Genomic DNA, 60,573 nt, shown 5'->3' with positions numbered 1-60,573 from the left:
AAACCTGCAGTGATCCCGTACGTGTCAGGAGTATCGGAGCAGTTGAGACACATTTTTTCTAAACACCGGGTCTCTGTGGCTTTTAAACCCCAAAACACGCTGCGCCAAAAACTGGTCCACCCCAAGGATCGGGTCCCCCGACACAAACAGAGTAACATAGTGTACGCTGTTAAGTGCCAGGCGGATTGCCAGGATTTATACATCGGGGAAACCAAACAACCTCTGGCGAAGCGAATAGCACAACACAGAAGAGCTACCTCGTCAGGCCAGGACTCTGCAGTCTATTTACACCTACAGGCCAGTGGACACTCTTTCAATGATGAGGATGTACACATCCTGGACAGGGAAAGGGAAAGACCATCTCTGAATCGAGGAGGGGGCCTAAGGGTACATCTTTCACCATCTTACAATGCTGTGATTGCAGCCATTCCCCAACTCTCTGTGTGTTAGAGATCAGTGGGTTTTGGTCAGTGGTTGTTGATCAGTGGTCATGAGAATTTGCATAATTATGATTAAGGAACTGACATTGTGCAAATGTACTGTTTATAAGACTGGGGAAACCTGCAGTCAGCTAAGACTGAAGAAGTCACTTGGATGAGTGACGAAACGTTTCTCCCACAAAACGCTACGTCCAGATGAACAGAATCAGCTTTTTGGCCATTTTAAATGAATTCTACCAATTTTGCTATGAAGAGTGATCAGATATCCAGCCAAAATAAGGCTAGTTCATGGCTACCAAAAGCATCTGGTCAAGGTGCAACTTGCTAAGGGACATTGAACCAAATATTAATTGGGGTGTATGTATATATTTGAACTGGTATACATTAAAGAAACTAGTTTCATACATACATGCGTTATTATTGCTTATGAAAATGGAAAATTACAAATATGCTACTCAAGTTTCCATCTCAGTGCACCTTCTCATGCTTAATATCAAAAGGTTAATAGACAATATGTAAATGACTCCAGAAGAAAAGGGGAACCCCTCATTTATATTCTTCAAAGTTCTCAGTGAAACTGAAATCCATATGTGGGTGATGGGTGTATTCATCACGGTGTTGGAGAATATGTGACTTGTGTAGCCAAACAAGTATAAGACAAAAACTCACTTCCGTTGTTAATAGTCTTATACAAGCCTCTCCTTGCAAACGAATGCAAATAAAATGGGGATTTTGCACTATGTGATAAAAGAGAGATAAAAAATGACCTTTTTAAGTTGAACTGCCATCTTTGTTGTTGTGGCAGTCTCTGCTCTCTGCCTCTTAACGAGGACTGAATAGAGTGTGGTGAGCTTGACCTCTGAGCAGGGCCATTTCAAGTTCAGCACAAATATCAGCTGAGAACAAGACATCTAACTCCCGCTAGTTCTTTAGGTCTTACACGACAGTTTACTTTCCCCTCTTACTTTTAACTTTGTGTGCCCTGAAAGCCTCGGTAAACAAAGAACACAGTCTGGAGTAATGTCAGTGAACCAAGCCCATCCTGAAAGGAAAATATTCAGATTTACAAATCAAAACTAAGAATGATCAAAAGGCACTTAATACGTAAAGTTAAACTCCTTATAGCATCATAAATAGAACGTCAACAATTCAAGCAGTTGAGATCTACATCTGTGAATGAATAGAATTCATCATTACCCCCACCACAGCCACAAGAGATGCTGGGTGTAGCTACTTGCTACCTAAATTCCTGTCTTTTGTGCCTTATATACACTATATGGACAAAGGTATTGGGCCACACCTCTTAATCTTTGAATCGAGGTGTTTGCAGTCCTATTGCACCGGTGTACAGAACCAAGCACCCAGACATCCAGTCTGCCTTTACAAACATTAGTGAAAGAATGGGTCATTCTGCAGAGACACTGTTGCCACAGCTCTGTTTGTGAAATTTCTTCCCTCCTAGATATCAGCTGTATGGTGGTATTATTACCACAGCCAAAGAGGTTATGTTCTTGGTAGTGCTTGCGTGCTTACATATGTGTCCTTCTGTCTGTAAGCACGACAGTTCAGAACAGAAATTCTGATAAATCTTTTTAGGGATGTAGACTTGACGTCCACTGACGTCGCCAACGTCAACTTAATTATTTATTGGTGAAAAAACTGTGATTTTTACAAGTGTGATGTGTATTACCAACATATAGAACGTACCATATAAATATTTTAAAGTATTATGTCACATTTGACCTCTCCTTTAAAGTCAATACTTTGCTATAAAGGTAAAAGTGATAATAATAAAGAGCTGTTTAAAACTATGTTGTTTTTTTGTTTTTGCTATTGTTTGGGCTGAGAATACAGGCATATAGGGAATGGTATATGAGGTTTCTAAATATCACATTACTTTTGACCTCTGATTTATTCTTCAAGGTCAGATAAGTTTTAAATTTTTTAATCTTTAAAATGTCTCTAAATTCTACTGCCTTTGTCTGCATAAGCAAAATTTGGGAAACGACACTGTGGGTTCTAAATATCAAGTAATAGTTTGCATCCAAATGTGTCACATTTTACCTCTGATCTCACTTTTATATTTCACATCTGTGTTTCTTTCAAAGTGAGCTCAAAATGCTGTATTGCCTTAAAGAATTAGAAAGAGAAAGATGAGCTGCCTTAGTGGAAATTTGTGTTCTCGATTCATGTTGTTCAAGTGGAAGTGTTTAGGAAAACCCAGTATTACGCAAAATGTTTAATACGCACACCGGTCCACTGTGTCCATTTCACGCTTTGCCGCTCCAAAACATGAAATGGGCATGCATGCAGAAGCTGCATTACCAGCAGGGGGAGATAATTTATATAAAGCCAAGAAGTTGGTAGTGAGCAAAAAACATACAAAGTGCATTCCAGGGTCCTTAATTGTCTAAATAATTAAGCGAGGTGGCTAACACGAGTTAATGATGTCTGTTTAAACGCTTTCCAATGATTGTTTTCATGTTGGCTTCAAATAAAATATCTCCCTCTGCTGTTACTGCAGCGTACTGCACCTTTTCCATCCTCTTTTCACACTTGGGAGAGGCAAAGAGTACAATGGACACTGTGGACCGTAATGTCTATTACACAGTATCGGGTTTTTAAAGAACCATACCAAGTTGCATACTGCATAAAAGTCTGACTCAGTAATTGCAGAGCACAAAACTTCCTCTGCCGTTAACATCAGTACAGAAACTGTGACCCAGGAGCTTCATGGTATGGGTTTCCATGGCCAAGCATCTCCTGTAGCTCTAATGTGTAGGTGGCCCAGTGCTTTTGTCCACTGGGCCACCAATACATTACAGAAAATACAAAGGGTGTCAGCTCACCTGTTATCTTTACAGCTTCTCCCTGTTTTCCTCCAACAGAAGCAATGGTGGGTCATCAGAGACGTGCCTGAACCTGAGAGGTGGAAGGTATAAAGCCTGGTTCTTCAATTCCTTCTCTCTGGGATGCTTTGTCATGCTGCTTTGTTAGGTTATTTTGTCTCTTGTACCCTTGTTCAGCATCATCCATTCACAGCATATACCGCTGACACCCAACACTGTCATGTGAAACTACATGTTTAGTTATATAAACTGGTTGGCAAATTGGACTGTGCGGATTTGTTATTTGCCAGCCTGAGCCAAGCTGGTAACAATAAACAGAATATTTTCCACTGCAGAAAAATATGTTAATGCTGAAAATTTATACAGCTGATTTGTGTTTGAACATTTACGATGCTGCATGATACAAATAACCAAGAATCATCTCTGCAGAGTCAGAGCTCTGTAGCTTTTTTTATCAGCTTTTTTAGGAAATTGTAAAAGTTTAGAAGAGTTTAATGAAGTTTAAATTGTGCAGAAAGTTACCAGAACTTCTTTATTAAGGATTTAAACACACCCAATATTTTGAATTATGAGATTTTTCAAATGAGAATGAGAAAGTAAATATAGATCACGCTGTTACTAGGTGATAACGGAGCAGCCATTACCAGTGATGCACACACAGTGTAGATGGATGGTTCATAAAGCAACCAATCTTCAGCAGTATGTGAACTTGTTATGTCACTATCTGGCTAATTTGATGATGTATTGCTTGTCAGGTAAAAGCTTATATTAAGTGTGACAGATATGCTAAGCTCTGATAGTAGTCCTACAAGTGTAAACACAGTCACACCACCAGAATGATGACATTATTACAAATACACTACGCCCCAATCTCCTTAATGCAAAATACTGCAGGACCTTTAAATTAAGCCACTATGCTGTAACACAGGTAAACTGCTTGTAGCCACAGATATGCTACGAAGCACGGAGCAAACATGCATCAATGAAGACTGTGATTTGACACACACGTGATAACCATAGGCAATAACATGGGGTGCATCAGCGACACCTTTATGCACGCATGAACTGAGATCTGTTTAATGTTTGTGGGCATTTAACTCGATATTTCGCTGTTATCTCCAGAAACTGATGTTGGAGTGCAGATTTATGGCCCTGTCAGGTGGTTTCATTCACAACTAATCTGACATGATGGATTTTAAACTACTGTGGCTGTGAAATTAGCATGAGTACAGCAGGTTAACCATACATGAATATTCCAGAAAGCATAAAACCAGAAAACATAATATGCAAAATGGCAGTGGACACGTTTCAAAAAGTACACATTCACAGGTAAACCACACTGATTTCCTGCAAACCTTTACGAGTACATGTTAACGACAAAGTGTCACATTTGTAACATCTCTGAGTGATTCAGAATCAGGATTGCTAAACATTAATATAAGAGCCCACGTCTAATTGTTATTCACCATCAATCTCCTTTCTTTTTCATGTCACCGCATAGATGGCTTGCACAGGTGACTTGTTTTCCTTCCTGCCAAGGTCAATCATTACCACCTTGGAGAGATAATTTATTAATAGCAGATTGCCCTTTGTGCCTCCATTTTTTCAGGTGATGAATGCTTCAAACCTCGTTCAACCTTTGTCAGAAAGAGTGAAACGATAAAGCTGCTAACCAAAACTAGATTCAGTCGAGGAATATTTTACAGGTTCATCATCCATGTGTTCGGCCTCACTAGCTGTTACATCACCGGTGTCCTTCTCTCTACAGGCATATATGTGGCAGATTAGTAATGGAAATAGAAAAAAAGGGTGTGTGTAATTAATGTATTTGCTTCCACAATGCAGTCGTAGCATGTTAATCACAGATGCGTGCTGCTCTGCAACTGGTTTAGCAACTGTACCTACGGTACATGTATCATGCAAAAAAGCTTTTTAAACATCAACAACCAATTGCAAGATAGATTTATGCGATGCATTATGAATCCACTCTACTCTGCATCATTCTGTCCCTCCATTCAGCACTACAGTATGTGGCTTTGTGCTACACTGCACAATGACACAGCAAAAATGTTTAAGGTAATGTGTATGTGAAAAATGCTGCAGGAATCCTGACTTTAGGGGGGAACCACTCATACACGCACATACATGATGGCATTGTAGGTACCAGACTTCTGTAACCTGCTGTTTATCTCTACTTGAGGCTAGCTGCATGGCAGTACATTTGAGCGTCCAATCTGCACTCAGAGGGCACCCAGAGGGCTTTGGGTTGTCAGTTCATCAGGTACATGAGGGCTTCTCACAAACATTATGAGCCCCTTATTCACATACACACACACAGATCAACTTTGTCTGAGGGAAACAGCCACAGGTCACAAAGTTATGGAGTCAAATACAGAGTTAGCAGAGCAAAGCAAAAATCATAAAAAATGGTAATTAAATAAGAATTAAATAGAATTAATTACCATAGTCTAATAGAGTTTAAATAGAAAAAGTAAACCAACTCCAACATTAGCCCATTACTGTATGTCTTCTCCATTCTGAATGGCAGGTGGTCATTAAGTTCCTTGGCCAGTAAGAAAGTGTAAAAGTCTCAAACCTAAAACAGAACGAAAATGTTTTGGAATTGTCCTTTTGAAGTTACGCGACACGTCCCACAGCGCTGTGCCATTCCCACGAATCGCATTTTGAGCCTTTGCAGTCTCTTGCACTCAGCCGCTTTTCAGGTGAAGTCAGTTAAGTCTTTGGGGGTTTAGAGCTTAGGCCTTTGGAGACTGGAATTGGGCCTAGTATAACACACTGAAATCTCCAACTTATCTGTCTGCTGTCAGTTCTCATTACGCTCGGTGCCAGTGCCAAGTTTTTGAAATCTTTGCTAGATATTTCTGGCTCCGCTGCATCAATTTTTATACTTTGCATGTATGCTTTGTTAAATTTTTTCACTGGTCTGACAATTGGAAGAATTGTTTCATGCAGATAAGAAAACCAAAAGCTCAACTTGTACTTTGTACTTGATTGCATAACCCCCATTGTGTGCAATTAAATTCCTCTGCACAGTACAAATATACTGTATGCCACAAAGAAAAGCTCATATATGATATATAGCATGCATAGTCGAGCATATCTTACCTTTTCTGCAAAGATCTTTTTCATTAAATGCAGATTGTCTATAATATAATACCTGTGTAAGGCATATATTTGTGTTTTGTCATGCATAATATCCACACTGCACTCAGTTTTGTTTAGAATGTTGCATAATTTGTGTTCAGATGGATGTTTGTCTGATGAAGATCTTGTAGGTTGAAACATTAAAAAACTCCCTTTGGGGACAACATTTTCCTCTGTCCTGCACCCGAACAAGCACGGAAATGTTTCTTATTTTTGTGGCAAAGCTCAACCCAAAGCTCAGCCCTGGTAAAGAGTGTTTGTCAGTTCATTTTATTCAATTTGTTCGTCGTCTTATCCTTAGCTGACCAAAATTTTGAGACTTTTTGTATTTATTATGTGTTTTATAGTCAAATAGTTTCAATAAAAGCATTTATTGTAGAACTGAATAAAGAATATTTATTATTACAACATTAGTTCGTGTTGCTGAAATCTCTGCATGGAGTTAAGACCTCTGATTCCCTTTAGGAAACATAAATAATGTGAAAGTCACAACCACAAGCAAAGTCTTTAAATATATAGATTACAGATATTACATTGTGTCAGTCTTGAACGCACCTGCGTCTGCCTTAGAAAATTGTATAAAATTCTCTGAATGACTTCCTGTTCAAGTGCAATCCTCTGTCAAGTGTTATGGGTCATGTTAAAATTCATATATGGAAAGCCAAAAGATGTCAGCGCGTGTGCTTCCATATGTCCTGACAACATGAGTGCCCCTTTCTGCATACGTGAAGTACACTAGAATAGCATCACTTGCGCTCGCTGTCATGACTTATTGAACTATGAAAGCAAAGACTTGTTCTCCTGCAGGAAGGCGGCAGAGGAAGGGCAGGGAGATGGTGAGGAGATCAAACAGCAGCGAGCTGCAGCGCAACCTTAAAACATGAGGAGGAAGTGATGCGAAACGACACCCTCTTGTCCACATTGATCCGCGCTGTTTAATGCTTTCCCACATCTCCGAGTGCCTCGAGAGGTTGTTGGATTTCAATTTTGATGTCATCATAATGTTTTCTGGCCGTGACTCTAATCTCTCATTAGATTTCAAGGTAACACCTCACAACAGGGAGAAAACTGCAAGTCATCTGCCACAATATAAACATGGCAAAACACAAATGAAAGGACCAGCATGGCTCATCTTTACTAAGAACTGCATTAAAGCTCTTACTCAAAGACAAATATTTGAAAGCCTTTATTACACAGCGCCTCTGAATGAGAACAAATACTAGAGCAACAAACTTTGTTTTCATTTTATGCTGGCAGATCTTCAGCATTTTTTATGTAGCTCTGCAAGCCAGATTCTACAATTCAGATCACTCTATGCGGCCATAAGATGGGGAAACCATGTGACACACGAACAGGACATACTGAAGAAACAGACTGAATGTGGCAGAAAACAGGCCCACCCATGCACAGTTAAACAAGATTAAGTTTGTTCAGCAGAATTGAATTTATTATGAGTGATCATCAGCTTTGCTGCATTAATATCAGCTGCAGATGAAGCTTTTCTTAAAGCCCCAGAAGGAAAGCAGACTTCTCACTCTTCCTTTCAACTGCATGGGTGTGCCTTTCTAAACAAAGATAACCACAGCATCGAGCGGCCCAAGACTATGATCAAAATATAAACCTATGGTTATTTTCAGCATACATAGACATATAACTGAACCGGCAACCTTGCTTTCAGGTATTCACATAATCCCAAAAAAAATTATCCAGGGTCATTTATCCAAAAGGTATTTATGAATTCAAAATCATGTCTGTTGCTCCTGATTTCTGCTGCTTATTCACATTAATGGGTCAGGCATCATGGGAGTAAGTGCTATGCACTGCATTAACATACTTTACCAGCCAAATAGGAATCCACACAGAATAATCCATCACTTAACTGATATGTGAAAGGTTAAAGTGAAGCAGTGTCAAAAAAATTAGAAGTTTCCCACCACCACCCTCAATGTGCAAAATGCCTATCTTCACAAATGATTTCTCTTTGTATTAAATACTAAATCAGGTCTTTTGTAAATAAAAACAAGCTTCTTTTTTTTTATTTTACTTTTTTCTAAATTGGCATTTCTCCTCATCATGGCTTCATTGAATTAGAATTTTTTTTAATGTATTTAGATAATGGAAATATTTTTTACAACTATGCCTTTTATGTAGAACAATTTCTCACCACTTTTTCTTTTTTTGTTCAATAAAACTGGCATTTTTTTTCATCTCCATCCCGATTCAAATGAAAAAAGTCCCATTTTCACATCCTCATAATGCCTGTGAGTCACAGAGAGCTTATTATTTGAAGGATTCTTGTTTCAGAAGTTCATATAAGAAAATAGACACATAAACAAAAGTTGTCAGTAACCGGAGGTGCTGCAGCTCACAGCCTGCAACATCTGAAGCGCGTGAGTTTGTGAAAAGCTTTTTTGAAGTCCTCGTTTGACATGGTGTATATGATCGGGTTGATGAGGGAATTGAGATATCCCAGCCAGGTGAAAAAGTCAAATAACTCGGGGTTAAAACATGTGTCACATGTTGCCACCAGCAACGTGTAGATGAAAAACGGAAGCCAGCAAATAATATAAGCGCCGAGGATTATCCCCAGAGTCTTCGTCGCTTTTCGTTCTCTTGCTGCTGAAATTCTCTTTTTCTCCAAAACCGCATCGGACAACGTCACTTTCACCTGGTTCTCGCTCGTTGAAGACCCGGTGTCGCTGGACGGAGCGTCGTGTCTCCCGCACTGCAGAGAGCTAGTGGACGCCGCGGACCCAGGGGAGTTGGAGACCAGGTGAGCCGATGTTAGTCTCTTCCCAACCTTCTTCGGGGACTGCTTCAGGATCCTTTTCCGAGCCTCCACGTATATCCGTCCGTAGAGGACAATGAGGAGCAAGGTTGGGATGTAGAAAGCCCCAAAAGTGGAGTAAATGGTGTAGAAAATGTGATCTGTGTTGACGCTACAGCTTGTTAATTCATCCGCTTTCACCTGTCTCCAGAAGAGAGGCGGGAGGGAGATGGAGATGGCGATGACCCAGGCTGTGGCCACCATCCCTGCCGCTCTTCCCGTTGTGCGCTTTTTAGAGTACTCCACTGCGTCAGTGATGGCCCAGTACCTATCCAAAGCGATTACGCACAGATGGAGGATGGACGCAGTGCAACACGTTATGTCCGAGGAGAGCCAGATGTCGCAAACTATTTGTCCGAGCGTCCAAGTGTGGATCACGGTGTACAGGACGCAGATGGGCATCACTAGGATAGACACCAGCAGGTCAGTGACGGCCAGAGAGGCGATCAGAAAGTTTGCGGGAGTTTGCAGCTTCTTCGACTGGGAAATCGTTGCGATGACAAAGGCATTGGATAAAGTGGTGGCGAGTGTGATAATCGAGAGAATCACAGCCAAGCTGATCTGATAGGCGAGACTCTCTGCGCTCTCATCCACAATGGATGAATTTGTAGTAAAACTGTCGTTTGTGGTGTTGACCGGCTGAGTTGGCTCGACTTGACCCGAGAGCTCCATAACTTTTAGTCACTTTTATCATATTTTATTTGCACCCTCTGATGTCTGGCATTGAATGAGCTTTCTCTCGTCGTTAGCGTTGCCTCATCCGTGCCATGCGTTCAGAGTAGTGGCACAGTGGAAACAGAAAAACTCACTCTTTTCTTCTTCATTTTTTCATCTTACATCAGATTTTAATGCGCAGATGTCGAAATATGGAGGCAAGTATCCATTCATCGCAGAAATGAAAACTTCTCCGGGTTTTAGCCATGAAAAGAAAACTTCCTAACTGTGGAAGCACGCAACAAATAAAAAGTATTGTGCATAAATGTTGAGCAGTGCGCCCTGATAACCCAACATCTGGGAGGATGTCACAAATAATCCACATGTAGGGCAGAGGTTCTCGAGAGCTATGCCTTTGCAGGCCCCTTGTGGTTGAATGCTGAGCCAACCCCGAGTCTCGATTTTATACAGACTCTGACATCAAACAAGCGCCACCGACCACAGCTCTCTCTCTCTCTCTCTCTGAAGAGTAGACTGCCTTCCGGGTCATAGTGCCCAGTGTTTCCCATTTGCCACATACCCTTCCAGATATATATATATATAGATATATATATATATATATATATATATATATATATATAAAGAAACATCTTGGATTACAAAAGACAAAATGTGCTGTTGTCACCACACCAACTTTTAACATCCAACTTTGTAAAGCATACAACTATAGGTAATTAATGAACCATTAGAAGTATGAATAAATCTTAAGTCATTAGTATTGAATGTTAATAATTCAATGCGCCAAGTCAGTTAGTGTGCAAAATGCTCTCATTTAACCAACCATATTGGAGTTTTATGCACTGGTTACATTTGAAGTTGTCCATCTTTGTTTAGGGACACAACTTCTAAAACAACTTTGATCAAACATGATATTGATGTAGATGATCCAAAATCCAATTCAACAAAGATTTAAAGTAAGTCCGATTCTTACCCATGGCCTCGCCTTGGAGACCATATTGACCAAGCTGGTGCACCGCAGTTGTAAGAGCCAAAGTCAATGTTTATGTTTTTCCTTTTTGTTTTGGTGGCACAGGTGTATAGCTTTACCTGCGTCTCAGGTGATGGTATGTGGGTGTGGTCACAGTCTATTTACCTGATGTCGGTGTTCGCAGCAGGTGTGTTGGGTGAGTGGTTTGTGGGCAAACTTTTCTGTTGACCGTCATTTTTTGGCACACCAGTTAATCCATGCGCTAGTTGGAAATTGATTGAAAGCGCAAATGTTTGTTCTTGTTTTGTTCTTAAAATAAATGCGCAAAGTACAAGTTCGACTCATTATGGATTATTGGAGGCGCGTCACAGGGACACAACCAACTCAGCCGGCCGCGGCTTTATTTACGGATGAAAGTCGCAACATTTAGTCAACAGAAAACCTTGTCTTTTATTGCACGCAATCAAAACAATGAAGAGGATTTTTGGATATACGTTTTGGAGTCACGGAGCTGTCAGATGAGTGGACGCAGTTCTCAAATGAGTAATTGGAAACGGCACCGTCACACTGGCATGGTGGAACGCAGCGCAACAGACACTTCAGAAGCGGTAGGACACGCGGATTCACTCTGTGTATTATTGGATGTTTTGAACACAGTTTGTAAGTGTCATCGCTTGTCCATTGGGGACATTGGTTTGATCTGCGTTGTGTGCGTGCGTGTGCTTGATTTGGCAAGCTGGAGGACTCTGCTCTGGTTTTGACAGCCTGTGACGCTGCTGCGCAATGGTTTACACGGAAGAAAAGTATTGGCTGTGGTCTATCTTTGAAGCTGTGGAATATAATGTTGTTTTGATGCATGTGAAAAAGTGACGATGAGTGAAATAAAAGAAGCCGAACATGAACTGGAAGAAAAAAGATCTGCAAAACTGACGGCTAAAGCGCTTGCTTTTAAAATGGAAACTTTGCAGAAAGAGCGAAAAGCTCATGTTAACAAGATTAAAGGGTTAACTCGTGATATTAAAGAATTGATGAACAAGGATGACAATGCAAAAGCTGTGCTGCTTAACTTGGAAAAACTGAATGATTTGTATAAAAATGCCAAAACTGTTCATGATGCATTCATTTTATTGATTCCTAAAGATGAACAAGATGCTCATATTGACTGGTTTGGACGCATTTTTGATGGAGATCCACTTCAGTACCAGACTTTTATTAAATCGTTTGAACACAACATTGAAAGCAGAAATAAAAACCCTGGAGATTGTGTGTTGTTCCAAATAATAAAGACAAAGGGTCAACCAAGAGAACTTGTAAGAAGTTGCCTACACATGACTTCAGAAGCAGGATTCAGAAAGGCGAAGTGTTTATTACGGCAGCATTTTGGGAATGAACATAAACTTGCCACGGCTTACATGAGCAAAGCACTTGCTTGGTCTTCAATAAAAGCAGAGGACACGAAAGCTCTTCAAGCTTACACAATATTCCTAAGAGGCTGTTGCAATGCTATGGAAGATCTCAGTTATATGCAGGAGCTTGACATGCCTGCCAACATGTTAGCTATAACAAAGAAACTTCCCTACAGGCAGAGAGATAAGTGGAGAACTGCAGTCTGTGATTTCCATGAGAAGTGTAATCGACAAGCTACATTTAAGGATCTTGTGGAGTTTTTAGAAAAACAAGTGAAGATCGCATCTGACCCAGTGTTTGGGGACATCAAGGATATCTGCACGACAAACAGAGACACAAGAAAACTTAAGTCTCAAACTCACACAAGATTCAAAGAAAGTTCTTTTGCTACCTCTGTGATGGCATCTGAAAAAGAAAATAACAAAGTTAAGGAAAAGGAAAGAACAACACAAATGAGGAGTTGCTTGTTTTGCAAAGGTGAACATACCTTAGAAAATTGTCAAGAGCTGGAAAGAAAAACGCAAAAAGACAAAATCACTTTTCTAAAAGAGAATGGAGTCTGTTTCGGATGTCTTTCTAAAGGTCACATTAGTAGAGACTGCAAAAAGCGCCTCAGGTGCAAGACGTGTGGTTTAAAGCATCCTCAAATGTTACACATCTATCAAAAGACAATGAGTAAAGAACAAGAATCAAAGGAACAAACTCAAAATCGTGCCATAGTCTCTATTCAGACCAGTGCTCTTACTGGGGCCGGTAAAGATGAATTCAAACTTTCAATCGTGCCTGTGAAAGTTAAGGCCAAGAAAGGAAATGTAACATTGTACACCTATGCATTTCTTGACCCAGGCAGCACTGCATCATTTTGTACAGTAAAGCTGATGAATAAGCTGAAAATTCATGGAAGAAGATCCAACATTCTGTTGAGAACTATGGGACAAAATAAAGTTGTTGAAACGGATATTATTGCAGATTTAGAAGTTGCTGGACTAGACGGAAATGAGTTTTGTGATCTTCCCATTCTTTATACTCAGTTCATTATGCCTGTCCATAAAGGAAACATTCCTCACCAGAACGATATACTCCGGTGGCCATATTTGAAGTCTGTACATCTGCCAGAAATTGACTCTGAAATTGATTTGCTAATTGGCTCGAATGTGCCAAAGGCTCTGGAACCACTGGATGTCATTAGAAGTGTTGGAGATGGACCGTATGCTGTTAAAACTGTCCTTGGCTGGACAGTGAACGGACCTTTGGGTGAGACTCAAACTGAAGTTCACAATCAGCCACTTAAACTGCATGTGGATGAGGCACTCATCCAAGCTGACAAACAAGACCTTGAATGTCCGGTTACAGCTTTCCCCCCCAAGAAGTTCCATTTTTACCAGCTGAATTATTCAACCACAGAACATTTTTTTAATTATTATTTTATTCAGCCTCTGAGCATCCTGATTTTGCTTCTCAATCAAATAGCTTCAAAAACCATGTTTTTAAAGTGCTGTATAAATAAAGGTATCTGCACACTGTTTTCTAGTATTTACGAGGACTTGTGACATCAAGTATTTACGCTGATTTTTCACATTGTGGCGATGCTAATTTTCAATTCATGGATGCAAGATGAAGGGTGAAGAGTTCACACACATTAAGCACTTCCTCTTTTGACACTTCTGATGTGTGAAAGTAGCTGTCATTGATATTGGCACAGAGTCACTGCTGCATGTGAGGCTGTGAACTTCATGCTCTCATTTAGAGCATCATATCAGAGCTTTTCAGTCAGGTCTGGAAATACATAAACTGTACTTTAACACACACACACACACACACACACACACAAGAGCACTGTTAAGTTTCCAAACTGAGAAACTACAATAACTCAAAGCAATGACTCTGCTGTTATATATTCCTTTCTCATCTCAAACTGATGTCACATTCACCCTTCTACACTATTATACATTTTCCTCATCAGAAACTTTTAATTGAAATTGACTTAAGTTCTGCTGGCTGGGTTTCCGATTCACATTAGACCACCTTCGTCTGCAGTTCTCAGGTGGTTTTGTTAGGAGAAGTTCTGGGCCAATATTGTAGTGCAAATAAAGCTTGTGGCATTTTCTTTTTACTACTTTTCCCTAAAACTCATAGACGACGTAACACAACTGATCATGTCTCAGATATTAAAGTGGCATTTTTATGTGAATTAAGTTTAGCAATTAAACCTCTAAACAATATTTAAGTACTTATTTATTTAATATAATAAGGAGGTATTTCATGTGCTAAAATTTCCATTTCTGCTTACTAAGGTTGTATGATTGCCTAGAAAGTGACTCATCAGTCACTTTATAAAATAAAAAGTTCAGCTGCAAGATAACACAAATATCTAACCAATCACGTGGCAGCATCTCAGTGCATTTAGGCATGGAGAAATGAGACGACCTGCTGAAGTTCAAGCTGAGCAATAGAATAGGAAAGGGCAGTGAGTTAACTGATTAAGCGACTAAATGATTAGGTGCGGCATGATTATTTGTGCCAGTCTAGCTGATCTACTGGGATTTTCCCACACAGTCTGCCCTAAGGTTTACAGAGAATGGTCCAAAAAAGAAAAAATGTCTAGTGGGCAGCAGTTCTCTGGAGGAAATGGTTTGTTAATGCCTGAGGTCAGAGGAGACTGGTCAGACTGCTTCAAGCTGATAGGAAGTTAACAGTGACTTAAATACCCACTCCATACAATAAGGTATGCTTAATGGCATCTCTGAACACTCGTCATGTCAGTCTCTGAAGTGGGTGGATTACAACAGCAGAAAACCAAAAGAGCAAAATCTCTTAGGAATGTTTCCAACACCTTGAAGAATGTATCTGATGAAGAATTAAAGCAGTTAGGAAGGAAAGAGCTGACCGTTTAAGACATGAGCAAAAACAAGTCTAAAGTCTTTGGCCAACGTCATAACATGCATGTAGTGCAAGCCTGGCTCTGCCTGGGGCTTGAATCAAAGATGTTCTTGCTGAGACACAACAGATCATGTATATGAGATGACTGTATAACATTCTAGTTTTGCCGTTGTGTGTGTATTTAAACTCACAAAATGTATTTTTGCACCAGCGCTCATAGGTCAGTAGGTTGTTCCACTGCACCACACGTGTAGCAAGCTGAGAGAACAAAACAAAAAGCATCTCCACTTAGTGGCTGCGTTACCTAGTTACAGCATTAAGCAGTAAATGCAAATGCTAATGCGGCGCAAGCAATAAATCACTAGCCATTAACCTTGTTAAATATGCAGATTTACCTCCCATCAGAATAAACTATTTCTACAGGGGTAAACACAAATTTTTTTAAGCTTGAGTAATCAATGCAAATACATCGAGTGTCCTGAAAAATACCAAAACAAGAAGTTTTCCACCATCCTTGAAGGTGTGCAAAAATGTAAATAAAAAATAATCTTTTCAATGTCATAAAAAAGGGTCAAGAACGAGCAAAAGCATTTGTGTCAGACACCTGAGCTACATTTAGAGTTTCATATACCGTGACGGTGTCATGAGGTGGAGATAAAGTGTGTATTTGTCTGAATTTACAGGAATTTTAACAACTGATGTATGTAATAATTATTTATTTTTTGTTGTTGTAATAAAATCTTAATGAGCTTGTAGCAATGTGAGTTTAGTTCTGGGGAGACTGAACATTACCTATCGCTGTTTTGTTTTTTTTTTTTGACTCCTAAGGCATGCAAACACACCTCTGACACCTTTTCAAACCAAATTCGCAATTTGCATTATTGTGATCCTGATAATTGCTTTTAGTGTTCATTTTTTTTTTTTATTCAGGGAGAGCTGACTGCATCTGTTAGAGAAAGCCTTTATTTAATTTGCAACAGCGTTGTGATTTCTGGTGTCTAACACTTGAATTCCCCTACAGTACAAGCACTGACAAGCAGCAGGCATTCCTCTGTGTTTGAGCTCTGTAAAGAGTAATCTCAGGCAGCACTCAGTCCAAAACAGACCCTCCTGTGAGTTCATGATTGTACCCCTTCACTGACCATGACTGACTGGCACTGCTAATGCACAGGAACTGGACACAACCCAGCCAGTGTTGTCACTGTTTACACAAAACATGCAGTCTCGTTTTTGCTTTTTTGTGTTTTTCACATACTCACTTTTACCCAAAAATGTGGAGAACTATGTTACCACCAGCTGAGGTGAGGTTGGATCAACCCTCTGGTGAGACTGCAAGCTCTGACTGTGAGATTTATGTAAGGACACTTGGAAATGCTCTATTAAATAAGCAGAAAACACACAGGTGCACTCAAACCTTGTATTTGAACAATGTTACCAGAATCATAAAGCGGTGTATTGTTTGTTTCCTGGTTGATTTTTCTGTGTTAAAAGCCTCCCTGTGGCCCACTTTGACTGCAGCAGCAGTAGCAGCATGGGGGGATTTCTATGACTCTGTTTGTGTTATCTCCTCTCATCTCTAAACGCATGGTAGCACAGCACATCAGAAAGCCACCTATAAGCTCACAATGGAACTGAAAGTCCTATTTTTAGTCAGTTGATAAAGTATCCACTGTGCGTTAAAGCTGATCATTATAGAACATGCATGTGGTATACTGTAAGTTCTACTTTTCTTAAATATATATATAGACAGAGATACTGAGAGGAGTGAGAGTTCAAAAAGGTAGAGTTTTCTGGGCAGGAAATCAATCAAAGCAGGGAAACAAACCTGATGGAATGAGCAGGAACCAGGAGAAATGGGCAGAATCAAAAATCATTAGGAGGCTTAGAGGTATAACCAAACCAGGGTGCACACTGTGCCATTGTAGGTTGGTCCAGACCAGTGTGGAGAACAAACACATCAAAGAACCAAGCCAATATCTTTGGTAATGGCTCCAAAATTGTGGATAGGCTTAAAGTTACCCAGTTTAACCTGGAACAAACTTCCAACTTTTTCAGAAATTCAGGAAATAACTGCTGCTGTGTCACACAGTGTGTCCCACAGCCAACAATAACAGGAATATAGCTTGAAATGTTGCCAGTTTGTAATCATTGCTATCCATCTGATGGCCTTTAGATAGAATGCGGGTTCAGGGCTCCTCTTATCCAAAATGAATGAATGAATGAATGAATGCTTTATTGGCCATATGCAGGTTGCCCCACAGAGGAATAGGACCCCCCCCGACTTACACACACAACAACAAGACAACACAAGGGAATACAGTCGGAGATCGGCAGCGTTGGGAGAATAACACTGAAAAAATTACACAACATTGGGAAAAGTACAAGAGGAAAAAAAAGAGACCTCTTCACACGCTGGGCAACCTATGGGAGGACAGCATGAGAACAGGAAACAAAAAAAACTCCTCTGCACAGAGAGCACATTAATGTCCACATCACAACATCAGAGCACATGACAAGCCACAGGGGATGGATAGGGGGGTGGGGGGTGATTCGAAGGAACACAGCAGTCGTCCTGCACCATGCTACCATTTCAGCGCGGCACGCAGACCCGCTGCCTTCCCCCGCAGGAACAAGCATCGAAGGCGTTTGGAAGGGAGGGGGATGAGTGCGTGCTTATCAGTGTAAATGTATGTGTGTGCGTGTCCATAGTTCAGCTGAGACAGTGTCCTTCGCTGTATCAGGCTAAGTAAACAGTCCTCCAGCCGATCCAGGTGTCCTTCATGGGATGGCAAGAATAGTCATCACACAGTCGTTATCAGGGAGTTGTTTTGGTGGGCTCCAGCCTTGGGCCTGAGCAGCTGGCGCCGTGGTGTCCAAATGTAGAATATTGTTGATTTCTCCTTTATGCGAGCAGCGAATTTAGCACTCTGACACTGGGGCCTCGATTTCCCGTTGGAGCTCTGCGAGCCTCCCCATGATGGTATCAAGCTTCTGTTCCGTGGTGTTGTCATTCTTTTGGTTCTGAGACCCCACAGCTGCAGTGAGCCGTTCTGCGATGTTATCCAACTTTCGCTCAAGGGTGTTATTGTGAGCAGGCCCCTCTCTGATGTATCCCATCATACGCTCAATGGTGTTAGTTTGAGTCTTCACGGCAGCTGTAAGCGTCTCCAAGGTGTTAACCATGCTGCGTTCGGTGTGGGAGGCCGCGCCTCGTCCCATCGCTTCAATTCCAGCGGTCAGCTTAGGGGGGGTTTGAACAGCCGGTTCCGCTCTCTTATTTCTCCGATAAGTCAGGGCCAAGCTCTGTTTCTGTTATATTGACTGACGTGCCTATTGTGGTATGAAGGAGGGGGAGTTTTATCAGATTTTTCAAGGATGTGTTGATTTTAAGCAGTTAGAGTGGGTACATTCTCTTAATATACCAACATTTGTTTCCCCACTGTTAACCTATTGCAATTTAATTCAATTTCACTTCAGTTTTATCTATATAGTGACAGATCCCATCATAGATCGTAGTTGCCTTAAGGTGTGTTATATTGTGAGGTAAACATCATACAATAATGCAGAAAAACCCTAACAATCAAATTATCACCTAAAAGTAGGCACTTGGCAAGAGCAGGAAGGAAAAACTCCCTTTTAACAGGAAGAAACCTCCAGCAGAACCAGACTCAGGAAGGGGCGGGGCCATCTGCCACAACCAATTGCAGGTGAGGGGAGGGAGACACAACAAAAGACTGAAATTGTCTTTTAAATGAGAAACATTTTCTTCCACTTATCCAATCCAGAGGGCTAGAGCTTATCCCAGCTGTTGTTGGGCAAAAGGTGAAGTACTCCCTGGACAGATAGCCAAATATTTACTTAATTGTTATTTCCTGGAGTGGGCCAGGATACTGACTACATCCTTTAGGTCATGGTGGTGAAGCCCACTGAGGCTGTGATGCCAGGAGCCCTGCTGGAGCGGGGCTGCAGAATTGTTTCCATGGCTGTTTATCTTTAAGATGGAGAAACCTAGTTATTTATTTAGTTATTTTTCTCCAGTTTAACTCTTTACCTTAGCTTGAGTTTGCCTTTAGTTTGACCAACTAATATTCACTGTAACTATGCTGAACAAAACTCCAGCTGTTAAGAAAAAGGGGAATAAAAGAGAGTTTGACTGTTGAACTGTTTAAAAGCTTTTTATTCCTCAGCCATCCTTAACAGACAAAAACCCAAATGAAATTAGCTGGTGGTTAAATGTGTGACACAAAATGTCTATACCAACAGAGATTTAAAAGAAAATCTAGTTGAGTTATTGCAGCAGGAGTGTAGTCTGTGTGATGTCCTTCATGACTGTGTCAAGGAGATGCAACATGGATACAAATAATGAAAGAATTAAAGCTGTGCAGGGACTCGGTAGATTGTATCATCGTCTACATTCATCAAACCTGGTGTCATACCCAAGTTTATTATGTTCATTCAGTAAAGTGCTGCTTGCAATGAACTTGCAGTCACACAAACACCTTTACAGCTGAATGTTTCTCTTAGAAAGATGACCTTGCACAGAGAGAGACAGAGAAAGCCAGCAACACAGTTTTTGACTTTCGGCTGGTGACTGTGGCTCCATCCACACATACATGGGTATTTTTTTAAGCCAGATTTTCTGCTTTAGCATTGCGTAAGTATTCTAAAGGCCTCACATAATAAATTGTTTGAAACAATATATGAGAGAAGTTTTTTTTTTCATGGGTTTACCTCAGTTTAACTGATTGAACGGTGATACATCCTGACTAGCCAGTTTAAAAATCAACCTCCTGCTGACTACATTTAAGAGAGAATAGCCTTTTTATTGTCATTGTACATGTACAATGAAATTATGGGAGTATGGAATCAGCTATTTTAAAAAAAAAAGTCATCTCAAGTCACCAACTTTATCAAACTAACATTTTCTAGTTGGTAGGTACTTTTTGGGTTTGTTTTGTTCTCACTGAAAACAGCTTCCTTCCTCATTTCCTTTCAGAAATGAGTGATCCAACACATACACCCAGAAATGCAAAACAATGGTGTGAAAGACTAAACTGCTCTGAATGGTTGGGGAGGAAAACACAGATTAGTGCAGATTACAGATTAGGAAAACACAGATTAGTGCTTTAATTGAAATGCTGCAAAAGTAATTGAGAGCAGGCTGTTCTGTCGACCTGCTAAAGACACTTAATTTCACTCTTACATAGTTGCACTTTCTCCATCAAGTCCATCAAGAGCACTTTTTGAGGCAACCGTTTAGTTATTGTGGTCAATTCTTTTTATTCGTGATTAATGACAGCTGTAGCAGCCGAGGCCAAATGGGGCAAACCCGAACCAGGGCAGATCCCTTGTTGTCGTGAGTGTCAACCCTCCCTCTCCACCTACCCAAAATTACTGCTGCGGGGAACTGCTCCTTCTTATCCAAGTGTTTATGACATGAGACACAAGAGAAGTGACCAAGCTGAGCAGCTAGGTCAGCCACGTTTGGAAACTGGAGCCTTAAATAATCCCCAACTGCTGAAGTAAATATACATAGCTCATACAAAGAAGAGCTATTGTATTAAGACCTGATATGCACCGAAGTGCTACATGAATAATACTGAAGTAACCTGAAATCTATTTCCATAAGATAGTTCATCATAAAATGCATATTTTTATACATTTGTACAAACAAAAAATACTTTTCTTATTCTTAGAGATTATGTAACAGATTTATTTGTTATATTGGAATCACATTAGAGTTTCTACTACTCCAAAGAGCATGGCAAAGGAAAAAGAAAGCATCTATATATACAGCACAATATGATCTTATGGATTGAGTCTGCATCATAAATTAGAGAAAAAACAATTAAATATTGCAGAAATAATAATATAATAAAATGATGTGTGCAAGAGTGAAATCTGATGACTTCTTTCACTGCTTTGTATGATCTGAAGGCTGGACTGGAGTACAATGAGAAACTCAAATATAGGACACATGTTGAGCGGCAGAGTGCGTCCCACTGCAGCGTGCTCCAGTCGGGTCTGATGGGATATGGTGCCTTCTGCTCTGCCAATCGGCTCTCGAAGGTCTCCATCTAAAAATGTATTGGGAGAGGTACTATTTACAACTGGAGGTTCGCTAAGCTCAAACTTTCCAAATCCGATGATCATATGAAGGCGTGATCGCCACCATGTAGGGGATTGTGCCACTTTTTAGAGGGATGTGTCCCATTTTTTTAGGAGACCCTCGCTGTGCAGATTCTGTAGGTCGCTGAAGTGAAGCATTTCAGCATGCGACTGAGGCAAAAGAGGAAAGAACGTCAGCTCTAAATACACTGTGTAAATCACTTTTTTTTTATTCCCTTGGAGGAAAATATGACAGGAAAAGAGCTAAGTGGTGATGATAACTGTTGACTGCTAAGGCTGGTGTTACTGTGGTCAGACTCATTTTAGCTGAAGTGGAAGCAGACAAATCCATTTAAAAACTGAATGTCTAGATAGGGAATTCACTTTGACCAGTAACTGGTTTTATCAGCCCTTTTAAAAGCTGGAACCAGTCCATACTTTTAGCAGGAAAGGTAAGATGCATTTAGAAGTGGTAAAGATTCTGCAGTAAGATGCAGAATAGTATGCACAATGCACATCGTTCTCTTTCATGCCACTACAGTGTCACAGATGGCCTCATTTTAAAATGAAAGGAGGGCTAGCTTGGGAGACAGACTGCAAACATTTTTAAGGGCATGCCGCTCAGAGATATGTGGAGAAGAATAAGACCTTATAATGTAAGTATGTGAGGTGAGATTTACTGGATTTACTGCCTCCTGGAGGTATAGGCTGTCTGATTTTGAGTGTGTATGTTTGCTTACACGCTCTGTGTGAGGCTTGTGTGGTGAAAGAGATGTGGGGTGACAGCATGAAGAGGCGAGCAGCCTAATCCTCTGTGGGCAGACAAGTGCTAATAGCACACATCAGTGCTGGTGCGGGTGAAGCCTCGGGGAGTGTTAAAACGAGAGGTTATTGAGCAGGACAGACACAGGGTTCATGTTTGGAACAAGCATGGCTAAAATTGCATCAGTTTATCAGCAGTATCTAAAAATCAAGGCTTGGAGAAACGTGCTAGAAATGCAGGATATGTGAACTGGAGCTACACATTTCAGGAACAATGTGCATGAGACTGCATGAACAAAACACTTCTCTGCTCATTTCCAGTGAAGACTCACTTTCATCAAAGAGTATTTGCCCACTCTGAGCTCCAGATCCTGAAAGTTTGCTCGTCATTAAAAAATAAATGATAATTACAAAAAAAATGTTATCAGTGATAGATAGATAGAGAGTCACGGTGCTCGTTCGTTCTAACTCATCACTTTTAAATGTTTTTGTCCTTATTTGTCCACTAAGGGGAGCTGGTGGGTGAAGGGCATGTAAGAAATCTGATTTCTTTCACTGCTTTGTATGATCTGAAGGCTGGACTGGAGTACAATGAGAAACTTAAATATAGGACACATGTTGAGCGACATTCAATGGTCAGAATATACAGTTTGCAGTTTGCATAATGTAAGAAGTCATTCACTGCTGGAAAACACTTTAAACAATAGAGTGTGGTTAGTTATGTCATGTTGTGTTATGTGATGTACAAAAGTACAGGATAAAAAACATACTGAAGTCAGTACTACAGAACACAAGAGTAATGTTGTACATGTACAACATTACTCTTGTGTGTACTGGAATGACAGCATGCAGCTTGTGTCTTTGCATAGATGCTGTATGTGACAGCCTGACCCAGTCAAGGATAATGTTAAAAAAACAAGATAATATAGATTTAAAAGTTGATAACTTGACATTGTTTCACCTGGACAGACACACACACACTGCAAACTTTCTAAGCTGTTGTGTTCTGCTAATCAGTACTCAAGTCTAATAAAACGACAAAAGACAAAACGACAGTTTATAAAACTTACAGAACGCTTTCTCTCACTAATTTTCTATGTCGGAATTTCCTGGACTTTTTCCTCCCTCTGTACTAAGCCGACGCCTCCTTCAATGTGCTATACATTCTTGGTCACAAATGCGGTTTTTACGCACGGAGACATCATGGGTTTGCGCGCTCTCTTGACCTCGCTCTGCCTCGTTTTAAACTGCTGGAGCGGAGCGTCGACCTTCGAGCTGACAATACTCCACACCAATGACAACCATGCACGAATCGAGGAGACCGGCAAGGACTCGGGAAAGTGTCGAGCAGAGCGTCCCTGCTTCGCTGGTGTGGCCAGGAGGTTCACGAAAGTGACCGAGATCAGAAAAAAAGAGACGAACGTGGTGTTTCTGGATGCTGGAGACCAATTCCAAGGGACTGTCTGGTTCAACTACTATAATGGCGCTGAAGCCGCACACTTTATGAACAAACTTGGTTATGATGTTATGGCAAGTATTCTTTTAATTTCTATGTTGTTTGGAAACTTTTTGTGTGTTAAAGTGGTTCAAGTTTGTATTTTTCGAAGATAAGTTTCTTTAAAAAGTCAATTATGTGTTCATTTTTAAATTTTAGTAAATCATTATATTTAATGAGTTAATAAAGTAGTTGAAGTTCTTTTTTTTTTTTTTTTTGTCACATAGGCTTTTGGAAATCACGAGTTTGACAATGGAGTGGAGGGTCTCATTCAACCCTTTCTCCAGAATATAAATTTCTCTGTGGTCAGTGCAAATATTAAACCCGACCAAACCCTGGCAGAGCTTCATAAATACTACAGTCCCTACAAAGTTATCAGTGTGGGCTCAGAGAAAGTAGCTGTGGTTGGCTATACCTCAGCAGAGACGCCATTCTTATCCAGGCCAGGTAAATCTGTTCCAATGATGTCCCGCCCAATGCCCATGCTTTGTTTTTCCAGTTCGTGGATGAAGCTGGATCACAATCAGGATAATATCACTCAAATAAAACTCTCTTTCTTTATAAAGCGTCGCTGATTGTTGGTGTTTTCAGCTACATTACCAGATGTCTTGCCTTGTAATAACAACTTTCAAATTGTTATCCAGTATTTAGACGTTTTATTCACCAGTGTTTTGAAATGTGCACTGCTTGCTTGCACCCATCCGTCCCCTATTTCTTGTGCGTGTTAGGCAAACATCTCAAGTTCAAAGATGAGGTGGAGTCACTTCAAGCTCAAGTAAATAAGCTGGAAAGTCTGGGCTATAATAAAATCATTGCCCTGGGACACTCTGGTTTTGTTGTGGATCAAGACATAGCGAGACGCGTGAGAGGGGTGGATGTTGTTGTTGGAGGGCATACCAACACGTTCCTCTACACAGGTATCTCTATCCTGTTCTATTGTTATTTATTATAGTGTTTATCCAGCTGTCTCCAGACACACAAACTGCATTTCACACATGCAACAAACCAATTTAAAGGAATGGCATGCTTCTAACCTCACTATAACAGAAAGAAAGAACCACTTAGGCTACAAACCACAACATTTTCTTTCTCTGCAGGAACGCCCCCATCTTCCGAAGTGCCAGCTGGCCCATATCCTTTTATAGTAAAATCCAACCATGGAAGAGACGTGCCAGTGGTCCAGGCTTACGCCTTTGGGAAATATCTTGGACACTTAAAAGTGACTTTTGATGATGCTGGCAATGTCATCAAAGCCGTTGGAAATCCCATCCTAATGGACAGCAGCATACCTCAAGGTAGACTAAAATATCAGATTACACTGTACACATGTTACTGTTTGAAAAGTAGAAACCATTCACTGAACCAAATAAGATTTTATCATGTTAAAATTTCTCAGTGTTCCTGGAAGTGTATTAAGGATTTGGGAAATGAGGCAAAAGTTTTATCTCTGTGAACACAAAAGAAATTGGATATAATCAGAAGCGGCAATGAGACTAAATTACTCTGAAAGAGAGAGAAAACTTTTTTAAAAGCTGGGTAAGCTCTTTAGTAAGCATTCCTGCTCCTGACGCAGAACATGAACCTTAGTGATCATTTCTTATCTCATATTTGTTTACATTACCAGGTAACTTGTTATTACTGGATTTTGATGCACACACCCATCCTTGAGTGGTAGAAAATGTTTGCACATACTTACAGCAAAGTGGGGCAAAATTGCATTGTCCAAGACTCATCACAATATCAACAAATCTTCAGTGTTAAATTCCTTTGCTGACAGTTGAACATCCAGTGGTACATAGAGGTAAAAACTGCTTTAGCTCATTTGTCTCAGTATGAAAAGAATAACAAAAACACAACACAGGACTCAGGCTCTCCCATCACATCCATTTTCTAGTAAAAGTTTACATGTGCTCACACAAATAAGAACTTTAACATTACTTACCTTTTTGAAAGATACTTCTTGTTGTTTAATGAAGTGTATTATACTCATTAAATTAAACTAGTTAGCACCTTATATCTTATATAATCTATGAATATATGTTGCAGCCACTTTCTTGGGTACAACTGCTCACTAACACAAATATCTAATCATCCAATGACTTGTTTTGCTTTTGTTTTGTTTTTTTGTCTGTCCTGTTTGGTTCTTCAGCCGTCAGAATTGATGTCTGAAGGCCAACAAAGATACCCAATGGATTTACTTTACCAAGTGGATCATGACTTGCCGTATTGGTCCATTTGATCGACTTTTGTTGTTATTATTTATTTTATTTTATTTTCAGCTGTTACAAACAGGACAGACATACCTAGGGGATAGGAAAGGGAGAAAGAAAGATGAAGGAGAAGAAAAACAGGGGAAGAGAGACAGTGAGAAAGGTCACTTAAAAAGAAATGCAAATCTGTGCATTTTGACATGTAGACATGGTTAAGATGACCTGCTGAAGTTCTAAGTGAGCACCAGAGTGAAAAAGAAATGTGATTTAAGTGACGTTGAATGTGGGTTGGTTGGCACATGGACTCGGCTGACTATTATAGAAAATGCTGATGTATTGGGATTTTCCCACCTAAGCTTCCTTTCCCGTACAGCCAGGCTTACAGAGACAGAAACAGTAACAATCACCACTTGTTACAACCAAGATCTGCAGGACATGTTGAACCTTGAAGCAGATGGCTACAGCAGCAATATGTCATTCAATATGACATTGTAACTATGATTTGCAATCTCATATTGAAAAAGTGGAGTTGTTCCTTGCTTTACAAATGCAATGTTACCATATTTGTGTAAATTCTTCATTAGAGCTCCAGGATTATCTATTTGCTCTCAGGGATTTACTCAAAATCCAATAATCTAGATTTTTTTTTCTCCAACAGTCACGATCTGTTTTTTTTCTTCTTCTTTGTTTTGTTTTGTTTCAGATGCGGAGATCCTTGCTGATGTTAATAAGTGGAAAACAGACTTGGCTCAATACTCGACTAAGTATGTGGGCCAAACCTTAGTCTACCTCAACGGGTCATTTGAAGAATGCCGATTTCGGGAGTGTAACCTGGGAAACCTAATCTGTGATGCCATGGTAAAAGTTACAGGCATTTTTCACTTAGTTAACATGAGTTAAGTGTGAATTAGTGGTTATAAAAGGACTGCGTGATTTTTAAGGAAGGTGATTGATCATAACAGATATTTATGATGATAAAAGGTGACGACAAACAGCCAGAAGCAAAGAGAATTTCTCTGTCATATAATACGTCTCTTTTGCATTTACAGGTGTATCACAATATGAGGCATTCAACTGGGGAGCAGTGGAATCATGTAAGCTTGTGTATGCTGAATAGTGGGGGCATACGGACAGCGATAGACGAACGCTACAGAAATGGTAATTTTTTTTTTCCTTTGTGCAGAATTGCAGAGTTCTTAATTCACCTTGAAGTGTTTTGTAATCTGCTGTTATTTACCTTTATATGTTGTCCTTTTAGGCTCCATAACAATGGAGGAGATCCTCACCGTGTTACCATTTGGAGGAACCTGTGACTTGGTCCAAATAAAAGGCTCAACAATAAAAAAGGCATTTGAACACTCTGTTCACAGATATGGAAGAAAGACTGGAGAATTTCTTCAGGTCTCAGGTCTGTGCTCCTCTGCTAACACAGAATAGTTTAATAATCTTTTATAACAAAGGGTTAGAAATACATATCTAACATGTGCTTACAAAAGTTGCACTGAAAGCATTGCTCAGCTGCAGGTGTGCCTAGTTTTGTAACAGGACATTAAATAGCATGTTATATGAATCAGTTCCTAAAGTAACCGTAATGCACATGTGTATTTAGTGCAGTGTGAAAACAATAATCAGTGGCTTTATGAGGTAGTTGAGGTAGTGTTTGTTGTCTCATCTTAGTAGACAACCCACTGTCTCCAGCCTTACACTAAACATAAAATGCTGTTGATGTTCTCCCAAAAGTATTTTAATTTGTGTTTTACTAATTCTAAGTAAACAGGACTGTGGTGGGGCGTGGTTCGTGGTGCGGCTGCGGGGTGAGGCTGAGCTCAGTCAGCTCATCACGCCTCCCCTGCATGAAAGAAGAATGAACTGGGTCCTGACGTTGTTGTTGTTGTTGTTTTGTACGTGTGGCTGGAAAGCTGCAGCCGAGAGTTGTAGAGAACAACAAGTGGTAAAAAAGAGAGTGAAACGTGTGAAGAATGTGGTCGAGTTTGTCATTGCATCGCATGCCACAAGGACACACTAGTCTCTTTATATAAATGTAAACACTATGCCATTTTTCCCTTAAATTTCCAGGCATTCATGTGAAGTACGACCTCTCCAAGCCAGTGAACCAGCGTGTAGCATCGCTGTCATTGCTCTGCACAGAGTGCCGCGTGCCCAAGTATGAACCATTAGACCCACAGAAGACATACACCGTGGTCATGCCTTCATACATGGTGGGTGGAGGCGATAACTTTACAATGATTAAGAGGGAGTTACTGAAACATAATTCAGGTGGGTGGCAGACTCTTGTTCTAAATTTATAAGCAGTTTACCTCAGGCACTTAAAAGGACCTTTACTGCATCCAGCACCAGCATCCTCTTAGTCAAAAATCACACTGACCTCATTAAAAAATGACATTTTCAATTCAAAAGGTCAAAGGTCAACCTCACACTAACATCCCTAACATCATAATCAACTCGTAGCAAAGTACCTGGCAGCTGTGAGATCCCTCTACAGTTCCCCTTTCCTTGTTTTGCATAAAGCACAAGTTTTTCTATTTTGGAAAATGAATTACATCTTTTTGTCACGAAACCTTCGTTACTCATCTTGGTTACCGGATACACGTCTTTGGCAAATCGAATGCAAACGTGTTAAGTTTCAGTGCACCTTTGTGAGCTGGATGGATACGCTTACACGCCCTATGGGCTCGCTTTAATGTTCGATGTTGGAAAAGTCACGTTAGCAACTGTTCTGTTGTTTTTCCCTCGCCTTTGTGCATCCATCAAACTGCAGATAATGGTATTTCCACGCAACTGACATAACCGCACTCTTTGCATACATTTTGTTCTTATCGTGAAGCCAAAGTATTTTGGAAAAAAAACACAATCAAAGGATATCTGCATATCTTTATTTTAACATAGTTGTTGTTTCTTTGCATTGCATTGGAGGAGCGTGCATTTTAAATATCACTTTTGTGTAACTGTGGGAAGCAAAGATTGCAATTGAGTTTAAAACTGATGCACGAATAATGATTATTTGTGCATCACATTTGTTTTGAGACTATCACTTGTGATACTAAATTTGGGTACTGATTTTTTATATCCTCTTCGCTGCCAGACTGAATACTTGTGTGTTTGAAGCATCCAAGTTTAGACTTCTTCTTTGAAGGTGTTTCTGCTGCTGTGGTCCACTCCATACTCACACTCCCTTTAGAAATACATATAATCTAAATATATAAATAGAACAAAAGAGCTCATTTAGCAATCACTCCAAGACTTGGCAGACTGTTATAAAGGTTTGCAAACTTTAATGTTTCATAGTCATTTGTCCCTTGCTTTTTTTCTCCCTGGTGGAATGCAACCTGAGTCATGACCATTAATGTTTTTTTTAAATAAAACATCACAGGAAGGAGCTAGACAGTGCTTTTCATGAATTAACTGGATTGTCTAAAGTGAAATTCTAACATCCTGTCCATGTTAAAATGGATGAATTCATCTGATAATGCCTAAAGTGAGAAACATTTTACGAGCGGACACTGAGAATTAACTGTGGCGCACTTGTCTGTGAAACGCATGGAAATGGGGAAAAACAACATATGGACCACACATGGAAACGCAGCCATATAACATCTGCTCTCAAGAGTTTATTCTGTGACTCAAAGTCCTGCAGTTGTTTTTAAACTTGACAACACACGTTGCAGTAAAATATCTCTGTAGTGGTATAGTGGAAAAGTTTTTGTTATCCTCAAGGCCGCACTAAAGAAGAAAAGAATAGCAGGATGTGGCTTGTGACGTTTTCATTTCCAGCATTGCTTTAAGGGTTTTTGGCACTCTGGCACAGTTTATCGAAATGCTGAAACAACCATTGGACAGTTTTGCCGTAGCGCTTTGTATGAACACTTATGATTCTAAGCCTGAAAAGCTGATGATCTGCTGAGGGACATAGAAATCCATTGTTTTTGAGGATGGTTGAAGAACTCATATTAACTGTGGCAAACTTTCACACAGAGGTTGGATTTTTTTTGTTTTGTTTTTTAACTTTTTTTCCCACCCATTATTCAGAGACAGAAATGAACAACAAATCAAAGCCTGCTGTACCTGTAAACTCTTTAGTTCTCGATCTTTACTCTTGGGATTCTCTCCAGCAGGGATGTTTAAATCGTTTAAATATGTTTCTGCAGTTTTCTTTAAATTTTACAAAAATCACTCTTGAAATCGAGAATCGAGCATCATGAAGATGTTATTTATGTATTTTAATGATGTAATATTGATTCATTTAATGCCACTTTGAGATTTAAAAAAAAAAAAATTTGCCTTTTCTTGCAGGTGACTTGGACATTACCGTTTTTTCCAAGTACATCTCTGACATGAAGCGCGTGTTCCCTGCAGTAGAAGGCCGCATCACTTTCAGGAACTCTGCTGTCATTGCTTCATACAGTATTGGCTTGTTGCTGCTGAGTCTGTGTCTGTCTGTGACACTTTGATTGGCTTTTTACACTCTGGTAAACTGTGATAAATTGAAAAGCTCCAGGACTTGGTTAACTGTCTTTTCAGCTCGCTGCCCTCAAAGCTAACTAGAAGACAACAGGATTACAGGTTCAGCCTCGGGGTAGCCAGCATCCAGGTTGAAACTTATTATAACCCACAACGATTCAGCAACCCCCCAAAAAAGCATGAGCGACAGTCTTGTTTACTCAAACCGACACACAAATGTACCAAAAGAAACAACCTAAATATAAAAAGCAAAGTTATATTGAATGATAGAGCTTACTGATTGAAAGACGAGGGAGTGTATGAAGCTTGGTCAATTTTATGAATGAGATTATTTTACAAAATAACAGTGGATAGTAAAAAGCACACAAAGCAACAACTATTCCAAATGATTTTCTTTAATTACCATTATTCAAATGCCTGAAAAACTGTGGTCAGGCAGAATGCACGTCATCTTTAAAAAGAATGATGTTTTCATCGGGTTACAAACATGAATGCATTACTGTGTAGAAACTGTGAGGACTTGTAAACAAGCCAGTGATTTGTTGTCATGAGGACCTGTTTGATCTGCATATATGCAAAGCTGAAAGATTCATCTGCACTGAGTTCATGAATTTGTCAGTACATCTAAAATTCATATTTACAAAAGTGCTTTTAAAATTCTAAGGATTTTTTTCCTACTTTTATTTTTACACATTGAAAATACCAAAAGAAAATCTATTATTCATTGTGCATTCTGTTCATCTTGTAGTCATTCCAACATAAACTTAACTTTAGTGGGCAAATGATTGTGCTCTTTAATGAAATATTAGTATAGTGATGTGTATTTGCTTGCTATGATAACTCCTTTATTAGCAGTCAGCTATTAAGCTTGTAATATTTTACATTTCTCTCAATCAAATGCCATCTTCAAACTGACTGATTAGACATAAACCCAGCCTCAGGTTAGTGCATTCCTAGTGTTCTTCTTAAGCCCAGATAAATGAGTTGGGTTACATCAGGATGGGTATCCCATCTAAAAACTGTGCCAATTTAAATCCACTGTTTGGACCACTTGGAAAATGCAGCTGACAGTGCCTTTGCCTTCCCTCCTTATATTCCTTTCCACAGGTCTTGTCTCCCTATTCCTCCTGTCTGTCCTTTGTGATTATCTACCCACCCTGGTGCCTGCTTATCCCCTATCTGTTGGTCTGCTGCTCATTATTCATACTTCTGGTTTCCCTCAAGTGTAGGTTTTGGATTTTGTGTACTATGGATTTTTCCTTAGCCCAATAAAGGCTTTCCTTTTGCTGTTTATTTCCCTGCCTTGGTCATTTGTGTCCTCTCCACCTCCACCACACCTGACAAAACTGTTAAATCACTGTCTTTTACTGTTAGCTTCTACTGCTAATAATAATACAAAGAAGAAATTGTCAGTTAAATTCTGACTTTTTATTTAGTATATACTTCATGTATGTATTTATTTTACAAATTAATGACAGATGCACCAGGGGAAACCATCTGCCTTTCCTCCTGTTGTGGGAGCAGGTATCCAGATACAGTTACTGTACATGTCAGTTATGAAGGTCTATGCGTTGGATTTAGTCTAGTGTCAGATGAGCTCGGGCATGCCAAGCATGTTGGCTCATGTTTATTTTACATCCATGGAGCCATCACAGACGTCTCCTTCTGCACCTGCTGAGAACACAAGAATGCAGGGTTAACTCAGAAGCAGATGTGTGTTGCTGTGGTTTGGTGTTTGATTTAAAGAAAATGTGAAAAAGCTTTGATTGTGTACAATCACATTTCCATAAAGTTGGGACACTGGGAAGAATAAAAATGGAATGCAGTCACATAAAGAACAATTTAAAAAACATAAAGTGTTTATTATGGCTTCTTCTTTGCCTGATAACATGTGATTTCTGGAAGTGTTCCTGAGCACATGCTGTGATTTGCATGACAGATTCTTTCCTGTTTTTAAAGCATTGCCACCTGAGGGTCCAAAGATACTATATTGATTTTCAGCATTGTCCCTTGCACACAGAGATTTTTCCCAATTCCCTGATCTGTTGATGATATTATGTACTGTAGATGATGAGATATTTAAACCCTTCAAAGTTTTATATTGAGGAACATGATTCTGATATTATTCAACAATTTGTAGGGGCAATGTTTTGCAGACTGGTGAAATTCCGTCTTCTAAATGCTCTTTTTATGCCCAATGGTCTTGCCAAATAACCTCAATAGTTGCTAAATTTTCCTCCAGCTGTTCCTTTCTAGTACCTCTTACGTTTCAAGCCTTTTGTTGCCCTCTAACCTCTGCTCTAACCTAAATGCATCCAATTAAACCATTTGATATATATATATATTCAAAAGCAGAAGAACAGAAATAAATCCAGATATGGGGATAGGGGTAAAACAAATTCAACATCAGAATTATGCTCATAATTTTTGAGATTTTGGTGCGAATCTTCACTCCAATTGCAGAAGCATTACTGTACGACTATCCAGGTAAAGGACTTTGGCATACTTATTAACGAGTGATATGTGTGTATTTCTCCACTAAAAATGCAGTTATTTAATCTTGTATTCATTTAACATTGAACATCATCATGCAGTCTCATTCATTCACTTATGCAACGATTAACAATGATATTGCTGATAGTTATTGACTGCATGTTTTTTCATTTTTCTGTTCATTTTTTGGTATTTGGGGTTTTTTGGGTGTCAGGATATATTCACTCTCCATTCTGCGGAGGATAAGAGCCTATAGATGGGTGGGTGAACAAAAATTTATATGTGTTTACCTTGTTTAGCTCTGGAAAAAGTTCCTGAATGACGATGTCCAGCAGCACATATGTCAGCTGAGGAAGGCAAAGCAAAAAAGGTAGGAACAAGATGAGAAGCATTAAGGTCAGTCGTGTTTAAATAAAGATGGAAACACAACCAATATGCAGAACGGCAGAGGAAACTGTGTTTCAGCAAACTGCATGTTACATTGCGTACCTATTATAAGGTGCGAATGTTACATTCAGAGGTACCCCAAGTCAATTTCATTCATATACCCATCTGTCATATACTAGCACAGCTTTTTTTTCATGTCCTATCACGTTTCCTATTAGCGAAGTGCAAACATTCTGAGAAAGCAGCGAGTGTGTCCTCGCTGTTTGCGCGTGTCTGTCCTTGTACCTGTTTGTTGAGCACTGGCTGCTGTAGTCCATCAAAGAGGAGACGCACTCCTTCATACTTGGCCTCTTCTCCGATACATTTCCCCAGAAAGTCTGAAGATAAATCAAGGACAAGCCCTCAGGCGGCAATTTAAAACTCACCACTTGTCTTGTAGGTTTAGATGCCGACTACAAGTGGTCCATAAATTACAAAAGGCGACTTGGAAGAACTAAATAAATACCTGGAATATAGCTCATCATCTCCTCGAACGTCTTCTTTGCTCTCCTCTGCTTGTCTTGGGCGGGGCGAGGCGGGCTGCTTTCACAGAAAACTGAGTCTATGAGGGCAAAGATTCACTGCATGATTTCACCTCTGTTAGATTGTATTGTTTATTGTCATTTATGCTTAGAAATATTTAACCATATATGCTTAGAGGTGTATAATCGATTGTGTAGTGATAGGATGTGTGATCCTTAATAGTCTGCAAAGGCTTTGTGTGCATTCCAGAGTGTTCTGGCATTCACACCCACATTCTGGGAGCATGGGAGAGGGCATACCTTCTCTTATTGTTTTATGGCAGGATAAACGTATCTATATCTGTTTTAGTCTACGTGCCTTTTGTTTAGATGAACTGCTGGACTTCCAGACCAGCCGGTTTAGGGAAGTCATTTATGGGGTCACACTCTGACCCCCCCCCCCACACACACACACACACACACACACACACACAACGCACAGGCAAGGTACTCTTTGTATGTAGACGTCATATGTTAATGAACCTATGTATATTCATGTAACCTCAATAAAAGAGCAGTGTTATGGGAGAGCGGACGAGAGCAACTGGGGTCAAGCGAAGGAACGGCGTTTGTCCGGTTCTCTCCCGTGCACGAGAAACATGAAGAACTTTGCCTACTCGTGTCTTGCTTTGCTGTGTAATTACATTGTCTTCAACGTTCCAGCGAATAGGTTTAAGCTACAAACCTATCAACCTCACTTAGTTTGTTTGTTTAAAGTTCGAGATTCTCACAAACACGCAGACTCTCTTCGGTTCCTTGGCCGTGTACCTCTAAGCAGGGTGATGAGCGAGACTAGCCGGTGCTCCTGGACCACTTGGTTGAGTTTGTACTGAAGATAATAATCTGTGTAGGCCTCCAGTGTGTTCTTGAACAGGATCCTGCCACCCATTAGCAGGTGGTGCAACCAATCAGGGACACGAAAGACGACTCTGCCTAAAAATCAAGAAGAAGAGAGAGAGCACTGATCACCTACATGACCTATCTTTTTAATATACACCAGTCAGGTACAGCATTATGACCATCTGTCTGATATTGTGTTGCTCGCAGCACTTAAACAATCAAAGCATAGACGCTCGTACCAACAAGTCCTATAAGCTGCGAGGTGAAGCCTCCATGGACTGGAGCACATCCCACAGATGCTCAACTGGACTTACATCTGGGGAATTTAGAGGCCAATTCATCACCTCAAACTTCTATACTATACATTTTTCACAGCCGTCAGGGAATACAGTTTCCACACATGTCAAAGTAATATCCACAGCAATGGCAGGACCCAAGGTCTCTCAGCAGAACACTGCCCAAAGCACCACACTGCTTCTGCGAGTTTATACTTGCCTTCTTGCCATAGTGCATCCTGGTGTCCGGTGTTCCCCAGAGAAGCTTCACACATGCACGTGATGTGACAGAAAATGTAATTCGTCAGACCACGCCGTCTTCTTCTTACTCCATGGTCCAGTTCTGATCCTCACATGCCCATTGTTGGCACTTTCAGCACTGTACAGGGGTCAGCATGGGCTCCCTGACTGGTCTGCAGCTATGCAGATGCATACACAACAAACTGCAATACTCTGCGTGTTCTTACACATTTCTATCACAACCAGCAGTAACTGTTTCTGCAATTCCAGCTACAGTAGTTCATCTTTGCTCCCCATCAATGGGCCAATGAGCCATGACCCTGTTGCTGACTCACTACTGTTCCTTCCTTCACTGCTTTTGATAAGTATTGAGCGATTCAGACCAGGAACACACCACGAGCTGCAGTTTTGGAGATGCTCCGACCCAGCTGTCTAGCCATCACATTCTGGCCCTTGTCAAACTTTCTCAAATCCTTACGCTTGCCCATTTTTCCTGCTTCTAACACATCGACTTCCAGGACAAAATGTTCACTCACTGTAATTGACGTCACCTGTCAGTGGTCATCGTTATGCCCTATCAGTGTAAACTGTGTGTTTTACAATCTCTCTTTCCTCATCCCCTATTTGCCGACCTTATGGTTTCTCATTTGGTGTAAACTTAACACTGTGGACATTTTTCAATTATTTGACCTAATATTTCTTTTTTAGCAGCATGCACTTTCAGCCATATGTTTCATGGTTCTAGCGTCTGTCAGCTACACAGACCAAGACGGATGAAAGAATAAGACAAGCGGTGGAAATGGGCTTCCTCTGAAGGAAGCGAGGAGAGATAAGAAGAGGAGCTCAGTCATTCAAGAGGGAGTCAGAGTAGAGACGCTGCTTCTCTGCATCAAATGGAAGTAGTTGAGGTGGATATTGTGTCTCTCAGCTGGTTTGGAAATGTCCCTGTGCCTTCAGGGAGACGCCGAGAGAGGGTATCTCTGCTGTGGCACAACCCAGAAGTGGTTTCACAGCAGATCCACAAATGGCACATGTGGAGTATTTCACTTTAGTATTTTACCTCGCAAAACAAGTCCTTTCTGAAACACTTTCCAATAACATTTCAACCCGGTACAAATCTATCCACATCCTATGTTTAAGCATGGAAAGGAAACATCATAAATTGTGTCTGCAGAACAGACTGCAAAAAAACCCCCAAACCTCTACTTACCAACATACATCAAGTAGTCATAGACCCCTTCAATGGTGATCATTTCCATGAAGTAGTTCTGATTGTGTCTCTTCTCTGTCATCTCTGATCGGTTGGCATTGTTTTTGAAGAGGTCATTGAAGAGCTGGGGGTGAGACACTTGCGTCAGATTTTAAGACTGAAGCTCTTTCAAACACCCACTGTCTCTATCTGAGAGCATTTCCAGTTATGAGTGACTCACAAAACTCTGGCAAAGTAAATATGTAACGTCCCTATTCTTTTAGGAATATATTCAGATTTTATGTTAAGTTAAGTGGACGTGTTTGTTTAAGCACCACTTGCAAAAAGCTGTTATGATCTCATCAGTTCAGCCACTGGCAAGTTCTCAGATTAAATGCCCGAGGCCTTTCTTGGCAATGTCAGACCTCATTTAAATTTTGTGAAGTGCTACTTCACAAAATTTGTTGCAAAAATAGCGCATGTGCTGATGTTTTATTCTATTGTGTCTGTAATACTAGAATCACCATTGGCTGATTTTAATCCCATTAAACTTCCTTTTAATTCAAGACAGAGGAATCTAATAAACACTAGAGGAAACAAAATATCAGCATAAACAGTTCCATCAATAGTCGATAAAAATCACTGTCTTTGCTTTAAAATCTTTATTTAGGGGATTATTTAATCCCCTGCTCAATTTGTAAGTTTGCTACAGGGGTAAGAAGTTGCTTGTAGTTGGCACCAGGTTTGCACACATCTCAGGAGGGACTTTGGCCCACTCATCTTTACAGAAATTCTAAATCCTTCACTTTTATTGGCTGCTGCTTGGCAACTCAAAGCTTCAGCTCCCTCTATGGATTTTCTATAAGACTAAAGTCTACAGACCAGCTAAGCCACTCCATGACCCTAATGTGCTTCTTCTTTAGCTGCTCTTTTGGCGCCTTGCTGGTATGTCTTGGGTCACTGTGTTGCTAGAAGATGACGACGACCCATCTTCAGTGTTCAGGTTGCGGGAAGCAGGTTCTTGTCCAAGCGTGGCCACGTTCATTGGACCCTCAGTGCGGTGAAGACATCCTGTACCCTTAGCAGGAAAACAGCCCCAAAGTATAATGTTTACACTCCATGCTTGACTGTGGGAAATATGGTGGAGGCTTTAGGTCATACTCAGCATTTCTCTTCCTCCAAACACAGTTGATGCCAAAGAGCTTGATTTTGGTTTTATCTTCCAACAGCACTTTCTCCCAACACTCTTCTGAATCATTTTAATGTTCACTGGAAACTTAAGACAGGCTTGTAACTTCTTGAGTGGGGGGACCTTGCAAGAACTACAAGATTTCAATCCATTACGGTGTAGTGTGCTACCAATGTTGTTTTTGTTGACTGTGGTCCCTACTGCCTTCATTAACAAGCTCCTCCCATGTAGGTTGGGACTGATCTACCACCACTCTCATGATCCTCACATAATGAGGCAAGATCTTTCATGGAGCTCCAGACCGAGGGTGATTGATGGTCTTTTTATTTTTATTCTGAACAATCGCACCGGCAGTTGCCACTTCCTTCCACCAAGCTTCCTGCTGATGGTCTTGTAGCTCATTTCAGCCTTATGCAAGTTGACAATCTTGTCCTTGACATCCTTTGACAGCCTTTTTATGTCTTGCCCATTGTGATGGAAATCCATTCGGTTGGCATTTGTGCTTTATATACATAAGTTGAGATCAGAAGTCTCGACAATTGATTTTAATCTGTTTAGGTTGTAGGGGATCAAATACTTTCTCCACTCAACGACATGCAAATCAGTTCATAACTGTTATGCACTATGTTTTTTTCTGGATTTTTGATCAATTTTCTGTCTCGCTCCATTAAAAAGAAATTACCATAATAATTAGAGACTGATTTGTTTCTTTGTAAGTGAGCAAACTCACCAATTCAGCAGAGGCTCTAATAATCTAATTATTTCCCCACTGTATATCTGTAAAGCTCAGCTGCCTTGTGGACTTTTGATCAGACAGTTGTAACAGGAACAATTAATTGCAACTGAGCCTTAGGGAGGACTCTACCAGTACTCAGGATTCTCCTCAGGCTACTCTTTTAAACAATGCAGACAGTCAAAAAGCTATAAAGCCTCACTTGCCAACCTTTTTGTCATTCTCTGAGGTGGGACTCAGGATAGTGAGCTCAGGTCGGCTGGGTTTGGGTTTGGGAGATTCACAGGAATTGAAGAAGGACTGGATGAAAGGTTCCAGGTGCTGCCCTTTCTGCCATAAAAAAAAGCACACGTGCAAAATGTATATTGGGTAGTTATGGTTTCAAAAACACAAAGCTGACATTTAAAAACATCTGTATTGTGAAAGATGAGACACAAAGCACATCCTACATATTGTGTCCCAGAATAAATGCATTTCTCACCTCTTTTATCAGTTTGCTGGGGACCGACTTAATGATTTTACCTGTGAAAAATAAAAAACCTTATCTCAGTGATGTATGCTTCTGTCACGTTGTGCCTCTTTTCCAGACACATCTCTTCTCATCCAACCCAAGGTCAGCCTGATCAAACATTTCCACAGGCTGTTTAAACATCATCTATTTTGCACATTTGTTTAAACAAAGCGTCTGTCACATTCTCTGCAGCCAGGTCAGAGAGAATGTGCCTCATACTGTACCGAGGTTCACGTCAGGTAACATCCTGTCCAGGAACTGAGACTCCATGCTATGAGGAGACAGGAAGTCGGCCAGTAGCTGGCTGTTGCTCAGCTCTGGGTGCTGCAGGAGTTTCTGCAAAGTAAACAGATAATGAAAACACAGATTTGTTCTGTAGCTGAAAATCAATCACAGGACTGCAGATTTATTGTGTATGATCAAATGTAAGCAGATACAAGTGCTTTACTCGTTTTTAGAACAAAGCAGACTGTGGATTTTCAAGGGCTTTATGTGGGTTTTTCTTCTTATAAAGCCTCCCAACCAAGTTTGGATTAGTGCTTACTACTTTCCACAGAACATTGCAACTTTTTAAATTAATTCCCAAGCTTTCAAAGCAGCCTCTTGGTGTGCCTTGAAAAAACTTATTTCAAGGTAATTAATCCATCACAGTGAACACTTTTACTGCTTTTTGTGTTGTCTCTTGTGATTCTGTACTGATGGTCCTCCAGGTGGGGACCATTTAAAAATCTTTCCTTGCCGAGTTTTGTCATTTTTCTCTATAAATGTTCAACAGTTAAGACTCAAATTTTATTCCTTGAAGTGTTTAAGGACCTTGGCAGCAACTGCAGAGACTGAATTGTGTTTTATTCAGTTTTTTCCTCTGTGTTTTTGAAAAGCTGCTCTTAGAATCACCAAATGAAGCAACGACAAAGATATTTTTCTCTCTTTACAAGAAGTGACTCAACCACTGACTAAGACTGATTAAGATGACTTTAAATGTTTCTTTTTTTCTGAAACCTAATTTGAAGTATTCTTGATAAACGCATACGCACAGAAAACTACACCCAAAAACCTTTCAACAATGTGTGTGTGTGTGCGTACGTATTTCAAGCTAATTTGTTCGTAACCTTCTCACCAACCGCCTCCCCTCAAAGTCATTTTCTTAGTTTTTATTATTTAGTTATTTGAAGACGTTTTCACAGTACAAACCATGATTCAGCAACTTTTAGAATCACCTCTAGCAGCAATAAGTTGAAGTAAACATTTTCTGTATTTTTTTTTTTATTTATTTGAGGTTCGTTTTAAAATTACACTTGATGCCCCCAGGTTATATTCATCAATTTTACTATATTTACTCCAAACATCTTATATTAGGAGAATATTCTTTTAATTAATACTAGAAAGTCATCAGGTTCCAATATATATTTTGCAGAAAATGCATAAACTAAATGCATAGTGCTAAATGTCAGGTTTTGCTATTAGAATTAACAATAGGATGCACATTTTTGTATATTATGTTTATGATTATTAGGGTTGGGTACATGTAGACATAAATATATACATACACTACAATCATCATAGTACGATTATATAAAGAAATTATATAGCAAAATGTTAAAAGTGTAGCTACACAGTAATTACTTAAAGCATGAAACTTTTAAAAGTGATTATTGTAGCTGATCAAAACCTGTTATATTGCCTAGGTACAGTATATATTACACCTATCTAAATGCTACCTCATTAAAAAAGCATTTGCATTTCAACATCAGAGATGGTCACACTTGCATGATCCTTTCATCAAGTGCATTTGATTGGACTATTATTAGCATCATAATTTCTATGGAAGCAGTAAGGCTGTACTCAATGTTTCACAGCACTTCATGGAGTCCTTTGAAAACTTTCTTTTTCACATGACTGAGTATCGTGCCTAGTGCAATTCAGAAGAAAAGGCCAAGAGAAGCGCAGATATCTACCTGAAGATATTCCTGAAATTCCTCCCTCTTCGATGTCAGAAATTCGTAATTCTTGGGACCAATTATTCTCTTTGAGGGCAGCTGCGCATCTGGAAATGAGCCTGCAAATGGTGTAAGATTTCACAAAGACAAGTGTTAAAAATGTGTCTCTCTTTAACTGGAACATAACAGCCGTGTAGTTTCCAAGTCCCCAAATAAGGCAACAGGCCCATTCAATGTTCTTCGCTTCTAAAATGTAAGTTTACTTGGAAGTAATAATCTGGGATTTTTCTGTGGAGTCGACAACGTCATTTTCATGGGAAAATTCCTTCCTGATGGCCTTGAATGAAAAACAGAGCAGTGCACAGGTGCTCTAAATTAGCATTATGTAGAAAACCTACCATGAAACTCGGTGAGCTTTGACTCTAGGACATAGAACTCCAAATATCTCCTGTACACAGACCAGTGCTCAGTCTCATGTCCGACTGCAGAGAGTAAAACAACAAGGTTTAATTAATGACCCCAAACCAAAACAGCTCGTCACACTAGTTAATGGTTACCTAATAGTATTACAGATTATTTACAAGTACGCTTTAATGAAGGTCCGCACAGCCTCACCTGCCTTCCGGTCATTGCGCTCTACATCAATACAAAACACTGGAATGCGCTCCCTCTTTACGTCGTCATCGTAGAAATCAATGTACGGGATTGTGATGTTCCAGGCTGAGAGGTTTCGCGGGGTGCTCGGGGTGGAGGCCGCCTCCATAGGGGGGTCATCTTCCAGCACCATCATGGCTTCCTCCACCTTGAATAGAAGGAAGTGAGAGTGGTTGAGGTCAAGGCTTTGCAGAGTACACGATAGATGAACAACACGACCACTTTTATGCTGCAAAACACACAAAGGTAGAGGCCTGACTTTGTGTATGTTTTTTTTTTTTACCTTAACCATATAATCTACTCCTATCAAAATTACTATTAAATTGAACAGCAAATGCGAAGATCAGGGACAACTAAACAAAAAAAGGTGACTGAGACCTGACCACAAGTAAGGGAAGTGCAACGTATACACAGGATATCCCTTTACAATAAATGCCGAACAAGGAATTAACAGAGTGAAGACAGTAAAGTGCTGTAACAGACTGTGTTTGAAGTCACATCAATATAAATTTACAAAAGCGCTTAAACTAGCGGATTTTCATTCATCTGACACTCTTTTTTTAAAATTTCTTTCATTTAAGGTGGATATTTAGTCATTTTCGCAGGTCATCTTTGTGGTTTCACAGGGAAACTCTTGCTCTTTAAAATCAACACTATCTACTGTAAAACAGGCAAATTCATGGACTCCACCTCAGAAAACGCCAGAACCCAAACGTTGGATTTAAATATTGGAAATATAGACAGATATTTTATTATGCCTGAAGAGATCAGCAAAAAACAAGCTTTGTCAAACTCGGCAGAGTCTGCAAATTGCACTGAAAACCTTGAAGATTTGCCCATAAGGTAGAATTAATAGACTCTGTGGCTTTGTTTTCTTTACTCACCAGCACCCCCATGTGGGAATCACTTCAGGAGACCCTCAATATGACTTGAAGACTCTGTTTGCAGTTACTTCTAATAAATTTGACACGCTGCTTTAAATTTGACATGCAGTTTAACCCTAAAAAGCAACTATCACCACGTGAGCATTATTTTATACACTATCATCATCTTATAATGAATGTTTAGGACACTTTTAGATGTGCCTTACCATATCATCCTCCCCCTCTACCAGCCCATAGGATGGCAGCATGGCTCCTTCCATCGTTGTGCTCTTGAACACTCCTTTGATCTTACTGCCAATGCGGCTAATCCCAAAGGACTCGCCCCTCTTAGACGTACTCCTGCAGTTCAAACAAGGAGGCTATTAAACACGGAGCAAAGGATGAGATGCGCTTGGCTTCAGCAAAGCGCATGCAGCTTCAGAGAGGTGACAGAGCAGGGACTGTAGGGAAGAAGAAGCAGCTTACTGTATCTGTATCATGGGAGGTAAAAGCTAATCTAGCCAAACCAATGAGAACGTTTAACTTCACAGTCAACAATAATCAACACAATAAAATGCCTGCGTTATTGGTAAAGCGCTGCAGAGCCACAAAAAACACACACACACACACACACAACAAAGCACTGAGCAGTGATGAACAGATGTGAAGCTTGGAGGGGATATTTTCAGGGTGTAAAAAATGCTGATGATGATCAGTTACCTGACAACCGATAAAAAGCACACAACATCACAGTTGCTCTGTGTGAGTGCCGGTTTGCTCACGTAAAATAAAAATCACCACATGACGCACAGAGATACGCCTACTACACAAGAAGCCGAGCACAGAAAAAGTGGCTGCGGTGTCAAAAACAAGACTGGAGGAAACAAAACGACAAATTAAAACAGGATCCCGTGCATAGACCCCACCATGCAGGCGTCCGGCTGGGACTGGGGTCACATGGGTGTGAAACTGGATAGCATGACATCACACTGAGCGACCTGTGACAGACAGATGGACCCTGACTTACTTGGGTGATGAGTGGCGGTGGGATAGCGAGCCATATGGGAAGTTTGTGAACGTGGACTGGGCATGGAGGGAGTTACAAGATGCAGGTGAAGAGCTGCCAGAGGCGGTGAACAGTGAGGACGGGGACTCGGGGCTCCAGTCCCAGGAGCTATAAGCAGAACAGGGTCACATCCCCACGGGCAAGAGGAGGGAGCGGATCGTGGATCATACCAGGGCAGGCAGTATGGTGGTCACAGAATCAGAGTGGACATACGGTCACAGACACAGGCACGATGGTGGAAATACACAGATGGGCGTAATGGGCAGACAAACGGGCAGAGGTGGAGAAGGTTTCTTAATCGCAGGTATGGAGGAAGGTTAGCCTCGAAACTGGTCACATGTGATTGTGGGCTGCGAAAGCAATTATATGCTATCCCAGCTATCATTTTGAGTGGCGTAATTTATGCTGCTTTGGAAACTGCCTTTATAACAAGTTTGCTTTCAGGTGTTGGAAATGAAACAGAAAATGAGTTTTCCTTCATTTTAATTCTCTCATTTTGGATATAATGCTTTTATTAGCTTTATCTGCTCATAGGCTTACTGGTGACACATGCTATGATTAGCTCATAAAGGTCAGTTTACTCAGTGTTCTCTCTTTTTGCAGCTACAGCACACTCACCAAATAAAACATGTATTTAGGGGTGAAATGAGATGAGTGCTAAAAGATTATATATCATTATCGCAGTATCAGCTAGTGCTTATGAAACTGAAGCCCTCCTTGACGGCTCGGGCCCAGGCAGGGCACAGTGATTCTGTTAAAAAAAAAAGGCAGCACATCTTTAATCTTAAGTATGAAGTGTCTTTTGGAATCTTGCGTGCAGCACTACTCAGCCAGCCACTGTTCTGATCAGCACACTGACGACTTGTACTCACCGAATGTCATCCAAACTGACGCTATTTCTGGAACAATATGCACAAGGAGTTAGTGGCTGGGCCGCGTGGCCACGTACACACCACACCCCGCGATAGAAAACATGACAGTCGATCCATGGCTTCAGCTCAGTTACAGCTATACTGCAGTGGTCTAATATAACTTGCATTACAAGAAAATGGGTTGCTTCTATACAGCTTGGTTACAGTTATGTTTATGTGTGACGCAGCTGGCTCATAGCATATCCAGGGACAGGGATTTATGTACGTTTAATAGGGAAACCAGGAAAACTGGACGTGGAAGAAAACACAGAAATTTACTGTGTGTCTAAAATCTTAGTTAACAGTGAATTTGTGTTTGCGCTGTTTTCTGTTTCTATATTTTCTGAAAGTCCACCTGTGCATCATTATGCTAAACTTTTATGCTGTTACACACAAACATAAAGTGAAACCTACCTGCTCATTTTGGAATTTCTGGCAGGGGACTCGGCCCCTCTGAGAAGCTGCCGAAAGTACTGTGGAAAAAAGGTCACGGGAATCAAACAACACATATGGAAAATCTGGTACAGTATGCAAGCTAAACTCAAGGAACATGCCATATCTATTGACCTCTTAATGCCTAAACAATAATAACCACTGATGCCCAGTTTATTTGGGAGCAAGAACAGGGGTGGCAACTAAGTAGAAAATAACCTCGCATTGTTATCCAGACACTATTCACACAGGGCTATGGCCTGCTCTGAACAATGGCTGAGCTCTGGTCCACCCAGCTGAATTCAATGAAATTGCTTCTGAGGGGTGAAATTCAGCTTGGCAGTTTGGCATAATGCCAGCGCCGGCTCATTGGCCGGTTGCGCGTCTGATATTGATGACAGGGCCGATAGCGGTTGGTAGCTGGGGGGATGGAAAAATGGGTCTGAGTCAACAAATTCCAGTTGAGTTTGAGTTTAAGCATTTTACAGATATAGTTTTGGTACATCTGAGACAATAAAAATACTAAATTTAAGGAATGATCATTCAGTCTCAACTTAAAGACCCATAATTTAGACAGGAAAATGCTTAAATCTGGAAATCAAGCTGGGTGACAATAGGCTTAGTGGTTTCTATTGAGGTGTGGGCGCTAACCTCATCGCTGTGGCAGAACATGGGGGTGAAAACATTCTCCAGAAGAGAGAGGACGTGCTCGTAGGCTTCAAACAAGCACCTCATGGTCTGCAGTTTCACCACCTCCCCATAAGGACCCTCAGCAACTAGGACGTTCAACAAAAACACACAAGCGAGTTAGAATACTACACAGCATGCATACTCATTAAGGCACACCTAGGATGTTTAAGACACTTTAACTTCGATAATGACTCCTGTCACATACTGTTGCGTATTTCTTCCACTATAAAGGGGTCAAAGCGGATTTTGTCAACACTCTCGTCCAAGCAATAGGTCTCGTAGATCTTCTTCACTTCCTTATGGAGCATCATCTTCTCTGAATCCAACAGCTCAGGGCACAGAATCCTGTCGTTGAACTCCTCTGAGAAGTTAAGAGAGTCAGACATCAATACGTCACAGTGATAGGTTAACTCTGCCACCCATGAGTGGTAATTTTTCCTGATAATTTCAGATGGGGTGATGAAAAGCTGTTGACTGACAGAACTGAGTAATTAAGGTAACAACAACGATTAACAACTACTAACAATTTAGAGAAAAAACTGAATACTTGCCAACTGCGAGACAGAATTGGAGGACATGGACAGCGCCTTCTTGCTTTAGGAAGTTCATAAAGCGAAAGAGAAGGTCTTGCTGTTCTCGAATTTCCTTCAACTCCAGCTTTAGCACCTGATACAAAGGCAGGAAAAAATGGATTAATATACTCTATAAAGCATTGCCTGCTATATTCCTCCTGCTTCTATTAGGCTTACGCTGTCCCATATACCAGCTACACATTGTCACTAGGTTTTTGCTTAATGCCAGATGGCTTTTGTTTCAAAGACGGCTTGCAGTTGAATTTTTGTAGGTTTTTAATGAATTACTTCACTCTCCTAGATGAAAGCAAACACTTACTGAGGGCTTTTTGCTGCGAGTATCAGAGTACTTTTGTAGGAAAGGAACCAGTGTTGAAGTGGGCTCTGTGGCTTCTTCAGGCTGGAGTGAACAAGTCGGGAAAAATTAAATACACGTTTAAAATTCACAGAAGATACACTCACCCTTCATTCTGTTAGGTATGCCTATGCCAGTTCGGAAGAAGAATCAGAACGGAGAAGAAAGGAGATTTTAGTGGATTTCTATGTGGCATGGTTGCTAGTGCTAATACAGGCTGGGCTGAGTATTTCAGAAACTGCTGATCTACTGGGATTTACTCCACACATCCATCTCAAGAAAATGGTCTGAAAAAGAGAAAATATCCCATGAGCAGCAGTTCTCTACATGAAAATGCCTTGTGGACGTCACAGGTCAGAAGACAGTGGCCAGACTTCTGGCTGCTTTGAGCAGACAGGATAGGAGGGCGACAGTAACTCAAATAACCACTCATTATAACCAGGGTATCCAAAACAGCATCTCTGAATGCACAACATGTTGAACACTGAATCAGATGGGCTACAGCAACAGAGGACCACACAAAGATTCACCAAAATTGGACAACAGGAGATTCAAAAGACATTATCTGGTCTGAGTCTGAATTTCTGCTGCGACACTTAAAGAGAAGGGTCAGAATTTAATGTAAAGAGCATGAAAGCATGGATGCATCCTGCCTTATACCAATAACTCAGACAGGTGGTGCTGGTGTAATGGTGTGGGGATATTTTCTTGACACACACTGAGTACTGCTGCTGACCATGTCCATCTTTAATAACCCAGCCAACAAACCTGCTTTATGCCACAAAAATTTGAGTTCAGAAAGCAAAAGATCGACCTGACTTGTTACTAGAAAGGTGAACCAAACAGAGTGACTGGTGAGTGTAAATGACAGCCAGTTACAGTCCAGTATATACTTACAGGTGAGTTGTCAATGAATATCAAAATTAAATGATTCGCTGTGTCCTGAATTTAAAAAAAAACCACACAAAAAAGCAGTCAGTAAGTTTCAAACTCAAGTGTAGCGCTGTAAGTAATGTTTTGATTTGTCTTTTATTTGCATTCTCATAATACTGCACATTAGCACTGGTTAAAGGACTATAAAAGAGATATCCTGTTAGACTGGCAAAGACAAAGACACGTTCAAGGGAAAAAACAGCTTTGGATTTCTATTCTACACTCACAGGATCAGCCAAGTAGTCCATCGAAGGAAGGAAGACAGAACCAGCCAAAACCTCTCTTATCAGGAGTGTAAGAGATCTGAGAGAATGACGAGATACAGAAGCAGGAAGTAAGAGAATGAAGCAATAAAGAATCATGCTGTGCATTCCTGTTGTGACTTAATTGGATAAATTTATGGTTGCAGTGCATGGGCTTTACTTCCAGAGCAGTCAGTTACCTGCAGTCTGTGGCCTTGGGCGGCAGGATGTAAGGGAACAGTATCTCAGTCAGCTTCCTGAGGTAGAGAAGTTCATCTCTGCGACTGCGAAGAGCCACGTGGAGATCAGGACCATATTCCTCCAGGGCAGCTTGTTGAAGATACTCTATGTTTTTTACTGAAAAGAAACCAAAAAACATTTTTATGATAAAAGAAATAAAAAACAAACTGCTCTGTGTGATTATATCTGCCATACCCTTCTGCCTTGCTTTGCTAATAATTTCAATGTGCTTCATGGAAACTTTAAGGAGCTTTTTTGTGATGAGAGATGCCACATCCACCTAAGAGAGAGAGACAAGTTTATTTAAAAATGATGAAGACCAGTTTAAAAAGTTTTTTGTCTTTATAGAGTCTAAGTTTCACCTTCTGAGTCCGACGAACCAGCACGGCTGCAAAGAAACGCAAGGTCACTCTCAGCTCGTCGACAAACGCCTCGTCGTCTGTGATGTCTCTGAAAGGAAAAAGAAATCTGTCCCCTCACTTCACAGGACACAACACAGTTTGAACTTCGGAGGAAGGATACAAGAAACTCTTACCTATACCAAGGATATACAAAATTTTCCAGAACAAGCTCTAGAATCTAAAATAAAAACAATAGATTTTATTGTGCCATAATTTGATAGATTAATTTAATGTTTATTTAAGAATAATGACGTGTGTAACAAATATGTCTATTACCTCTGAGAGTGAGGCATCCACTTTAGAAGGAATTTTCAGGTCAAGCCATGGCTGATAGTTTTCCAGTAACAGAGTCGGTCTATAAATATGAACGAAATTTTTTTTTAAAAAGGAATGAAATAGAAAAAATTCAGTATCATCAGCAGAGGAAGACAGAAGAATCCAGTCTGGCCACTAGATGGCATTGCTAAATCTCCCATGACCTAATAAGTAGGTAACTTATTGTTGTCAACCCAGTAATGAGGTTTTATATATATATATATGTATAGCATACGTAGTAACACAGTGATATGGACTTGGTCACAGATAATCTGTAAACTACATCAGGCATTAAGCATTTATTATGCTAAATATATAACTGCTGCTGAAATAGTTATAAGGTTTCAATAAAACACAAGTCAGCTTCTGTCCAGTCTACGACCGTTGCACAACAGCATAACCACGTCACTCACCTGTGCCTTTTGCACTTGATTTTTCCACAAACAGCACAGCTGTGGCCCAGCGGAAACAGCTCCTGCTGGTACGACTACAAGATAAAGTCAACAGCAAAGATTATGAACTGCTGCTGCTTTTGTGCCTTTTTATTCATCATCATCAATGTATAAGTAAGCAATGGCATGCTTCCAACAAGTGATAGACATTACATATATTTCTATCAGTTGTGGCACTCAGAGTGTGGAGGCTGTATCCTCCTAATTTGTTCAGTTAAATTCTAACAGACCTTGATTCTTGGTTTAATGGAGACTAAGATGTTAGGCAGCAGAGACTCAGGCCCCAGGGAGCAGTAGAAAGTGACGACTCCAGCCAGGAACGACCAAAACACCATTATAATGTGAATATATCTGTAGTAAAAAGGAGGTGTGAGGTATAAATGAATAAAAACATGGTAAGCTATGAAGTGAAATTGAGTGGGCTGCAGGTTTGCCTATGTAGAGTGAACTAGTTACCTGTTCAAAAGCACAGTGGAGAGAAGCAGGACCAGCAGAAGGAAGCAGAACACTGGATATTGTCGACCAAGCTCTCTGAGCCGGTCCACCTTTACCCTGCGTCTTAATTTCTGCAGATAAGCCCGGATGCATCCCATCTTTGTCTGTCAGCATCCAGCCTACTGCATATTACTGTAAATAAATAAAGGTCGCATTACGAAGTGGCTGCAGGCTACAAATAAATAAGGGCGTGTAGCAGGACGCAAGAGCTCCTTACTCAAAGTCACAGTATTTTATTTTTTTTTATTTTTTTTAAATCTATCTATTCCGCTTAACATACGTATCAGGTTGCACTGATTTTAACATATCGACTCAAGCACTTACTGTAAGTGTACGGCGGACGATATGGGCCATTTTTCACTGTAGTTCAGGCGCGACACCATAATGAATTTGCAAAAACAAAATAAATACATAAGCAGGTTGCCTGTGTGCAGGATGAGCGCAGAGAGCAGAGCCGCGCACAGCTGTGAGCCACAGCAGGATTAGTGGCAGTTACACAGCATCATTCGTGCGTGGACCGTCCTAAAACTCTGATAGGTTGCCGTTTTGGTTAATGGCCGCGGTCCTGTCACGGGCATAGCTGTCCATTGAGGAGCAGCAGCAGCGGCGGTGGTTGGTGCCTCGGTTGTCAGCGCTGGAGACGTGTGATGTCACCTCCGCTGCGCTCCCAGCAGCAGTAGCTGCTACTGGCTCCTGTAGTTTAGCTCTGAGGTAACGGACGTGTCCCCCACATATTCCCCTTGAAATGAAACCCACGCCAAGGTGCCCGGATCAAGGAGACGAGTCCCGGAGCGGAGTAGTGCTCACTGGAGCGGCCATTATTTATATTATTGTCACATTTAACGGACTCGAAGCGAAGCACCATTGATTTGTGTGCGTGGTAAACAGCTTACAGTCGTACTTTGATCGAAGAAACTGCACAAGGGAACATGGGAAATTGCGTTTTTTAACGTGGACTTAAATTGGGTTAACCGGCAAATAGCCCTCCTACAGTAGCTCCATCACTCGCGATGACCTACTTTCAGTTAACTGACACAAAGGCGTTTAGAGCTTTTAACATCAGGCTGTAGATTACTGTAATAGTAACTATACTAACGCAGTATTGTTACATTTGACGACTCAATGCAATAAATACTGTTTAATTTATTCAAAGGCACCAATACTGTGCATGTATGCCTGTCCTATGAATCTAATAATATAAGCCTTATAAATCATATACACTATTATACACACACACAAAACATACATATATATATATATAAAGATGAAAAAAAATACATAAACTGTAGCATATTAGATCTTGTCTATTACACACCCACTGCGCTTGTCAACCCGTTTAGGAAAATATTTATTCGAAATCTTGCATTTTAACATGAAACTTTAATGCAAATCTTTTTACATGAAATTTAAAATACCAAAATCCAAAATGATCGACTGCCTCCAGTTAATAAAGTCCTTGCACCTCATGAAGGCTTTTGTTTTAATCAAAAGAGTAAGACACAGATAAAAATCAAAAACTTTATTACAAAAATAAGTTACACTCACCTCCATTTTACAGTATAAAACAATTTATTTGCAGGAATGCAAAAAACGTTGTTGGCCACCAACAATAGTTTAAAACTGCTAACATTTTTTTTTTCTCAAAAGGTGGTTGTTATGATTTTACTGAGGGAGTTAACTGTATAGAAAACTGGGATTGAAGAGCAGTTTCCTTTATGCTATACCTGGAAGTAGAAATCGTTCACTGCAGTATCCCTTCTACCACTGTGAGACCATGATCCCTCACCAAATCATAGCAGCTAATGTTAGGCACACATGCTCACTGGCTGGGCAATATGGCAAGTCAGTCATCCAATAAGATTAACTCCAGAGATCTTCTACATAGTTGCTGTACTGGGGAGGGATCATTCGAGATTAACACGATCTTATAAGAGGAAGGATTGGATTAGGCTCTTACATTATTCCGATGCTGTCTGAAAATGTGTTGTATTGATATAAAAACAAACCCACTGGAAGAATACAGTGGCACAAAAGGGACACTGCAGGGCTTTATTTTTGTTTTTTTTTTATTGTTTTTTTAATCAAAGGCAGTTGGATGCCCGTGATCTTGAAGCCTTTACAAAAGTAACATTTTCCGAAAAACTATACAACCAGTAACTACATACTCTGAATAAGCAAGGCAGCTAATTCAGTTCAAAATAAGATAAAAGCAGGGCTTGTTCAGACTCATCATATGAGATTGTTTTGCATGCCCGGTGTGACTGTTTGCAGTCTGCAGAGCTGCAGCTAAAATGACTATATTACATTAAGTACATCGTTTTTGCGCTGCAGCTCTTGTGCATATTTTGTATGAAAACAAGCCCTGCTTTCATCGATATAGTTTCCCTATTTACAGTACAGGCCGGGTAGTTTAGTCCTCTGTACTGAGGTAGTCAACCAACCCTTTAAAGACAAGTTCTGAAAAGAACCACTTTCCTGGAATGCCTGACTTATCCATGCCAGGTGGGTACACCCTAAAACCCTGCAAATGTTCTCTTTCAAACATCCAGATCAAACAATTAAGATTAACATGGATATTCCGACAATAAAAATTCCGATTAGCACAAAAATATACAATAGCATCAAGCTCCTTTGAGCCACTTCAAACCTAAGAACTTAAAAAGTGCAATTTCGTCATTAATTTAAAAAAAAAATTAAAATGGCATGTTCAGGGACAGGGAAGGGGTAGATTGTAAGGGCAATTCATAGGTCCCCGTCTAGGAACAGGGACTCAGCAAAGAGGCTGTGGCAAGTATTCAGACTCCTCCAGTCATTTTATAAGGTGGCAGCTTCAAAACAAAAACAAAAAATGAGCCCTTTTCAGACATGCACTACTCTCCAATAATCTGAACATGGTGGCTTCATTTGCATGAGCACCCAGGTCACTTTTCCATGAAAGTTGCATTGGTAAGCTTACTAGGTTGGACCTAGTAACAAGTCTTTAAACACAGCATAAGGTTGAACTGTACACAGTAACATTAACGGATGGGCACACCCAAGATAGACAGTTCATGTTGACGCTCTAAACCAGGGCTGCCCAATCCCAGTCCTCGAGAGCTACTATCCTGCAGCTTTTAGATGCATCCCTACTCCAACACAGCTGAATCAAATAGTTTGATTACCTCTTCAGCATGCCATCGTGTTTGGCAAAGTCCTGATAACAAGCCATTCATTTGATTCGGGTGTGTGGGAACAAGGATGCATCTAAAAGCTGCATGACGGTAGCTCTCGAGGACCGGGATTGGGCACCCCTGCTCTAAACTGCTCGGCTCACAAAAGAAAGTGTTCAAGAGCAAAACTTGCCCTATGCCCTCTTATCTGTTTGGTTTCCAAATATTAAGACATTTCTTCACGATCCATAAGAGATGCATCTCCTACTCTGCATGGAAAACCTTAACAGCGCAGAGAGCGCAAGCGTTCAAAAACGTGGTTACATTTTGAGTTGATGCTGACAGAATTTGTTGCCATAAAGTAACAATTCTTTTGCATGCATTATCGTAGGCATATCTGAATGATGCCATGATGAATATTAATGTAAAAGTGACCCATGTCTGATTGGCAGAATGACACCACTAAAGAGATTATAGTTATGCATTAACCCATGTCTGAAAAGGGCTAAAGTGAGTTAAAATATAGAGGAGGGGAGATGCTTCTTCTGTAAGGCTGGAATATCATTGGACCTTTTTCTCATGCTTGTTGTTTCGACATCCATTGCAGCTTACGGTGTAACCCCACATATCAAGTCAGTATCCACTGTGACAGGTCAGGACCGCCCTCGGCCCCGTTTCCCTGCTGGACCAATAAGAAAGAAAGATGAAATTAGCACAGGAAACCAATGTTGCACACATTTGCCATAAATCAGACAATTAGAGCAGACATCCGACATTCACACCAGTGGTCTTGCCACTTATGTGGGCATCAGCTGGCCTTAAAAATGCTATGAATGACCCTCTCTGCTGGCAAACAAGCTGACTCAAAGATCCCACCAGAAAACTGGAGCCTTAGAATATGGCCAAGTTCATTTGAAGATAATCGCCCTTAACTTTTCACAACTATAGCTGCTTTCATTTTCTATCCATCAGTCGTTTCATTCACGCCACTGCTCTTAACTTTGTGCTTTAATTTCTGACCCAATGTCAGAATACTTGCTTACAGCAAACCGAGCTTAAATGTATTTTTAAATTTGAAAATAAAAAGCACAAAGTAAAAATGTGGAGGTGGGGTGGGTGGTCACACAGGAAAAAGTCATTAACCTCTGATTGTTCCAAGGCCTCCTCGTTGGGAGAAGCCCACTCGACCCCTTGGGGTGATAGCACCACGGCCCCTGGTCTGATTGGCACCACCACGGACTCCTCTTGCTCCTCTTCCTCTCCCAGATGCTTGGAAGTCCTCATAGCCATAGTACGGGTCATCGTAGCCGCCCCGGTAGTTGTGGTAATTATATCCATAGTAATCGTAATAGTCTTCATATCCATAATAATCAGGCGGATAAGAATAACCTCCTCTACCGCCTCGTCCTCTGCCTCTTGTTGGTGGTGGCATGTGGGGGGGACCATAATAATAGTAATCATCATACCTGAGAGGGGATACAGAGTTCTCATCAGGAAGCCATCATGCCATATAACATAATTTTAAATTTGACAGTTTTGGCTAAAAAGGTTGTTGGATTAATTACACACAACACAAACCTAGTTGCAATTACAAAGTTCTTGCTTACATTTGTGTTTTAGCGGCTTGTCTCTGGGCTTTACGCTCTTTCCTCTTCTGGTCAGGTGGCTTGGCAAAGACAATTTCAATGTGCTCTCCTTCGAGGTCTTTGCCATTAAGATCAGTCAAAGCCTATGACGTGAAATCGAGACAATAGTGAAATACCATTCATACACAAAAATCCCAACGGGTTAAGTACAAACAGTCTGATTCTGAGACAGTTTCCCCTCATACCTTCACAGCACTTTCTCGTTCCTCAAAGTGTATGAAGGCGTAGTCTTTCAACTTCTTCACTCGCTCCAGCTTGCCGTGTTGGCTAAAGGTCTTTTCAAGTATCTCCTCTGTAACAGTGCTCGCCAAGTTTCTCACAAACAGCACCTTGACCTGGGTAGAGAAGCATGTTTTGTTTATTCCCCATGCAGAAATGCAGTGCAAATCCAAACAAATGCACAAGTCGAAAGAGGTTGTGCGTGCAAATACACTCAAGGTTACATTGCTGAGGACTTTTCGTCCTGTGCCTTACCTTGGCCATGACCTCTGGGTCTGGGTCCTCAATGGGATCAGCCCACTCCACTGTGACCAAATTTCCCCAAACTTTGACCTTGCCACTCATTAGTCGGCGCCGGGCCTGAGCTGCCGTCTTGTGATCTTCATACTCAAGGAAGCAAAAACCTCGATTCTTTTTCTTGTCATCTGGCTGGTGGTACAATATGACATCATTTAGACCCTCTGTAGAGAGAAGAAACAGGAGAGAGAAGTGTAGACAAAGAAGCAGTTAAGTCAAATGTTCTATGGAAAGCATAAACCTAAAGCCATAAATGCTTGATTCAAAACATGAAATGATCAAAATTAGAGAAATAAAATTTGAAAAACGACGTTTTCTGCAGTTTGTGTCCAGTCAGATCTTAGCGGTAAACCATCAGAGTAATGTGAATCACTCAAGTACAGTCATAAGATCATCATTTGGACCAAAAAAAAAAGTTTTAAAAATACCTACTGGACAAGCTACACCTGCAAATGTGCAAGGTGTATCCAATCAAATATACAAGCAAAGCGAAACCCATTCCAAGATGGTTAAGGGATGGGAAAGGTTAAAAAACAGTTTGACTCACCTGTTACTTTCGCAAATTCTTCAACAATCTGCTCTTTCGTTTTACTCTTGGGGATGGAGCCAACAAACAATCTATTATTGGCCACAGAGATGCACACTCCAATGTGTTTTCCTGGTCGAATTTCATTGTTGTTGCACTGCAAAAAGACGCAGGAGTATAAGAGGAAAAAATATATAAATAAAATGAGACAGTCAAGTCTAGTTAGGAGAGCTTATTGCAACTGGTGGTGATGCTTTAAGATAATTAGTCGCCATTGACAAACATGAGGCACATGCATGCTGCATAAATATATTCCTTTATTCTTCATTTGAAAAGTCCCCTTTGTTAAAACAAAGCCATAGAATAACTCATTTTCTGGTCATAATTAGAGTATTACAGTAGACCTACCAATTTGACAGCCTGCTGTGCAGCTTCTTTAGTGCAGAAAGTGACAAAGGCATAGCCTCTGTTCAGGCCACTTAGGGGATCCATCATCAGGCGCAAGTCCCATATGGGCCCAGCTTTCTCAAACAGTGGAACCAGTTCATCCTCAAAAAGATCTCTGGGGATTTTTCCTACAAAAATCTGCCAGGTTGACAGGAAAAGGAGGTGTAGCGCGTGAGATCAAAGTACTCATTTAAGATGCGTGGTACAAAGGGTACTAACATTGTGGTAAATGGTATCCAGTCAGGTCTTAGCGGTAAACTATCAGTGTAACCAAAGTTACTACAGCAGTGAATAGTTTCATCATTTGGACACCATAAAATAAATTACTGCACCTCATACAATTAATCTCAGAACACACTAATATATAAAGGTGCAGCATATTAAATGGCTAAATAAAGGGATAAGTGATTGTTTCATACCTCGGTACCAATGGTGGGTTGTGCCCCTGAATGGGCAGACTCTGGTGGGGGACCACCGTACTTCCTCTGTCCTGTTGTCACATCAAGTGTGTAGCCAGTCCTCTCCAGCAAAGCCTAACAATTAAAAAAAAAATAAGGGAAAAAAGAAAAAGAGGTGGAGCAGAGACAGAATTATTGCATTTTTTGGGCCCAAAAAACATTCATTATTCAATAGTGTCGAACGAAGCATGAAATCAGTTTTAGAGTGATTTTTAAATGAACCATCAGTTCTCACTTTGATTTTGGCTTCATCTGGTCCTTTGTTGGTGTCTGACACTTTGGTCCCTTGTTTCTCTCTCTGTCTGTACGTCTTCATCACGCCACAAAGAAAGGCACTTTTGTTCTGAAAGACAAACAATTTAAATGGGATCAAACAGTAACTAAAAAAATTATCAATTTCACTGTCAAATATTAATATATGAAATTTACCCTTCAATATATATGAGCAGGCAGAAGGAACAGGAAGCTTAATGACAATTAAGACCTATAGTGTAGTTGCACATTTCAACATAATACTGTTATTTCATTACACTAGCACTCTGATTGTGGCTTTGCATTGAGGTATTCAAAATTATGTAAATAGCACCAGCAGCAGCACCGCATGCATACCTGAACATGTGAGAGGTCGCTGTCCTTGAATTGCAAAAGGACTTGGAGAGCACCTTCCTCGTTGAATTCTTTCAGAGCCTCAATCGCTCGATCATCTAAATCACTGTGTGACACCAAACCTGCAGGTTGAACGACACACACACACACACAAATAGTGAGCTACTAATAAGGGGGGGAAAAAATTACAAAAATGATACATAATTGACAAAAGTGCAAGGACCTAAATGAAGTATTTAAACGGGGATTATTTTGTGAAACCAATATAATGAATGAATAATGACTTGTACAATTAGGAGTGAGGAGTGGGACGAGCATAATCTAATAGAGCCGTATTCAGTAGTCGGGCTGTACTTTACTCCTCAACCAGCAAATTTTTGCAGAACTAATCACAACAGATGTGACAGTGCAACTCGATATGCTCATGCCCCTCTATACTGTGGCTGGGAGTTTCTAATGAGCCAGTCTACATTCTCCTTTATGGAGAGGCCGTCACCTGTCCCAGGCAGCCATATACCAGACAGCTGCTGCCATTGTTTCTGCCTCAGTTCCATCTGGCTGAAAAGGCCAGACCAGTACTTTTTCTAGATGTGGCCAACCAAACAAGTCCTAAAATGACCCCCCCCCCCCAAAATGTGTCATTACAGTTCATCCCCATTTGATCTTCTACTAAAAATCAACAGTTATTTAAGCTGTAGCTAGTGTCCCATTTAGTCACTGCTCTGCTATAATTTTATGGGATGCAGAGAAACCTCACAGAAATTAATAGCAATACTGAATAGGCTCATCAAAAGACTCCCAGAGAGAGAGAGGGAGAGAATTCATTCGCCCTGACACCAGTGTTCATGCAACCATGTTGGGAATGCAAATGCTGCAATCATTTACACACTCTGGTAATGTGTAATTTAAAATTCTGTAGCACTGCAGTACCCATTTTGGTAGGAAACCACAAAAAGTTGCTTCGGGATCCCAATTCCCCCATTCAAAAATGTGATAAAATGACAATACATGCAAGAAATTGCTAAACATAAAAATTTGCATACTGAATATGCAAGAGTATCCATGGTGCCTTACCTGCTAGGTAAATTTCATCTAGTTTTTCAGCAACTTTCTGTGGTAAACCAGCTTCTAATAAAGTCTGGAAGTGCTCAGAATGGGTAACTGCAGAGGTGTCCATTGGTTCTTCTGGACCATTTCCATTAATATGTTCTGTGGCCATGTCTCCAGAAATCTGTGTAAATGCAATGAGCCAAATTAATCCTGGGTCAAGGGCAACAATTGTGATGTGCTCAAAAGAGTGTGAAGTCTCAGACTTGTCAGGAAAATCATTTGGGGGAAAAATCACTTCACCAATTGTAATGTTTGCTGGAGTGCAACTTTCATACTAATAAAACCCAATTTTAACAAAGGAGATGCTGACATGTGCCGAACCAATTATCATGGTCATGTGCTCCTTCCCAGTCTGGAGACTTTTCACTATCTTGACTTAGCACTCAGCTTGAACTAGAAGCTCAAAAGCCTGATATAGGCAGTGTGACACTGTGTGCAATACATTGGGTTCAGGACAAGCACATACCAAAGACTTCACCAAAGAATTCACCTCAGCTGCATATTACATATGTATAATAAAAAAAGAAGGGGGAAAAGGTTTAACTACGAGGTTCGTGGCCATGTGGCAGTATTTTCATTCTGGTTTGTTCTGAGCTAAAAGAAAAAAAAAAGTTGAGCAAACGGAGCCAAGTTTACGCGCTAACGCCCGAATCTCAGTCTTCTCCTGCCTGCTACGGTCTCTAAATTACATGTTAGCTTACCTTCTCACTACTGACTTCAGCACAGGACAGATAGCTGATACACGTGTTCCATCAGAGAGAGTGAACCCCGGTTTCCGGTGACTGACCAATGAACAACTATGCATACTTTAGCATTTTGTTTATACCTTCAACTATTGTTACACTGAACACAAACACTCCAATAATCGTGTTAATGACCAACCCAAACACTGCCTCTCATTCCTTTGTGTGGATAGATTTTGGGGTACTAACAGCAGCAATCTACCTGCTCACTGGTCACAATGTCTATCCGGCAACGGCAGACTCAGCGAAAACGTGGACGGCAATCTTATGTTTTGGCCTAACATTAACAGAAGCTCATATTGTCCAGTCGATGTGCTATACTGACTGCTAATCAATCTCGTATCGGTAGGCACGTGCTTTCTCCGTGGCAAAAACCTTTCTACTACGCCAAATGCACGAGTGAAACCCATTTACAAATGGATCTTAAATTTTTAACCTATTCACGTTATCGGTTTTATGGAAATGAATTACCCCCGCAGTCTCCCCTCAAACTTCTACCATAATGTTAGGTTTGGGTTAGGTTTAGCGGGGAGGGACCGACTCGCACACGTTGAAGCTAACTAGCGAGCGGGCTAGTTTGCATGGCTAATGTTTCAGCAATCAAGCTAGGGGCATTAATCGGGACAATAACATGAGGCGCTTGTGTGCATTTACTATGAACACAGCTATAGTTATTCTTTAAGTATGCAATACACACATGTGTTAGTAAAGTACTAAGGGATGATCGCCACTTCTTACCAATATAACCGGCCTTTGCCAGCTAAGTGCTGTTAGCATACAATGACAATGAGCATGTCATTTTCGTGATCTGTCAAAATGGGTTAGCCTATGCTAGCATGCTAATTCGAACGGAATTTCAGTGAGGCCATTGTTACAACGTCATTTGTCGATGAGGACTTAGCCAATTGACAAAGCATAGCTTTTTAAATACAATTAGATCCAACGTGGCCTTGGAAGCTAGAGGATTAGCCTGCTAAATGCGTGGTCTGTCAACGTGCCGCCACATAGGAAGAGTCCATTTTCAAAAAGCCGGTCTGGAGAACTCGTTCCCAACCACCACCAGTTTCCACATTGTTTGAAACAGCACCGCACGATTCACACTTTTTTAGCACTTAATTAAGCAACAATAACGTTATCAATTACAAGCATTCGCCCTACCTGCCGCTGGCACACCAACGTGTATGGTGCTGATTATTTAGGAAGATAAATGTGATACTGAAAAAGAGAGAAAAGTGTAAAACTCCCGGCACTGGTCCGGCTTCAGTCATTCACTCTTGATGATGTAAAATGGCTGCCACGTTCACGCCTCGAGTTTTGTCTCGTCGATGGGGTTTCTTGGACATCCCTGCACGGGCTTGCCTTGTATGCATTTTACAGTAGAGCAGCAGGTCATCTGCAGCATCCGTCATAACTCCAAAAGAGCAGTCGTTTCACCGCGTCGGAATCGTTTATTGATGGTGCAAGTGAACAAAAAAACAAAAGGGTGGCACAAACAGACATCAAATTTAAACACGAAAGTAAATCACGAAACAAGGAATTACACAAATTAAACATATGTGTTGTTTTTAGACTACTTAACTAATAATGTACTGTCAACCCAGTGATAATAGCATTAATAATGAGTGTAAAATGACGGTGAAATCTGGTAAGTATGTCCCACTTTTCACCACACTGTGTCAGTCTTCTCGTAGATATAGCACTTGCCCATTTCGTAAACACAATAAAGAGACTGTGTAGGCTAGTTGAGATCCAACGTATATATACCGAAACAATATGACTATATGTTGCAAAAAAACAAAACAAAACTGTGAGTTATGAGGCTGCACTCTTCTTTATCCATGCAAAGTTGCATCGTAATATTTACTGAGCAGTAATGCGCATAAAAGTGACAAACGACATATGTAAAAAGAGGAAAAGTCACAGATCAAAGTTGATAGCCTATATAAACTCGTACTAAAGCCTTTACTAATAAAGCACTACTCTTGCGTGCATTGGTGTTGCAGAAAAATCAAGTTCGGCACTGTTTTACTTATAAATTTGGGATTCTGCTAACAATTTACCATTATGATCCGAAAGGCATTTATTTCAGTGTTGAGCTTTAATATAACTTAAGTAATTGCTGACGCACAGAGC

At 40.5% G+C, this 60,573-nt stretch overlaps 4 protein-coding genes across 7 annotated transcripts; 1 reads left to right on the top strand and 3 right to left on the bottom strand.

Moving 5' to 3' along the window:
• Positions 1-8,819: 8,819 nt before the first annotated feature.
• htr1b (5-hydroxytryptamine (serotonin) receptor 1B) lies at positions 8,820-9,953 on the bottom strand. Its single transcript, XM_085342574.1, has one exon. The coding sequence runs from the start codon at positions 9,951-9,953 to the stop codon at positions 8,820-8,822; it is 1,134 nt and encodes a 377-aa protein (XP_085198700.1).
• A 13,279-nt stretch (positions 9,954-23,232) lies between these two features.
• LOC146612423 (snake venom 5'-nucleotidase-like) lies at positions 23,233-30,890 on the top strand. Its single transcript, XM_085343228.1, has 9 exons — positions 23,233-23,610; positions 23,803-24,022; positions 24,304-24,492; positions 24,673-24,870; positions 26,489-26,643; positions 26,835-26,943; positions 27,044-27,193; positions 27,862-28,062; positions 30,097-30,890. Exons 1-9 carry the CDS (start codon positions 23,233-23,235, stop codon positions 30,252-30,254), a joined length of 1,758 nt encoding a protein of 585 aa, XP_085199354.1. The 3' UTR covers positions 30,255-30,890.
• On the bottom strand, positions 30,659-50,128 carry LOC146612422 (sorting nexin-14-like). 4 transcript variants are annotated; one of them, XM_085343223.1, is made up of 31 exons: positions 49,564-50,128; positions 49,201-49,371; positions 48,975-49,095; positions 48,706-48,779; positions 48,254-48,332; positions 48,112-48,155; positions 47,939-48,026; positions 47,772-47,856; positions 47,537-47,693; positions 47,322-47,397; positions 47,059-47,103; positions 46,126-46,206; positions 45,786-45,900; positions 45,440-45,595; positions 45,196-45,320; positions 44,527-44,585; positions 44,074-44,100; positions 43,163-43,309; positions 42,363-42,495; positions 41,234-41,420; positions 41,017-41,100; positions 40,637-40,737; positions 38,906-39,017; positions 38,652-38,692; positions 38,381-38,500; positions 36,270-36,393; positions 34,473-34,637; positions 33,650-33,745; positions 33,430-33,521; positions 33,048-33,104; positions 30,659-31,938 (listed from the first exon to the last, which is right to left on the bottom strand). In XM_085343223.1, the coding sequence occupies exons 2-31, from the start codon at positions 49,335-49,337 to the stop codon at positions 31,897-31,899; spliced, it is 2,970 nt and encodes a 989-aa protein (XP_085199349.1). In that variant the 5' UTR covers positions 49,338-49,371; positions 49,564-50,128; the 3' UTR covers positions 30,659-31,896. The 4 variants fall into 4 exon arrangements, with proteins under 4 accessions (XP_085199349.1, XP_085199350.1, XP_085199351.1 ...); XM_085343224.1 differs by having other exon boundaries at positions 30,659-31,935; XM_085343225.1 differs by lacking the exon at positions 44,074-44,100.
• Positions 50,129-50,790: 662 nt separating this feature from the next.
• LOC146612421 (heterogeneous nuclear ribonucleoprotein Q-like) lies at positions 50,791-59,711 on the bottom strand. The gene is made up of 12 exons (XM_085343227.1): positions 59,599-59,711; positions 57,662-57,818; positions 56,591-56,709; positions 56,217-56,324; positions 55,943-56,056; positions 55,485-55,661; positions 55,098-55,233; positions 54,509-54,714; positions 54,220-54,369; positions 53,996-54,117; positions 53,532-53,854; positions 50,791-53,070 (listed from the first exon to the last, which is right to left on the bottom strand). Exons 2-12 carry the CDS (start codon positions 57,804-57,806, stop codon positions 53,042-53,044), a joined length of 1,629 nt encoding a protein of 542 aa, XP_085199353.1. The 5' UTR covers positions 57,807-57,818; positions 59,599-59,711; the 3' UTR covers positions 50,791-53,041.
• Between the last annotated feature and the right edge of the window lie 862 nt (positions 59,712-60,573).

Source organism: Diplotaxodon limnothrissa, linkage group LG19, assembly GCF_057381915.1.
Source record: "Diplotaxodon limnothrissa isolate DT_005_m linkage group LG19, D_limnothrissa_male_GT1.1, whole genome shotgun sequence".
Classification (NCBI taxonomy): domain Eukaryota; kingdom Metazoa; phylum Chordata; class Actinopteri; order Cichliformes; family Cichlidae; genus Diplotaxodon; species Diplotaxodon limnothrissa.
The sequence above is the reverse complement of the archived record's forward strand: the minus strand, read 5'-3'. Positions and strand labels throughout refer to the sequence as shown.

Bases quoted from the DNA above. Each gene is read 5' to 3' on its own strand.
- htr1b (XM_085342574.1), bottom strand. From the start codon at position 9,953: ATGGAGCTCTCGGGTCAAGTCGAGCCAACTCAGCCGGTCAACACCACA.
- LOC146612423 (XM_085343228.1), top strand. From the start codon at position 23,233: ATGTGCTATACATTCTTGGTCACAAATGCGGTTTTTACGCACGGAGAC. The intron at 24,023-24,303 runs GTAAATCTGTTC...TGTGCGTGTTAG, and splicing joins GCCATTCTTATCCAGGCCAG to GCAAACATCTCAAGTTCAAA. The intron at 26,944-27,043 runs GTAATTTTTTTT...TTGTCCTTTTAG, and splicing joins AGACGAACGCTACAGAAATG to GCTCCATAACAATGGAGGAG.
- LOC146612422 (XM_085343223.1), bottom strand. From the start codon at position 49,337: ATGGGATGCATCCGGGCTTATCTGCAGAAATTAAGACGCAGGGTAAAG. The intron at 47,398-47,536 runs GTAACTGACTGC...TCATTCTCTCAG, and splicing joins CCCAAGGCCACAGACTGCAG to ATCTCTTACACTCCTGATAA. The intron at 31,939-33,047 runs GTAAACACATAT...TTGTGTTCTCAG, and splicing joins TTTTTCCAGAGCTAAACAAG to CAGGTGCAGAAGGAGACGTC.
- LOC146612421 (XM_085343227.1), bottom strand. From the start codon at position 57,806: ATGGCCACAGAACATATTAATGGAAATGGTCCAGAAGAACCAATGGAC. The intron at 55,234-55,484 runs GTAGGTCTACTG...GTCTTTTTGCAG, and splicing joins CACAGCAGGCTGTCAAATTG to TGCAACAACAATGAAATTCG. The intron at 54,370-54,508 runs GTAAGGCACAGG...TTCTCTACCCAG, and splicing joins ACCCAGAGGTCATGGCCAAG to GTCAAGGTGCTGTTTGTGAG.